Source organism: Silene latifolia, chromosome 5 (assembly GCF_048544455.1).
Source record: "Silene latifolia isolate original U9 population chromosome 5, ASM4854445v1, whole genome shotgun sequence".
Taxonomy (NCBI): domain Eukaryota; kingdom Viridiplantae; phylum Streptophyta; class Magnoliopsida; order Caryophyllales; family Caryophyllaceae; genus Silene; species Silene latifolia.
This window is the reverse complement of record NC_133530.1, coordinates 89,206,658-89,278,746: the sequence shown is the minus strand read 5'-3', so window position 1 is coordinate 89,278,746 and position 72,089 is coordinate 89,206,658. Positions and strand designations below refer to the sequence as shown.

The following is a 72,089-nucleotide window of genomic DNA, read 5'->3' as shown; positions in this document are numbered from 1 at the left end:
TCCTAAATGTTTTATAACATTCGTTGCCCGGTCGTGGATAGGACTTCCATGGTGATCCTAAGAGTCGATTCTTTTGACTATCGATTGTCTCTTGAGACTAAGGCAGATTTTGGGTGACTTTGGTTTCTTTCTCACGGTCATCCGTATGCAGGGGGGCCAAGTAGATTTTTTTTCTGGGTCATTTCATTTGTGCTTAGATCGGAAGGAGTTCGAGTTGAAGGAAATATTCAGCCTTTATCGGGTACTCGATATTTCTCAGGGCCACTCGAGGAGTCAGAATCGAAATGCATGGCCATGCTCGGATACGGATTCGTTTTATCAGTTAAGTTACTCTCTAGTCGGGGAAACCACTCTAGATACAGATCGATTGTAAAATACGACCTTTGCGGATCCAGATCTGCAAATTGTTTTACATTGAGTGGGAGAAATTTTAAATGAATATGAGAATCGGTTATCGCACATACACTTGTACGGACAAGTGGGAGTTTGTTGGAGCTTGTGTCCTCCGGTTAGTGCGGATAACGTCATTGCACATACACTTGTACGGACAAGTGGGAGCTTGTTGGGGTTGGTGTCCTTAATGATTAGTGCAAGGACTTATAAACCTCTAAAAGGATCAAAGGGCATACTTTTGGTATTATTATCATTTGATCCACGTTTATCAATAACGGTTGGCTTGCTAGATAAGTTTGACGTTATTGTCATACAGATGGCGGTGATCAACTGGTCCCTAAAAGTCACACCTATAGGATACGTTTGAGTGATGTGACGGTATGAAAATACAGTCATGTAGATGCCAAATTTGACTAACCAGTTAGTCTGAGTTATTTGACTAATAATTAGTCAAAATGTGATGTTGAGATATTATATTTAATACGGATTAAATATCATGGGCTAAAAGGCGAATTAACGATTAATTCGTAAAATTAAATGTAAGCGTTTTATATTTAATTAAATGTATATTGAATATAATTATTCAATACTGTTTTGTCGGACATGTATTAATAATTCAACTAACCCGTATTATTAGTTGATGCCTTAATTTCCGATAACCGATAACAGTTTATAATGAAGCCACGTCGTATACACTTAGCGAGCTATGGACCGGATCACGAGTTTAAGTGAAGAGGAAATGAAAAGCCCATTTCTCTCTTACTCACTCGGTTTGGCCGAGCCATCCAAAGACAAAAGGAGAGCTTCTCCTCTTGTCTAACCTAATATTCATTTTGCTAAAATAATTAGGGTTTTGGGAATTGTGCCTCCCGAATTCCGGATCTCTCATCCAACACAAACTCACAAAACTATCCCCTCGATATTGCAAGGCAATTAGGGGATTCTCTCTAGCACAAGGGCATTACTCGGACATCTTGGGTGCAACGATTAGGAGGAGATCTAACTTGATCTCTCATTGCCTTTTGCACTAGGACCGAAGGTTATTTCTATATCTTTATCGTTTCTTTATGTTTTTTCGTTTTATGACTATATTCACATGTAAATTTTGCGTTATAATCCTACAATTAAAGGGTAGTATACGGATATTAACCCACAGTGTGGTAATGACCTGAAAGACGCAGGTGGTTCATAATCCTTTGTTGAGACAGTGAGTGTAGAGTGTTTGGAGGAATTATTGTCATGTTAAGTTATGTATGAGTTTTGTGGTAATGAAAGAAAAGAACTTGAGGAGCTAGTGTGAGTGTACGTAACAAATGTGGATCGTGAGTTATGCTTTTGGGAGATAGGTGCTTTACATAGAGAGGTATGTTGTTTTGCAGTTATAATGGAGAGTTAGTATGGTGATTTTGCTACGAGTTTCTGGTATAGGTTAGGTGGTGTGCCGAATGAGTTGAGGTATGAGAAATGTTTAAGTAAGAGAGCCTTGGATATATGCATGGTGAGTGTTTAGATTATAGGTGGTTACCTTTGACATGCGGTGGTGATGAGGATTATGAGACGATATAGCTAGGATTTAGTATTAATGAGTTACGAGGACATAACATTTATCTTAAGGGGAGTAGGATGCGATAAAAGAGATTTTGATGGTTGTACATATGGTAGTATGTTTGGAAGTAGAGTGTTGGTGTAGCATAAAGGACGGATATTTGTTTTGATTGATTTTATTAAAGGTCATGACCGTGCTTGTAGTAGCTAGTGTTGTGTTGATTGGATGATGAGGTTATGAGTGTGAGTAAACTTCGAGGACGAAGTTCCTTTTAAGGGTGGTAGAATGTAACATTCCGTTTGATGTCTATGAGTGTCTTGATATTGGATTTGGTAGTGGATGATATATTATGGAGCTAGCAGCGTTAGAGGATGGTAGTTGGTAGTGTATGGAGTTAGTGTCGGGAGAGTTTATGATGTAGTTGATACGACATCGTGAGCGATGTGGGGAGGTAGGAATAGTTGGTGGAGTTGGTGTTAAGGGTTCATGGTTTCATGTTTTATAAGTTGGGGTTTTGTTTTGAGTTCTTAGTAGCTTTGTTGCGTCTTGACCGAGTTAGTATGTTTGTTTTTTATGTATGGGTTGAACTTCGGGGACGAAGTTCTTTTTAAGGAGGGAAGACTGTAATACTACGGTTTTATGAGTCTCGGGGTACTCTATCGAGTAGGCCTTAATCTGTCGAGTAAGGGTGGGTTGCAGTTTAAAATAGTTTCTGACCTGTTGGGTACTCGATCGAGTAACTTAGATACTCAATCGAGTAAGGGGGCACTCGATCGAGTACCTCAGCTACTCGATCGAGTAGCCGGTTTACGGGGGATGATTTCTCGGGTTTTGTTAATAATGCGATTAAGTATATATTACTTCCGTCACTATTCTTTAAACACTTTTTAAAACCTAATTACTGTGAAAAGAGAAATCAAACTACGTCATTCGCTTTAATCGCATTGTTGGAAAATCCTGAAGCTTGGAAGGTCGGATTTTACCTTTCTTGATACCTTTGTGATCCTTGCGTCGAGGGTAAGACCTACGTACCGTTTTTATAATGTTTCCTTAAGTTTCGTTAAACCCTAATTTTGGGAATTGGGGATTTGTGTTAGTTTTATGATTGTTAGTAATTATGTGATTATATGTTAGGAGGAGGATTCGTAGAAGAAGAATTTTGATATAGCTGTTGAGACCGTCTGATTGTGTTGCTGTTCTAGGTAGGGTTTCCCTACTCAGTATTAATTACATAATGTGTGGTGATTGTGCTGTAGTTAGTGATTGTTGATTGATTCAGACGGTTGTTGATGTTGTATTATGATTGTGATTGCTTGTCTCTGGTTCTCGAGATGCGTTCTCGGCTGAGTGGAGTCACTTGCGGGAGTGGCTTCACACCCTAGTTTCGCCCTTCGTGGAACCCGCCACGGAAGGGGATGCACACATTAATGGGACATGGTTATCGCTCGGTATGATGAGCGGGGATTTGGTGGGTACGGCTGCGGTCCCCCACTGGCAGGGCTGGTCCAGTGGACAGTCGGTGACGGAGATTGATTAGAGTGGGTGATTGTGTGTGATTTGTTTGAGTTTTGTTGTTGTTTATCGTCTTCGTTGGTTATATAAATTGTGTGATTAATCTTGACCCGTTTAATGTTTTAAAACTGTGGTGATCCATTCGGGGTGGTGAGCGATTATTGAGCGGTATGATATGACGCGTATGGGATAGCTGGGATGAGTCATCACGTGGCAGTTAGAAGTCTTCCATTTGTGTCGACGATGTTTTATAGCTTTGATAGTTTTAGCAGTAGACCATCTGAGAATCTGTATTTCTTTTATCAGTTTTGGAGTTGGTTTGTAATCACTTTAAACATTATATACTTTTAAGTATGTCTCGTTATTGTCTTATGATTATCATTGCCTCGGGGAACCGAGATGGTAGCACTTCCATGCCTTAAGTGGTCCTGGTAAGGCACTTGGAGTATGGGGGTGTTACAATATTATTGGCCTCTCATGGAATTGTAGGGGTATTAATAGTACGCTCTCCCCTATTGTTCCAAAGCTAAGAGCGTTACTTAGTTATAAGTATTATGACTTTTTATTTCTTCTTGAAACTAAATGTACTGCTAGTCATGTCTCTCCTTTGTTTAGAGCTTTTGGTTTTGTTGACTCAGTGGGAGTTGATGCTCAGGGTGCATCGGGTGGGCTTTGGGTTGGCTGGAAGAAGAGTTCGATGATGAAATGTGTAGTAATATGTAATAACTTCATCATCCTTTTCAATGAAAAGTATGCTAAGTTACCTTGGTACTTGGTTTTGTTCTATGGCGAACCTGAGTTATCTCTCAGAATGGCTGTTTTGGAGGAGTTGGGTACTTATATCTCTTCTTTTATCTATCCGTTTATCATTCTTGGAGATTTTAATCAGGTAGAGTTTAGTTGTGATAAGCTTAGTAAGAATAAGAGATGTATTCAGGGAGCCTTTGGCTTCAATAAATGGCGGGTGGAGCACGAGTTACTGGATATTCCTTTTAAAGGTCCGCGGTTCACGTGGTGAAATAATAGGAAGGGCATTGATAGAGTTTACGAGAGAATTGACAGGGCTTATGGTTCTAAAAGCTGGTTGCATGTTTTCCCGAATACGGGGGTTAAACACTACCCAATTCAAATTTCGGATCCTGCCCCCATAGAAGTTGACCTCAACCTTACAAAGAATCACAATAAAAAGCCATATAAACTAGAATCCTGGAGCTTGGAAAATGAAGAATGTCTATCTCTTATTCAGTCTAACTGGTCTACTTACGTTGTTGGGTCATCACCATTTCGACTGGTCTGAAAGTTGTCTTTAATTAGAGGTATTATGAAAAAGTGGTGTATTGAGAAGAAGTCTTCGTGGTTTGAAAAATGGGATAATTTTGACATAAGGTTGGAAAAGGCTATGGAAAATACTATTGATACCAGTAATGATCTTGTTTTCTCGTCTGTTCATGATGAGGTGATTAATTTTGCAAATGCAGCGGCTCTTTATTGGAAGCAAAGAGCGAAACTTAAGTGGACAGTTGACGGGGATACTTGTACGAAGTACTTTTTTAACTGGGTTAAAGGTCGTGCCGGGAGTAATTTTATTCTTGGACTTAAGGATTCCTCTGGGGACTGGTTATATGATAATGAGGCTGTTGGTGAATTGTTTTACTCACACTTCAAAGGACTGTATAATCCTCCTTTATTATGTGATGGTAACAACCGAGTTATTAATGAATCGGATGCGATTTTTAGAAGTGTCAGTTCCAGAATTTATTATGATGACGTTGATTTTCTTAGTAAGCCGTTTACTCCTAAAGATGTTAGAAGGGCGGTTTTTCAGCTTGGGCCTCTTAAGTCTCTGGGTCCAGATGGGATTCCAGCTCTTTTCTACCAGAAGTGCTGGTATACTGTTAAAAATGATGTTATTGATGCTGTTCTGGCGGTCCTTAATAAAGGTAAGGTTTTGAAGGAACTCAACAGAACATTTATTACTTTGGTTCCAAAATACCACTACTACAGATACAGGCTATAACAACGGTTAAAAACCGTTGTTATATAAAAAAGCGGACGTTGTTAAAGCGTCCGTTGTTAAAGGTTTTAACAACGGTTGGTTTTCTTAAGGAAACCGTTGTTAAAAATATTAACAACGGTTTTAAGTATAAAAACCCGTTGTGGAAAGTGTGACTCAATTTTGGGGGAAAAGTTATAACAACGGGTTTTAATATACAAAACCGTTGTTATAACTAAAGACAACGGGTTGTTTGTAAATAACCGTTGTTGTTTGTTCTTAAAAAATAAAAATAAAATTAAATTAAATATTACTAGATGCATGCATAATTACGGCCCGTTAGAATTCCGATGCATGCATTATTACTGACATCACTGTGCATATGAACGGACAATTGTAGATACCTCATTTATGCACCCCTCGCAAACCACCCGGTGATGATTGGGCCGCATGTTTGATTCGCGGAATGATTTGTGACAATTCGTAAGATTATCGTCAAGTGATTGCTCAAATATTAATGTCTACCTCTTAGTTGTCATCTACGTCCCGATACGGTCGTTTTGACAGTAATTAGAGTACATTTGGAGTCCGGGCCTAAAACCGTCTCTATTTTTTGATAACCATTAAATCCCGAGTCGGAATATTCTGGAATGTTCCGGATATTTCTATTCCATATTTCATAAAATTTATCTTTTAGTAAACAATTTCCCTTAATATTCACATAATATATTAAGGAAAATCGAATTATTTCCGTCCTACCATAACTTAAACACGGAGATCTTTCTTCTGCAGGAGGAAACTCCTTGGGAATAGACGCAGCAGGTGCTGCGCCTCTTCCAAGAGACGCAGTGGCTGCTGCGCCTCTTCCCAGGCCCTTTTCTGCATGTTTCTCGTATCTTTTTCATATCTTTCCGAGATTCACTTCCAAAGAGTCTCCGAAACCCTAATTCCGTCACGTGATTAGTATAAATAGGAGCCTTCGCTCCTCATATTTCTCACGCGAGTGTCCGCCCTTCTCTTCTCCCTTTGCATTCTAGACTTTGTATTTTATTTATTGTATCAATCAATTGTAAGATTCATGTCGAAAATACCAATTAAAACCGATTTCAAAAACCATGCTTTAAAACCTCTTTTTACGGATTTCCAGTAGACAGACGTTGAGAAAGGACGCAGCAACTGCTGCGCCTCTTCGAAGGAGCGCAGTTCCTGCTGCGCCTCTTCGTGAGGCTGCCGCAGTTCCTGCTTCCTTTCTTCTTCCTCGTCCTCTGTAATTCGTCTTTCTTATTTGTTTTCATTTGTTTTCTTTAATTCTTCGTCATAATCATCATCAATAATTCGCATGTATATTATTTATCATCATCATTAACATAATCATCGTTTGAATCCGACTTAAATCCCTAATAATCCAATATTTGCGGGTTTTCGTCATTAAATTCAATTCCGGGTTGTAGAGATTCAATTTGTTCATATTGAGTTTCTGGAATTCGTCTTTGATATAGTTTCCATCTGTTTATTCACATGTTCATTGCATATTCGTCATTAATCCATCATATCTAACCTAATTAATTGATTTAATTTGTTGGACTCATTAATATTTTTCACTTCTGTAATTATTCCATCTTGTAATTAATTCGTTTGCATCCGTCTCACTCATATTTTACTGTTTTTATGACCCATTCATATGTTAAATAACATGCTAATCACTTTCATCCGAGTAAATATTATCAATCAATCATTAAATTTACCAATTGACATTAACGGCTTGCAATTACGGCTTCACAGCCAGAACTGAGCCAAGGAACAGACGCAACGTCTGCTGCGCCTATTCCAAAGGACGCAGCTCTGCTGCGCCTGTTCCTGGCTGACTTCTGTCCCTGAACTCCGTCTTTGCCTTGACATAGTTATTTAGCTTACGTATCAATTAACTATTATCCGTAATATCGCTAATTCCTGTTCGTTAATTTATTTTATTTAATTTTCTTTAATTCTTTTATTCTTTTTCTCAATTTATCCGTTTTAGAGGTATTTTCGACATAAATCGCCTAATCCGTTGTAATTATTGTAATTTTCATTATTGTAATTTATAATTATTGTATTTCTTTTATTGCTTGAATGTTTTCACATGTAATTGAGCATTAAATCCAACTTTGACATTAATTGTATGCTAATTAATTGTTCACCGACTTAGTCTAATTCTCACATGCTAGGATTAAAACTTGGATGTTGCATTGCATGCATATAACCGACGATATATCAAGTATAAATGATGTCCCCAATCATTAGTAGAGGCCGCTATCGAGGCGGGCGGGATTAGGTGTTCGATCAAAAGAGCTTCCTAATACGTACCCTCACCCCTTACTCCAGATCTCCGTGAGCACCCGTGTTCATTGGCATCCGTGAGAGTCATTCTAGACATAGAATGCTAAGGGTAACGATTGCTTAGTGTTCATGTCACTACTTTATGTCTTGACATGACATGAGGTATTCGAACGGTTCCAATTTCCCATAAAAATTGGTGGCGACTCCATACAAAATGCAAACGCTTGTTTCTCGTTTCCATCCCAAGCGCCCCCGTGGGCGGCCCGCTGTCCACAGTTTGGCGACTCCGCTGGGGATAATACACTTACGTGTAGCAAGGGTGAAACTTGAACAAGGTTAGGGAATAATTTGTACAAGACAATTGTCGGTTTTCATAACTCGGTCTTCCTAGACCGTTTTATTCGGCCTTCCTAGGCCCAACCCAACCCATTCGACCAATCGTCCCGTCTAAACGGTCCTAATTCTTATTTGGGCCTAAGGATGAATAGCGATTGACGTCATCCATACCATGATGCTTACTCTTGTTTGTGTCAAGGGCCTTCACTACTTGGGGAAATGGACTAGGAATCGGCCATACTCTTGTTTGGCACGAGCCTCTCCACAGACTTCGGGTTTGATGGTTCGGTATGGCAACCCACCCTTTAAACCAAAACCCTTTTAAATGCACTCAGCATCCCGTTATAATGCTTGTATAAATATGTATACCTTACGTGATCACCATTTCTAAACTAAACCATGACGATTTTTCAAAAACAAAAACCTTTTCTTAATCAAAATTTCGAAATAGGCCTAGATTAGCGCAAAATCCGGTCAAAACTCTGTCCGTTTGTCGTGTCAAAATTCGGGCCACAAGCCCATTTCAAAACCTCACTTTGAGTCCACTCCTACAACTACACTACAGTTGGCTAGGACACACATTTTCAAAAAAACCGTGTCTTTCTTCAAAACTCACTCAACACAAGTGGCACACGCCCACTTCACGAGTCAAAACATTTCTTCTTTTAGCAAGTGTGGTAGAATGGTCGATCGTGTTTTGATTCGTCGCCGATCTCTTATCCAGTTTTCAAGATGCCTGGATTCAGTGATGATACAAACCTCCACCAACTTCAAGATGGTAATGATCGAATCCTAGCCGCGCTAGCCCAAATCCAAGTTACCCAAGACCAAGTCCATGATCGCCTTGAGACCATTGAGGGCCGTATCTATGCCGTGGAGGGAAGGTTGCCTCCTCATGAAAGTGAAGTATTAGGTAACTCTGATGATGAATCCAAGGATGGGAATCCTCTCATTGGGATGACTATAGCTGAGAAAAGACTCCAACATCTAGAGGAGCAATTGATGTACCTTAAGGGGAATGACATTTACATGGAGAACAATCGCAAGTATGAGGCCGTCAATGCCAAATTGCCAACTAACTTCAACATGACGGATATCCCTAAATTCAAGGGGCATGAAAACCCTCTGAACCACATCCGTGCCTTCAAAGATTACATGTCTATCAAAGGCATCAAACCCGAGATGTTCTTAAGGATCTTTCCTTCATCTCTTGACACTATCCCGAAACAATGGTTCTACTCCTTAGATCATAAGAAGGTCGCTACTTGGGAAGATGCCGCAATCGAGTTTTCTAAACAATATGCGGATAACGCCGAGATCCAAGTCAACATGCGCACTCTAGAGGTTCTTACCCAAAATGACAAAGAAGGATTCACCGACTTCCTAAGTAGGTGGAGGAAAACTAGCACTCAACTAGTTGAACGTCCAGATGAGGCTACCCTCGTGGAGAAGTTTGTAGATAATCTCAAGCCCATCTATGCCAACCATTTGAGATATCAAAACATCAAAAGTTTCAAGGATTTAACTGTACTAGGGACAATGATTGAAGATGACATCCGTAAAGGACTCTTGTCCAAAACGGTAGGTCGAGGATATCAAGGGTCCACAAGTCGTTCATACGGCTCTACTAGCAAGACCGATGAAGTTAACCTTCTCGAGCCATCCAAGAAAACCACCCCACCAAGGAAATTCACGAACCTTGGGGACACTTACTCCAACGCTCTAAAAAGGTTAATGAAGCAAGGTAAACTCCAACCCATTGGGCCTACTCCCGAACCCGAAAGAAAGTCCAAATTGCAGGATGAGAACTCAAATCTGCGAATACCATAGGGGCAAGGGACATGACACAGAAAAATGCTACAAGTTGAAAAACGTGCTTCAAGACATGATTGAAGACGGTCGATTGCCAATACCACCGGGAGGTAAGCCCAACAACACTCAGAATCCTCTTGGAGTTCTAGTGATCACAACTGATGAATCTACCTTAGATTGCTCACACCTCATTTCTCCCATCGAAAATGAAATCCATGCAATCGAGAATGAAGGGTTCTACTCTACTATCTCCCCTACCATTTCCGATTTCATCACATGGGCAAGAAGTGTGGATAGACAAGTTTGGGAACTAGAAAACATGGTGACGACTTTACACAATCCCAACGTAACACCCGAAGAACATGTACCATTAATCTTCTCTCAGAATGCCACTATGCAAGAAGTAGTCGCCATAGTTGATAAACTGGTCGACCAAATCATACGACTAGAAGATGATATCATGAGAATGAGGGAACTAGCTGCAATCAATGGAGTTTGGGCCGACGATGATGAGGACGAGTATCTCATTGAAAACTCCGTAGTCAAAGAAATAGTCCAAAATGGTGAAGACCAAGATGTGGACCACCTAACTCGTTCGGGTCGTCCATATCAAAGCACTACTCAAAATGGTCCAACCAATGTCATCACACCAAATGACAACGAAGATGACTCCACTGATCATTTGCTCAAGTAATTACAGAAAACGAAGGCTGATCTTTCAGTCTGGCAATTAGTGGCAAGTTCATTCCCACATCGCCAAGATTTACTGCAAGCTTTGGCCAAGCTAAACGTAGCACATAACTCCACTCCTGAAGATGTAGTCAACTTGGTCTTCCAAGAATCACCAAAGCTAAGTAATCCTATTACTTTCTCAGACGAAGATTTTCCACCTTTTGGCGCTAGTCACAACCTTGCTCTATACATCACTGTCATTTGAAAAATGTGCCAATGACCTTAGTGGATGACGGCTCCGCGGTCAATGTCATACCCCTCAAAACGGCATACAAGCTAGGCATGAAAGAGTCGGATTGGACCCCTACCAATCAAGGTGTGCGCGCATATGACGGTACACGACGAAAGGTAGTAGGACTTGCTAACTTAACCATAGCCACAGGGCCAATCGAACGAAAGGTTAACTTCCAAATAGTGGACATTGAAGCTTCGTTCAACATACTTCTGGGAAGGCCTTGGATTCACGCTTCCAAAGCGGTAACATCCACCCTTAATCAAAAGATCAAAATCCCACTAAATGGCAAAGTAGTGACGATCACTTCGTCACCCATCAAGGCAATAATCGAAAAACAGTCGAACAATCAAGTCCTTACGGATCCCGTATACGAACTTGGGGGCTTCCAAAGTGTAAGCGTCATAGAAAGCGAGTTGGCGCCCTTATACTATAATCCCTACTCCAACTTGGTGGTCAACCACATACTCAAATCCCAGGGATACTTCCCTGGAATGCCTTTGAACCCTATTCGGAAGAATACCTTCGCACCATACAAGGAAGGCAACTCAAAGAGGATACCACTTGGGCTAGGGTACAAACCCACAAAAGAGGAGGTTCTCAAAATGCTCGCCCAAGTCCAAAACCGCAAACACGTAGGAGTCCAAATGAGGCCCTATATCCCTACTTTAAATGGGTATTTTGTTCAAGAAGGAAGTCTAGAACCCTTTCACGGATTTCCCGAACCTTGGCATTATCTCGAGAGGAAGTTAGCCGGGATCGAGATCTTTCACGATTGCTACTTCATCCCTCCAGAAACGGTTCCTACCGTCAAAACCCGTCAAGCACCTTGCTTAGACGAACAAGCCGTTAGCCTATTATTCGGAGAAGATCGATTTGTTAGGGCCGCGCAGGATGAGATCATTACCATGATACTTCAGGACGATCACTTCAAACCTACCGCGCTAATCACGGAAACTGGCGTGAGTCAACAGAAAGGATGGAGAAAATCAATCAAATGGACCAACAATCAAGGAAGACTCTTCAAGCTCACCACTGGAGAAGGAGAGATGTTCAAAGGAGAACCAGAAGACGACGAGTTCGAGTCGGAGTCGGAGTCAGAGTCGGAGTCTAGAGAAGTCATTAGAGAGTCTACTCCTATCGTCATCCCCACTCCCTTTGTTTCTCCTAGCTTAGTCTCGAGTAGTCACAGTAGTTCGGGGAATGCCCCAACCACTGTCCCTTTGCCGCCACTGACCATGGATCAGTTGGCTTCTTTGTTTCAACTCTACTCAAATTTTAATATGAATAAATCAGGTTCTGCTTACTCTCTGTGTTCTTTTGAGTGCAATTCTGTTTATGATGATACTGAGGATGACCAAGACACAGACTTCACCGAAATACCTCCCTACGTAGCTAAAGAAATATTACAGGAAGGGGAAGGGGGACCAGTAATAGAAGATACCGAACCCATCAACGTAGGAACCGAACTAGAACCCCAAGAACATAGGATAGGGACTACCTTGAGCTCTACCGAAAGGGCCGACTTCATAGACCTCCTAAATGAATTCAAAGACGTTTTCGCTTGGTCCTACAAAGATATGCCAGGGATCGACAGGGATATTGCCGAACATAGGATTCCGATTAAACCGGGTTTCAAACCTGTGAAACAGAAGCTTCGACGAATGAGAACGGAATGGGCTCTAAAGATTAAGGAATAAGTTGACAAACAATTCAAAGCCGGGTTCATCAAATTTTCCGAGTATTCTGACTGGGTAGCTAACATAGTACCCGTACCCAAAAAGGATGGGAGAATCCGTGTTTGTGTTGACTTTAGGGACTTAAACAAAGCAAGTCTAAAAGATGACTTCCCTCTACCTCACATCGACATATTGGTGGACAATACTGCAGACCACGCATTACTATCCTTCATGGATGGGTATGCGGGTTATAATCAAATCAAGATGGCCATGGAAGATATGCATAAGACCGCATTCGTCACTCAATGGGGAACCTATTGCTATACGGTCATGCCGTTTGGGTTGATCAACGCCGGAGCTACATATCAACGCACCGCCACTACACTCTTACATGACATGATGCACAAAGAAGTTGAGGTATATGTAGACGACATGATTGTCAAATCCAAGGAAAGAGAAGGACACATTGCGAACCTTCGCAAGTTCTTCGCAAGGCTACGAAAATATAACATGAGACTCAATCCTCAGAAATGCACATTCGGGGTAACATCTGGCAAACTCCTGGGATACGTCGTTAGTCAACGAGGTATAGAAATAGATCCTTCTAAAATCAAAGCTTTGATCGAAATGCCACAACCTCAAACAGAAAAAGAAGTCAGAGGATTCCTGGGGAAAGTACAGTACACAAGCCGATTCATATCGAAACTTACGATGATTTGTGAGCCAATCTTCAAGAAACTCAAGAAAACGGACCACACCATGTGGGATGACGATTGTCAAAAGGCATTCGATCGAATCAAGGAGATATTGGCTAAACCACCAGTGCTCATGCCACCACAACGAGATCAACCTCTTGGTTTATATCTCACGAAGAATCGAAAACGACCATGGGTGCCATCTTTGGCTCAAATCAGTAGGAAGTGAAGAAAGAGCTATCTACTACCTTAGTAAGAAGTTCTTGGAATACGAGTGCAAATACTCGCAACTCGAAAAGACATGCCTCGCTCTTGTGTGGGCAACGAAGAAGCTACGCCATTACATGCTTAGCTACTCCGTCAAAATATATTCTAAAATGGATCCAGTCAAATACCTCTTCGAAAAACCCGTCCTCAACGGACGTCTAGCAAGATGGACCTTGATGCTCTCAGAATTCGACCTCAAATACGTGCCACTGAAAGTTATAAAAGGTCGCGCCGTCGCCGAATTCTTCGCAGAAAATCCTATCAACGACGCACAAACAATAGATACTTGGTCATTTCCCGACGAGGATATACTCCAAACTGACGTAGACTCCTGGGACCTGTACTTCGATGGAGCATCAAACTTAAGAGGATTTGGAATAGGGGTGTTGCTCATTTCTCCTGAAGGCGAGCATACACCAATTGCTGTCAAACTCGACTTCGAGGTGACAAACAATGCAGCAGAATACGAGGCTTGTCTCATTGGACTACAAGCAGCAGTGAGCCTAGGCATTAAAAACCTCCGAGTGCATGGGGATTCATCACTGATCATCAACCAAGTCACAGGATCTTGGAAAATCCGAAGCGAAAGCCTCGCACCTTATCAGGCTAGAATAGACCAAGTCGCTCAATTCTTTGATCACGTAACCTACCTACACCTACCACGAGAAGAAAATCAATTTGCAGACGCTCTTGCGAAACTCGCATCTTTGATTAATATGCCAGATCACGTGGCAGAAATGCCTTTGTGCATCGAACGACGGTCAGAACCGGCTTATGTCCACCAAATCACAGATGACGAGGAAATAGCACAGGAACCCTGGTTCCAAGCAATCCTGAACTTTAAGCTTAATGGTGCCTATCCACCGGATATGGACAAGAGGGGACAACGTGCTATACGCCTACTAGCTTCCCAATACATCCTCACGCAAGGAGAATTATACAAGAGAACACCTCTTGGTGTAGTCCTACGTTGCCTTGATCATTCACATGCGCGAAAGGTGATGGAAGAAGTCCACGACGGAGAATGCGGTCCTCATATGAGTGGGCCTATGATGGCAAAGAAAATCACACGTTTGGGATATTATTGGACCACAATGGAATCCGATTGCATCAAATACGTAAGACATTGCCATAACTGCCAAATCTTTGGGAATGTGCAACATGTCCCTCCCTCATTGCTCTATACAATGACATCTCCTTGGCCATTTTCTGCATGGGGAATTGGCATAATAGGGAAGATAACCCCAGCTGGAACAGGAGGACACTGTTTCATTCTAGTAGCAATCGACTATTTTACCAAATGGGTAGAAGCGGCTTCCTACACTGGTCTTACAGCTAAAAATGTGGCAAAGTTCATACAAAACAACATCATCTGTCGATATGGTTGCCCACATGAGATCATTAGCGATAATGGATCACATTTCCAAGCTGAGACCGAGCAATTGCTAGCCAAGTACAAGATTAAGCATCACCACTCTTCGCCTTATAGACCACAGACTAACGGTGCGGTAGAGGCAGCGAACAAGAATGTTGTCACAATTCTCAAGAAAATGATTGACAACTATAGAGATTGGCCAAGCAAGATACCCTTTGCTTTATGGGGATATCGTACATCTGTTAGGACGCCCACTGGGGCTACTCCTTTCTATTTGACCTACGGCATGGAAGCTGTACAACCAGTCGAGCTAGAAATACCATCCTTGCGTATTCTACTCGAAAGTCAAATCCCGGAAGCCGATTGGAAAAGGGATAGATATGAAGAACTCATCCTCCTGGATGAACGTCGGCTACGCGCCTTGCATAATGTCCAAACATATCAAGCACGTATCAAACGAGCTTTCAACAAAAGGGTTAGGCCAAGGAACATCAAAGAAGGAGACTTAGTGCTTAAATCGGTTAGAGCTCTTTTACCTGTCGACCCACGGGGAAAATTCAAACCTAATTGGGCCGGACCATTTCTAGTCAAATCCATACTCCCAGGGGGTGCGGTTAGGATCACAGACCTAGATGGGAATGAGTTTTCAAATCCAACAAACCTTGACCAACTGAAACGATATTATGCCTAGAATAGGAACAAAAACGCGCCTCGCGTAACCTCACGTGTCGCTCTTGTGGCACTAAATAAACGGCCCCTGGCCAAGCTGAAATAAGCTAATGTTACTATGCTCTTGCATTTTGACAAATTTGTCATCCTCATATCATCAAATAAACTAAATTCGCACCTTGAGAACAAGCAAAAAGCTCATGCTTATTTTCTAAGTTCATTACAAGCTCTTGCTTAGAACAATTATTCTTTTACATTTACTCGAACTACGCGCAAGGGTTTGATTTCGCTTTTTTAAAGTGAATACGTAGGCAATCCTTCACGGGATTCAACCCATCATATCTAAAATGTGAATAGAAGGACATTTGCATTGCATTTGAAATTCGACAAGAATAATAAAGGAAAATCACAACGGTTTCATAACCATTTAACCTTTTTTATTTCATTCGTTTTCTAATAATAATAGTACGCTACATAATAAAAATAGAATAGGCTAGGATTCTAAAAACCCCACCTTTTTATTACAACAATAATAATAATAATAATCAAATAATAAATAAAGACTCGGGCTATTCCTCCATTTTCCCCTTGCCCTTGTCATTCCTACCATATTTCTTGTCACGACCTCGAGCCGGACGCTCTTGCGCCACTTCAGACCTAATCACCAACGGTCTTTCTCGAGGCCTAGCCTTTCCATTCTTGCCAATCACCATCTCTGCGACAGGAGTAGTCTTTGGTTTCTTCGAAGGATGAATGACTTGAAACCCAGCTTCTTCTTCTCCCTCTGTCAGATGCTTCTCTTTCTCTTTCTCTCCCTCGCGCACCTTGCAGTCAACGGGCTCGCGTTTCCTCAACTTCTCGCGCTCTTCCGGAGTTGTAGCCTTTCTCCACCTCAGATAAGAATCTGACACCCACAAAGCATTGGCGGAGAAATTCAAGAACCACATGTTTCTTTGGGCCCATTTGATAGCCCACTCTCTCCGACTCTCGGTAGTAAGTGCCACAGCAATCTGCGGAACGGTATCAAGCCTAGGGATCGTCTGTTTCAGCCCAACTTGTCTCATTAGCCTTTCCGGGAAGATGCACACCATAAAGTCCAATCCAGGAATGCGCACAGACCTAGTGGGATCTAAAGAGGACACTCCAGTGACGGACTTAAGGTGCCACCATGGCACGACCCACCTGATCAACGGGCCATCATCACTCTTCAGCTTGTTCTTCCAATAATCACAGACCCGGGTGAAGTCCACCATGTACAACCGCGTCCTCATTGCAATCGAACGGGCATGATAGGAAAGTGCATGAACTGGGGGCTCGATCAATCGGAGCCGTTCCATAAGCCAAACCTACCAAAAACGGGTATTAGACATCAAAAAAAAAAAAGACATCAAACAAAAAAAAAAACGAAGAAAGACAAAAAAAAAAAAAAAAAAAAAGAAAAAAAAAAAAAAAGAACAAAAGAAAAGATGTCTTTTACCTGCAAAATGACGGGACTTCCCAAGAATGGCAGATCGCGGTTGGATTTCCTATTATCCAAGCCCAAAATAATCTCCCCTAAGCATAAGCAAGTGGGCTCTCTGCAGACTCCATCATTCAACAAGGCCCAGAAGACGGGGATCACCTCTCAAGTCTTCGTCAACATGCCCTTGGAAGACATATACATGCAACAAGCAAAAGCCAAATGCCCTCCGCCTAGCAACATGAGAAACGGTGGGGTCGGCCCTGTTGATGAATCGATCTATGAAGTCCAACATTCTCACGCCTTTCGAGGTAACCAGACGGTCTACCTCAAGCCTAGTCAATCCAAGCAAGTCTCTGAACTTACTCTTATACTCTTGAGAAGTGGAAGGAATAGCAGGCAAATGTTCAAAGTCCCACCCACCAATAGCAGCAACTTCTTCAGGAAAGGGGCAAATATCACCCCCAGGGAACGCAAAAACATGATAGTTCGGGTCCCAGTAGTCAAGGCAAGCATCCAAGAACGGTTTCACAACCTTGATGAGTTTCAAGCTCAACAGCGATCCAAAATTATAAGAGCCCATATCATGTTTCTCCATATTTGAAAATTCATTGGTCCATTCCTTCAAGCGGATCTCCAAAGTATTCATGATGAAAATTTTGTCTTGAGAATTTTATGTAATAGACGAAGAGGAGACGGAAGATTTATATGAATAAAAGCTCCATCGACGTTTCTATTTATACTAATCGCTGTTTCCAAAAATCCGTCAGAACAAGACGACTTAGGAACAGGCAAAGACTGCGCCTCTTCAAAGGGACGCGACTCATCCGCGCCTCTTCCTCACCTCACTTCGTGATTTTCCGCGTTGGATCTTTCCTAATCCCATGACGAATAATTTCCTATTCCTACGGGTTATTATTTTGGTAAATACGGGAATATTACCATGTTTCAAGTTTCCCAATTCCGCGGGCGCGCATTTCGAGTCGACATCGACATTTCGCCATTTCTCCACACGTGCACATTTTAGGAAATAAATTTCATTTTCATTTTAGGAAATAAATTTCATTTTCATTCTAGGAAATAAATTTCATTTTCATTTTTTAGGAAATAATTTTCATTTTAATTCATTTACATATTAATTTCTATTTCTTAATTTCATTTCTAACTTATAGATTCTCTTTTTCTTTTTTTTTTAGGGGGTAACCCTTCCTACCGTCCGGGCAAAATTTTTGCATTTTTGCATTCTTTCGAGTCTCTCATTTTGCGCTAATCAAGGCCATATGTATATACAAATGTATGTTTTGCATGTTTTCTATGTAATTTTCGGCAGCATGACGGCGCAAACCGTCGTCTACCAAACCTGTTCAAAACTAACCTGCAGGTACAAGCAACACAATCCAGCAGCAAAGGCACTCAAGCCATCGTATATATACCAAATGAAGAAAATGTACAGCAAACTGGGGGCTCGAGCCCCAAGCTAAGTCCAAAAATGTGTGTTCAAAATCAATGTACAAATGAGCAAAATACGACAAAAGCCAACAAACAAAAACTACTGCTGGGCGCCCTCCAACTCTGCAACTCTCGCCACAAGAACGGCGATCTCGGCGTTCCGAACCTCGAGCTCCCTCAACAAGCGAGCCGTCTCCTCCCGAGACTGGGCCAACTCTAGCTCCGACTCGCGGCCACCCTGTAAACAATAAATTGGCTCATGTCAATCGATTCGAGCAAAAATCGGAAAATCAAAATTCAAAAATGAGCTAGGCGTAAGGTTCATACCTGACGGCCTCGACCGCCGACAAGTGCCTCGACGGCAGTAGCTCGCAGCCGGTTGGCCACCCTCCACAACGCCACGAACCGAGACGGTGCAACCTGCATTTTCAAAAAAAAAAAAAAAGAAGAAGTTCTCAATAACTGAACAAACTCAATCAAATGTGTTCTTACACAAAAATTATACAAGTTAGAGGCTCACCCTCCGAATCAGATGCTGCCAGTCGTCTAGGCCAGCATCCGTCACAGCTACGTCAAAGTCACGCAACTCGGAGATCGTCGTCCTCCCAGTCGCGTCAGTGTACTCAAGGGTCTCGGGGTACGCTGGGGGCTCGATGCCCGCCGCCTCGACCTCCTGCAAAGTCAAACATCACTTATCAACCGATGATCTTTCATTATTCTCAAAAAAAATCAAGTCAAAATAAAGATACTCACCACTACTGGCCAGTACGCCAACCTCCCGTAAAGGAACGCCGAGTAGTCCTCGCCAAGGAGAATAAGGTCGTCACCACTGGCACCAGCCAAGTCCGCCTCCCTCTCCGCCTCAGTAGGCTCCCTGAACATCGTCCGGGGAGGATCGACGGGAACCGTCAACGCGTCCCGTGAGCACTGACGAGCCAAACGCTCGCCCAGGTACCACACAGGACCCATCGACGTCCTCAGCAACAGTCGGCTCGAGCTCCTAGGTCGAAGGGCCTCAGCCACGAAAGGAGGCGCTCCAGCGTACCCCGCCCAAGGTCTGGGCACCCAATGCGACAAAATAAAATAAAGATCATTCCTATGATCATTTAAAAGACAATATAAGAAGTAAGTAAATATAAATGAGATGCTTACGCTGCTCAGCTGAAGAGCGTTCACGTCCCGCCGGTAGACGTTGTGAGAAGAACGCTTGCTCTTCGTCCGACACATCACCCAATCCCTCACCACGGGATAGGCCCTCTCCAGCAGCTCCGTCCTCTTCGGCGCGAGGCTCGGGAAGTAGGAGTACACCCACGCCTGTAAAACAAAATAATCAATGACGATCTTTCGTAATTTGATAAAGGAAGGAATTTACTTTGATCTAAAGGTAGGTTCGTACCTCCAGCAGTAGTCCAGGTCCGACAGCGCCAGGAGAAGTCCCCTTCTCCATCAACTCCGGACGAACCATGGCCCTCATGAAGCGGATGAGGACCGCAAAACCAGCAGTGACCCAGTCCCAACGTCCTAGGGAACTCAGGTCACAAAGGAAGGGGAGAAGCTTCGTCGACAGCCTATCGCCCTTGTCTCCGAGGTAAATCGAAGACAGAAACCACCACAGCCACAGGCGAGCCCTCTGCTCAGCTGTACAGGGAGGAGGAGCCGTCTCCCTCCCGTTAATCGTCACCAGCGTCGGGGTCTTCCCCGCAAAGTAATCTCGAACGTAAGAACTGGGTATCAAACCCTAAGATCGTGACGACCTTTGGCGACGGGTTCCACCGTCAAGATCCTCGCCTCGGCCGAATCCGCCCTCATGGCAGCCTCCGGCCACACCACCTCCTCAGTCCCACACGGCAGACCAGAAATCATGCCGTAATCCTCCAAAGTGACTCCCACCTCACCAAAAGGCATGTGAAATGTGGAAGTCGTATCCCAGAATCGGTCCAAGAAAGCACGGACCAGGCTAAGGTTAGCCCGCAACTTCCTCTTCGCGATGTCTCTCCAAACCTGAACCAGAGGACCGAACGCTCCACGCTCGATCATGGCCCTCTCCTCCGCCCGATTTGCTCGTAGTGCTCCATCGCTGTCGTGTAGCCCGAGAATGACCTGATGTTCCCGGCCTCCTATTGCGATTTAAAACAAAGCTATCTTTAGTTTTGAATATAATTTGAAAGGAATTTGAAATTCGAATGAAAGAGGATGGATAGTGAGTAGTGAATTCCTATTTACCAGACTCTTCACCGTCCTGTAGGACAGGTGGCCCTCGCACCCACACCGGTGCTGCTCTCCCAAGTCTCGGCCCACGTGGGAGCCCCTCTCGGTGACGACCTCCTCGTCCGACGTTGGCCCGCCTCGGGGCCTCCTCCTCCTCAACGGCCTCCTCCTCGTGAGCCTCGTCTCCAGCAGCCATCACCGCAGCGGTGAAGGCCTGCTCTAAAGCCTCCTCGACAGTGGCAACGTCGATCTCCATGGAAGTCCTCCCGGAAGTAGAAGCCTCATCACCTGCAACGTTAAAGCAAATTTAGGCCGCGTCACATGACGACAAGCCTTGGTTAAGGAATTTTCGAGCCTTCGAAGCTCTGAAACCGCTCTTTTCTCGCCATCCTTGGCCATGTTCCCACCTGCCCGATCGCTCATGTGGTAATTAGGGTCGAGTCAAGCCTAGTTTGAAGCCTAGTTCCGGGTTCGAGTCGAAATTTCGGCAGCATTTCGCTATAATGGCGATTATGCCCTAGAAAAGCGACCTGAAAAAGCTGTCACAAACCAAAATTCCGAAATGGTAGAAAGTTTACCCATCATTCAAAGATCCCAAATATCAAGTTTCATCGCAAATGGGCAATCCTAAGGCCATTTTCGAAGCAATTTACGGTTTAGCTGTAAAACCGTCTCAAAATTCACTCAAAGGCTCAAAACTTGATGAAAATTCAAGACAAATACATGGTTATGTTCCTAATATTACCTACTATCCGTTTCTAATGTCAATTTGACAAGGCAAATGCGTTTGGGGGAAAAGCCCCAAATTTTCGATCAAAAGGGTCATAAACCCTAGAATTTCCGGCTCAAAATTGGACAATAATGGACGATTAATGCAAGATTGAGACACATACCTCGATTAGTCATGATTAATGCAAGCTTTTGAATCAAACCTTGGCAAAGATGGTGAAGATTTGAGAGAGAAATGTGGGATTTGTGTTTCGAAATAATGAACATAAACCTTCTGATTTTCGCGTTTTTACGCAGAAAAATCAACTTGGGGAATAGACGCAGCAGGCGCTGCGCCTCTTCCAAGAGACGCAGCTCTTGCTGCGCCTCTTCCTTGAGTTCCCTCCATACGGATTTTCAAAAATTCGTTATGAGTTCGTTATTTGTGGGCCCATCTTTGGTGCGCCTCTTCCATGATGATACTTTTGTTCTTTTGGCCCGTCTGGCGATTTTCTTTCGTTCCGGCCCGCATTTCCAAGCCAACAGCAGACTGCCGCGCATCATTTATTCCTTCCAAGACCTTTTGCTTATCACAACGAGCATTTGTTCCTTCACAAACCTCTACACACCTTCATTATGTCTCCAGCGAGAGTAAGCGGATATACTTTCCCTCTCATGACAAGAAGAATAACTCCCAATCGTGTCTCCAGCGAGAGTAAGCGGACGTACTGTCTCTCTCAAGACGCGAGGATTGACATCTACCTAAGCAGATTTCCCCTCAGCAGTTCCCGCCTGTGTCCTGCTACCCGCAATTATTTCCCGAAGACTACCCGAAGCAGTTTTCCCCTCAGCAGTTCCCGCCTGTGTCCTGCTACTTACAATATTTCTAGTTTCTCCGCGGAATGCGACAAGGGTGTCGTTCTCCAGAAGTTCCCAAATCAAAGCCTTCATATCTTTCAGAAACTTTCAGTAATCTTTCAGATAACCCTTCAGATAGCCTTCTTTCAGTCCCTTAGAGAGAATTATCCTTCAGCCTTTCCTTCAGTGAGAGATAGCCTTCAGAGTTAGCCTTCAGAAGCGTTAAGAAGTTTCTACAGAACCCCTGTGACCCCTAATGCCTTCAGACACCAAGTTATCTTCAGACCCAAGAGTTTTGCCGAAGCGTCTTCAGTCCCGTTTCACCCAGGGGTATCTCAGGTATGGTCTCTTCTTATGGCTGGTGAGCTTCCTTACGTAGTCTAATGGACTTTAAATGACCCTCCCCGATAGTCGACAGACTCCAAAATGTTCCCGACGACAGGTCCTTGGTTAAGACCCCTTGAGCCGCCTCGCGTCGCCATAGTCGTCAGGTTGTAATCTTTGATTGACCTGATGGCTATACTTTGACTTTCGCCTTGTCCAAGCCTCAGTCAAAGTGGGGGCTCTGTAGATACCTCATTTCTGCACCCCTCGCAAACCACCCGGTGATGATTGGGCCGCATGTTTGATTCGCGGAACGATTTGTGATAGTTCGTAAGATTATCGTCAAGTGATTGCTCAAATATTAATGTCTACCTCTTAGTTGTCATCTACGTCCCGATACGGTCGTTTTGACAGTAATTAGAGTACATTTGGAGTCCGGGCCTAAAACCGTCTCCATTTTCTGATAACCATTAAATCCCGAGTCGGAATGTTCTGGAATGTTCCGGATATTTCTATTCCATATTTCATAAAATTTATCTTTTAGTAAACAATTTCCCGTAATATTCACATAATATATTAAGGAAAATCGAATTATTTCCGTCCTACCATAACTTAAACACGGAGATCTTTCTTCTGCAGGAGGAAACTCCTTGGGAATAGACGCAGCAGGTGCTGCGCCTCTTCCAAGAGACGCAGTGGCTGCTGCGCCTCTTCCCAGCCCTTTCTCGCATGTTTCTCGTATCTTTTTCATATCTTTCCGAGATTCACTTCCAAAGAGTCTCCGAAACCCTAATTCCGTCACGTGATTAGTATAAATAGGAGCCTTCGCTCCTCATATTTCTCACGCGAGTGTCCGCCCTTCTCTTCTCCCTTTGCATTCTAGACTTTGTTCTTACTTTTTGGCGCCTACGTGCTTGAACTTTCCACCACGTAAGCTCGAATCTTTCTGAGTACCAGCCTTTCCGTTGCATGACCGACCAATTTGACCAACTCCACAATTAATTAATCAACTTAATCAATCAACTTAATCGTCTTCCTCTTACGAGGGCACTTTCATTGCATTCGCGTCGAGCATCACTAATCGATATCTTAGTCCTTCTCGTTTCGTCAACATGTAAGTCTGAGGGTGTAATCTCTCTTTTGTTTATTGTATTTTATTTATTGTATCAATCAATTGTAAGATTCATGTCGAAAATACCAATTAAAACCGATTTCAAAAACCATGCTTTAAAACCTCTTTTTACGGATTTCCAGAGATGCGGGCGTTGAGAAAGGACGCAAAGAATCGCTGCGCCTCTTGAAAGGAGCGCGATTCCGCTTTGCGCCTCTTCGTGAGGCTGCCGCAGTTCCTGCTTCCTTTCTTCTTCCTCGTCCTCTGTAATTCGTCTTTCTTATTTGTTTTCATTTGTTTTCTTTAATTCTTCGTCATAATCATCATCAATAATTCGCATGTATATTATTTATCATCATCATTAACATAATCATCGTTTGAATCCGACTTAAATCCCTAATAATCCAATATTTGCGGGTTTTCGTCATTAAATTCAATTCCGGGTTGTAGAGATTCAATTTGTTCATATTGAGTTTGGAATTGCGTCTTTGATATAGTTTCCATCTGTTTATTCACATGTTCATTGCATATTCGTCATTAATCCATCATATCTAACCTAATTAATTGATTTAATTTGTTGGACTCATTAATATTTTTCATACGTAATTATTCCATCTTGTAATTAATTCGTTTGCATCCGTCTCACTCATATTTCTTGTTTTTATGACCCATTCATATGTTAAATAACATGCTAATCACTTTCATCCGAGTAAATATTATCAATCAATCATTAAATTTACCAATTGACATTAACGGCTTGCAATTACGGCTTCACGACGGGGACCGAAGCCAAGGAACAGACGCAAGCGTCTGCTGCGCCTATTCCAAAGGACGCAGCTCTGCTGCGCCTGTTCCTGGCTGACTTCTGTCCCTGAACTCCGTCTTTGCCTTGACATAGTTATTTAGCTTACGTATCAATTAACTATTATCCGTAATATCGCTAATTCCTGTTCGTTAATTTATTTTATTTAATTTTCTTTAATTCTTTTATTCTTTTTCTCAATTTATCCGTTTTAGAGGTATTTTCGACATAAATCGCCTAATCCGTTGTAATTATTGTAATTTTCATTATTGTAATTTATAATTATTGTATTTCTTTTATTGCTTGAATGTTTTCACATGTAATTGAGCATTAAATCCAACTTTGACATTAATTGTATGCTAATTAATTGTTCACCGACTTAATCTAATTCTCACATGCTAGGATTAAAACTTGGATGTTGCATTGCATGCATATAACCGACGATATATCAAGTATAAATGATGTCCCTAATCATTAGTAGAGGCCGCTATCGAGGCGGGCGGGATTAGGTGTTCGATCAAAAGAGCTTCCTAATACGTACCCTCACCCCTTACTCCAGATCTCCGTGAGCACCCGTGTTCATTGGCATCCGCGAGAGTCATTCTAGACATAGAATGCTAAGAGTAACGATTGCTTAGTGTTCATGTCACTACTTTATGTCTTGACATGACATGAGGTATTCGAACGGTTCCAATTTCCCATAAAAATTGGTGGCGACTCCATACAAAATGCAAACGCTTGTTTCTCTTTTCCATCCCAAGCGCCCCCGTGGGCGGCCCGCTGTCCACAACAATATGGAATGAGAAGGGTTAGTAATAAGATTTGAAGCAGCATTGAGAGATATGATTATGATTATGGCACAACTTCCTAACATATATATTAATTAAAAAACAACTCAACCCACACATTGCTTAGTATAAATACATTGCATTATCTCAACTAACATTTCCATTATCTCAATATATACATCTCCAAACCCTAACTGCTAAAACAAACTCCAAATAAATAACTCTACTTAATCTTTCAAAACAAACTCCAAACTCCAACAAAATGAATGATTTCATCCTTAAGACTCTTACTATGATCGAGAACAACAACAGCTTCATCCGCCGGTTCCTCCATATTGAGGAAAGTTTCAGGAGCTACCTTGCGGATGCTCGATCCGTACTGAAGCACGCCAAAGAAGATGGCTTGACGGAGCAGCAGCAGTTGCAGCTATATGACGATATAGCAACTGCTGAACGGAACCTCCAAATAGCCAAGGAGGAGAGGACGAATACGATAGAGGAGAATAAGATCCTCTATGAAAATATAAGAATTGCATTTTTATATATGTAATTTTTTTTTTTAATTTATGTATTTATAAATATATATATATATATATATATAGAGAAGAGATCAACTAAGGTCCACATTTATTTTGAGTCCATAAGTTCTATTATGAGCCATTGGATGGAGGGAAATGGAGGGATGAGATCAACCCCAAAAAGTGTGTTTATAAAGCTAATCTCACCATCTCTCTCCTCCTTCACTAATCCACTCTAATTAATCACTAATTTACTTTATATTTCTTTTCCACTCATCCATTTCTCTTTCATCTTACACATTTCATTTCTCTCTTCTCTCAAACTCTAAAAAAAAAAACCCAAAAAATCCAAATAAATAAAAAAACCCAAAAAATCCAAATAAATAAAAAAACCCAAACTCGTTTTTTTTTTTTTTTTTTTTCAGATTTTGCGTCTCTCTTTTTATTTCGTTTTTTTTTTTTTTTTTCGATTTCGTGTTAGAGTTATACTATTTATGACTAAAGTTATACATTTGGTGGTGTTTTTTTTTAGATCTATTGGTTTTTTTGTATTTTTGTCATATTTACTTTATTTTGTTATTGTTAGATCTAGTTTTTAGATTTTTAGATTTGTTTTAGATCTTTCATATTATTTTTTTTGTTTTTTTGTTGTTATTTTTTTTTTTTGACTAGAGTTATACATCAAATGCCTAGAGTTATACATTGTATGTCTAGAGTTATACAGATTGTGACTAGAGTTATACATATTATTTTTTTTGTTTTTTTGTTGTTATTTTTTTTTTTTTGACTAGAGTTATACATCAAATGCCTAGAGTTATACATTGTATGTCTAGAGTTATACAGATTGTGACTAGAGTTTTACATCTTTTGACTAGAATTTTTTTTTTTTTTGACTAGAGTTATACATCAAATGCCTAGAGTTATACATTGTATGTCTAGAGTTATACAGATTGTGACTAGAGTTTTACATCTTTGGACTAAAGTTATACAACTTTGGACTAAAGTTATACAATGTTGGACTAAAGTTTTACAAATATGGACTAGAGTTATACAAAAATGGACTAGAGTTATACAATTATGGACTAAAGTTATACAACTATGGACTAAAGTTATACAAAAATATACCAAAGTTATACAAAAATGAACCAAAGTTATACAAAAATGAACCAAAGTTATACAAAAATGAACCAAACTTTGGTGCATTTTTGTATAACTCTGGTCGTTTTTTGAATAACTTTGGTTCATTTTTGTATAACTTTGGTGCATTTTTGTATAACTTTAGTCCAATTTTTTGTATAACTCTGGTCGTTTTTTGAATAACTTTGGTTCATTTTTGTATAACTCTGGTTCATTGTTGTATAACTCTGGTTCATTTTTGTATAACTCTCGTTCATTTTTGTATAACTCTGGTTCATTTTTGTATAACTTTAGTCCAATTTTTTGTATAACTTTAGTCCAATTTTTTGTATAACTTTAGTCCAATTTTTTGTATAACTTTAGTCCATTGTTGTATGACTTTAGTCCAATTTTGTATAACTTTGGTGCATTTTTGTATAACTTTAGTCCATTTTTGTATAACTCTAGTCCTTCATATGTATAACTTTAGTCCATATTTGTAAAACTTTAGTCCAAAATTGTATAACTCTAGGCATTTAATGTATAACTCTAGTCACAGTATTTATAATTCTAGTCAAAAGATGTAAAACTCTAGTCACAATCTGTATAACTCTAGACATACAATGTATAACTCTAGGCATTTGATGTATAACTCTAGTCAAAAAAAAAATTAACAACAAAAAAATAAAAAAAATAATATGAAAAATCTAAAACAAATCTAAAAATCTAAGGTCCATTATATATTTGACTCCATATTTTTGTATAACTTTAGTCCATAGTTGTATAACTTTAGTCCATTTTTGTATAACTCTAGTCCTTCATATGTATAACTTTAGTCCATATTTGTAAAACTTTAGTCCAAAATTGTATAACTTTAGTCATATAATGTATAACTCTATGCATATGATGTATAACTCTAGGCATATAATGTATAACTCTAGGCATTTAATGTATAACTCTAGTCACAGTATTTATAATTCTAGTCAAAAGATGTAAAACTCTAGTCACAATCTGTATAACTCTAGACATACAATGTATAACTCTAGGCATTTGATGTATAACTCTAGTCAAAAAAAAAAATAACAACAAAAAAACAAAAAAAATAATATGAAAAATCTAAAACAAATCTAAAAATCTAAAAACTAGATCTAAATAAATAACAACATAATAAGTAAATAACAAAAAAAAAAAAAAAAAAAAACCAACAACCCAACCCAACCCGAAATCTGAAATAAACCAAATAACAATAAAAAAAAACCAAATAACAAAACCAAATTTAAATATCGTGTGTATAACTCTAATGCACATAGTGTATAACTTTAATAGACAAGATGTATAACTTTAGTCCAAAAAATCAAATAACAATAACAACCAAATAAAAAAATAACAACCAAATAAAACCAAATATGTAACACTAACAAAAAAAATACCAACAATAATAAATAACATTAAAATACCAAATCAGAAAAACCAAAAAAACTCATAATAACAAAAACAAAAAACCAAATAACAATAATAAAACCAAAAAACCAACAACCCAACCCAACCCGAAATCTGAAATAAACCAAATAACAATAATAAAAAAACCAAATAACAATAACAATAACAAAAAAACAAATAACAATAATAAAACCAAATGACCAAATTCCAAATAACAATAATAATAAAAAACAATAAACAAAACAAAAACAAAAAAAAATCAAAAAAACACATAAAAGTGGTGTGTTTAGGCGGAAAAAAAAGGACGACAAAAAAAGAAAGAAAAAAAGGAGAAAGAAAAAGAAGGCGGCAGGGAGGAGAAAGGAAAGAAAAAAAGGAAAAAGGAAGAGCAGGGAGGAGAAAGGAAAAGGCGGCAGGGAAACGGCAGGCAGGCCGGCAGGCCGTGTTTTCCGGGTAGATCCGAGACAAAGAGGGAGAATAGAGGTGGTGGTGGTTTCGTATTTGGTGTTGCTTGTCGTGGTTTGGTGGCTGTCGGGTTTGGTGTTGTCGTGGTTGTAAGCGTGATGGTTGTGGGTGGTTGTGTGTGTGGTGGGGGTGGTGGTGCGTCACTTTTCCGGCAAAAAAACGACAACAACAACCCCCAACAACAACCCCACTTTTCCGGTTTTGGTGAAGACAAATCTGAAAAAAAAAAAGGAGAAAGGGAGGTGCGGTGGTGGGGAGCAGGTCTGGTGCTGGGGGTCGGGTGTGGTGGTGGTCGTCTGGTGGGTGTGGTGGTGGGTCGGGTGTGGTGGTGGTAATGGTATTTTATTGTTTTTTGGGGTTTTTTTTTTGTTGATGAACAAATGAATATTTGTTTGGTTTTTGGTTTTTATTTTTTGGGTTTTTTTTTGTTGGGAGAGAATGAATGAGGAGAGGGGGAGTGAATGATTGAAGAGGGTGAATGAATGAAATGGATAATGGGTGAGTAGGGAGATTAGAATGGGGAAGGAGTTATACAAGATTAGAAAGAGTTATACAAGATTAGGGAGGGAGATTAGGGAGGAGGATTTATGGCCCTTCATTGAGATGTAATCTCATCCCTCCATTCCCTTCATCCAAGAGCCCTTATAAGGACTTAGGGACTCATAAGATGTAGTGGCCTTATAAGAACCCTTCTCTATATATATATATATATATATATATATATATATATATAGAGAGAAGGGTTCTTATAAGGCCACTACATCTAATAAGTCCCTAAGTCTTTATAAGGGCCTTTGGATGGAAGGGATGGAGGGATGAGATTACATCTCATTCAAGGGTCACAAATGAACCTCCCTAATCTCCCTCCCTAATTGTGTATAACTCCACCTAATTTTGTATAACTCTACCATCATTCTAATCTCCCAACTCACTTCCTCATTCACTCATCCTCTCTCATTTCTCACATTCACTCTTTCTCTCTCATTTTCTTCCCACCCTCTCTAAACAAAAAAAAAAACCCAAACTAATACAAAAAAAACAAAAAAAAAAAAAAAAAAAAACCAAAAACCCAGCAACAACAACAACGCCCGACCTCCCACCCGACCTCCCTCCCTTCTTCCCTTCCCACCTCCCTCCCTCCATCAACCAACAACAACGCCGCCAACAACCAGCAACAACAACACCACCACCGACATCAACACCGTCACCCATGCCGCCACCCACCACCAAAAACCACCACGACTGCCTCGCACCAACACCCTCTTTTTCCTTCTCTCGGATCTGCAAGCCCCCAGCCCACCACCACTGACCGCATCACCACACCGCACCACCACTGCCTCGCACCACCACACCAGATTTCCGCCGCCACCATTGCCACCATTCACGCGTCACTTCCGTCTCAAATCTGATATTTTGTTACCTCCTCAATTTCTTTGTTTTTGTTCAGTTTATTTTTTGTTTTGCTTTGTTTTTTTTTGTTTTGTTATTGTTTTGTTTTTGTTTTTTTTGTTTTGTTATTGTTTTGTTTTGTGTTCTTCATTTTTTTGTTTTGTGTTCTTCTCGTGTTCTTCATTTTTGGTTTTTGTTATTTGTTATTTTTCTTTTTTGTTTTGTGTTTTGTGTTCTTCTTGCGTGACTTTTTCTTTTTTATTTTTCTTTTTCATTTTTTTGTTTTGTGTGCTGTGTTCTTCTTGCGTCACTTTTTCTTTTTTGTTTTGTGTTCTTCATTTTTTTGTTCTTCATTTTTTTATTAGGTTATTTTTGTTATTTTGGTTTTTGTTATTTTGGTTTTTGTTTTCAGATTCAGATCTAAAGTTATACAAATAAGGACTAGAGTTATACAAAAATTGACTAGAGTTATTGTTATTATTGTTATTTGGTTTTTATTATTGTTATTCAAGTTTTTTTATTTGTTTGATTTTATGATTTGTGTTATGTTTTGATTTTATTTTTTTTATTGTTTGATTTTTTTACTATTTACGACTAAAGTTATACATTTTATGACTAAAGTTATACATTTTATGACCAAAGTTATACAAAAAAAGACTAAAGTTATACAAAAATTGGACTAAAGTTATACAAAAAATTGACTAGAGTTATACAAACTGTGACTAGAGTTATACAGTGTGACTAGAGTTATACGTTGAATCACTAGAGTTGAATCACAAACTTATTATGTTGTTATTTATTTAGATCTAATTTTTAGATTTGTTTTAGATTTTTCATATTATTTTTTTTGTTTTTTTGTTGTTATTTTTTTTTTGACTAGAGTTATACATCAAAGGCCTAGAGTTATACATTGTATGTCTAGAGTTATACTGATTGTGACTAGAGTTTTACATCTTTTGACTAGAATTATAAAATACGTGACTAGAGTTATACATTAAATCCCTAGAGTTATACATTATATGCCTAGAGTTATACATCATATGCATAGAGTTATACATTATATGACTAAAGTTATACAATTTTGGACTAAAGTTTTACAAATATGGACTAAAGTTATACATATGAAGGACTAGAGTTATACAAAAATGGACTAAAGTTATACAACTATGGACTAAAGTTATACAAAAATATGGACTCAAATATATAATGGACCTTAGATTTTTAGATTTGTTTTAGATTTTTCATATTTTTTTTTTGTTTTTTTGTTGTTATTTTTTTTTTGACTAGAGTTATACATCAAATGCCTAGAGTTATCTGATTGTGACTAGAGTTTTACATCTTTTGACTAGAATTATAAATACTGTGACTAGAGTTATACATTAAATGCCTAGAGTTATACATTATATGCCTAGAGTTATACATCATATGCATAGAGTTATACATTATATGACTAAAGTTATACAATTTTGGACTAAAATTTTACAAATATGGACTAAAGTTATACATATGAAGGACTAGAGTTATACAAAAATGGACTAAAGTTATACAATTATGGACTAAAGTTATACAACTATGGACTAAAGTTATACAAAAATATACCAAAGTTGTACAAAAATGAACTAAAGTTATACAAACATGAACCAAAGTTATACAAAAATATACCAAAGTTATACAAAAAAAGACTAAAGTTATACAAAAAATGGACTAAAGTTATACAAAAAATTGGACTAAAGTTATACAAAAATGACTCAAAGTTATACAAAAATGAACCAAAGTTATACAAAAATGAACCAAACTTTGGTGCATTTTTGTATAACTCTGGTCGATTTTTGTATAACTTTGGTTCATTTTTGTATAACTTTGGTTCATTCTTGTATAACTTTAGTCCAATTTTTTGTATAACTTTAGTCCATATTTGTATAACTTTAGTCCATTTTTGTATAACTTTAGTCATATAATGTATAACTCTATGCATATGATGTATAACTCTAGGCATATAATGTATAACTCTAGGGATTTAATGTATAACTCTAGTCACAGTATTTATAATTCTAGTCAAAAGATGTAAAACTCTAGTCACAATCAGTATAACTCTAGACATACAATGTATAACTCTAGGCATTTGATGTATAACTCTAAACAAAAAAAAAATAACTCTAGGCCTTTGATGTATAACTCTAGTCCATTTTTGTATAACTTTGGTCCATTCTTGTATAACTTTGGTTCATTTTTGTATAACTTTGGTTCATTATTGTATAACTCTGGTTCATTTTTGTATAACTTTAGTCCAATTTTTTGTGTAACTTTAGTCCAATTTTTGTATAACTTTAGTCTTTTTTTGTATAACTTTGGTCATAAAATGTATAACTTTAGTCGTAAATAGTAAAAAAAATCAAACAATAAATATGAAAAATATGAAAAAAAAAAAAAAATAACAAAAACCAAAAAAACTCATAATAACAAAAACAAAAAACCAAATAACAATAATAAAACCAAAAAACCAACAACCCAACCAAACCGAAATCTGAAATAAACCAAATAACAAGTTTTAAAACCCGAAATCTTAAAAAAAGTATAACAAGAAGAGATTTGAGAAAATGAATAAAAAAGGAGAAGTAACAAAATAAAAGAAAATAAAAGACAACAACAAAAAATGAATTGAAAAAACAACTCAAAACATGAAAATAAAGACCAAACGAAAAAAAAAAAAAAAAAAAAAAAAAAAAAAAAAAAACAAAAAAAAAAAAAAAAAAAAAAAAAAAAAGATGGGGCCGTGCGGTGGCGGCGGTGTGGTGGCGGCGGTGGTGGGCGGTGAGTTGGTGTCGGGTGGGATAGTGGTGGGTGGTGGTGAATGAGGAAGAGAAGAATGAATGATTTATTTGGGTTTTTTGATTTAATTGGATTTTTTGGGTTTTTTGATTTAATTGGATTTTTTGGGTTTTATTTATTTATTTGGGTTTTGGGTTTTTTATTTATTTGGATTTTTTGGGTTTTTATTTTTTGGGGTTTTAGAGAGAAGATGAGTTGTGTGATATATGAGAGAAATGGATGAGAGGAAAAGAAGTTATAGTGAATTAGTGATTAATTAGAAGGATTAGTGAATGAGGAGAGAATGAGTGATATAAGTACATAAACACACCTTTGGAGGTTGATCTTGGCCATCCATCTCCCTCCATCCAATGGCTCACAATAGGACTTATGGACTTATTTTATCTATGGACCTTAGTTGATCCTTCCTATATATATATATATATATATATATATATATATATATATATATATATATATATATATATATATATATTAATTATGTTTATCTTGCTTCTTCATTGTTTTACTAACTAATTATGCGAACAATACTTAAACAAATAACATAATGGTCGATAAAAACACATACATGCAAAAAAAATAAATAGAAAAAGAAAATAATGACGATGAAACTAATAAAGTGACGGCAAGATTTACCCGATAAATACGTAACGTAAGAGACGATGAAATCAACGATGTGACGGCGAGAAGATAAAGCGACGATGAGAAAGAGAGAAAGAGAGAAAGAGAGAAAGAGAGAAAGAGAGAGTGTGTGTTTTGTGTTTGTGTTTGTCTGCTGTGTTTGTGTTTGTGTATTAAGGGTTGTGTTTTGTGGCTGCAGCAGACTTGTGTTTGTGTGGTTTATAGTATGGAAGGTATTGACAACGGTTATTAAACAACAACCGTTGTGAAATATGTTTTAACAACGGTTGTAAAAAAAACCCGTTGTCAAATATGTTTTAACAACGGGTTACAAAAGTAACCGTTGTGATTACTTTTCACTAACTTTGCGCCAATTTTGCGCCAAATTATTAACAACGGTTGTGCATGTGTGACCCGTTGTTAAAACTAATAACAACGGTTTTTATAACCATACCCGTTGTAATTAATTTTAGTAAAATTCGCGCCATACATTCTACAACGTCTATTGTGATTTTTGTGAATAATCGTTGTTAAAGGAGCGTTGTAGTTGCCTGGATTTGTAGTAGTGTACGAGAGTCCTGAGTGTGTCGAGGATTTCAGACCTATTAGCCTCTGCAACGTGCTTATGAAGATTATTACCAAATGTATCACTAATAGACTCACTCGTGTTATGAGGTATTTGGTGGGTGACTATCAAAACGCTTTTGTCTCCGGAAGACATATTAGTGATAATATTCTTATCGCTCATGAAGCGCTTAATAATATTAATAAACACTCTTTTGGAAAATGTGGGAGATTTGCTTTTAAAGCGGATATGAGTAAGGCGTACGACCGTGTCCGTTGGGATTTCCTTTATGCTACTCTTAAGTGTTATGGTTTTCCTTCAAATCTGATTTCTCTAATTATGGATTGTGTCTCTACTGTTTCCTATGAAGTACTTTTTAATGGAGCTCCTTTAAGGCAATTTCAACCTAAATGTGGGTTAAGACAAGGGGATCCTTTGTCTCCGTTTCTCTTTATTCTTTGTATGGAGGTGCTTTCACATAATATTGGTGGTGCCGAACGTGATGGTTTTTTGAATGGGATTTCTTTGGGTCGTAATTCTATTTCGATTTCTCACCTTTTCTTTGCCGATGATTTAGTTTTTTTCCTCAGAGATAAAGATGATCCTTTTAGTCGACTCAAGGAGATTTTGGATGATTATTGTATAGCGTCTGGTCAGGTTATTAATATGATGAAATCAGGTATCGTCTTTAGTCCAAGTACTACTATGCTGTCAGCTGCTAACGGTCTGAAGATTCTATGCATCACTCATCATAATGGTATTGGCAAGTATCTAGGGATCGTGGCCGATGTCGGAGCTTCCAAATCAATTATTTTCAACAATATGATTGACAATGTTAAACGCAGATTGTCCTCTTGGAATGGCATTTTCCTCTCACAGTCGTGGAAGGTTAACGTTGATTAATTGATCGTCCTCCTTTCTAATTTTATCCTATCGGTGTTCAAAATACCGGTAAGTGTGACTAACAAAATTAATTCTTTGTTGTCACATTTTTGGCGGGCTGGTACCAAATCAAATACGACTATTCACTGGTGCAGTATGAACTTCTTTAGTTTGCCTAAATCTGACGGTGGTCTGGGAATTCGAAATGTTAAGTGTATGAATCAAGCGTTGTTGGGAAAATTGGCATGGAAAATTTTTACCTGTCGGTCTAATTTACTTAGTCGGGTGTTCTTTAATAAGTTGTATTAATACATTGGACCATCCAGTTGCTATTCGTAATGGGACAAACTCGTCCTGGGGTTGTAGGAGCATCTTACATGGTGCTGAGCTTATTCTCCCTAATCTTGGTTGGAAATTTAGTTCTGACTCTCTCCTTAATGTTTGGTCTTCGAAGTGGATTGATGGACTATGCCCGTCCGGTATTACTAGTTTTGGTTTTCAACATCCGTCTTCGATGTCTGACTTGTTGATTAAGGACCTTGTTCTTCCGTCACTTGCTTGGAATAAAGAGTTAATTAATGAAATCTTTGAAGAGGACTGGGCAATCAAAATATGTGCCATGCCTATTTGTGACTCCGTTAAAAATGACTATGTTTACTGGGTTCATTCTCCGACTGGAGAGTATTCTGTTAAAAGTGGGTACGCTATTACTCTTTATGATCACCCGAATAAGTTTACTTCTGCTAAGGACTGGAGTAGAATTAACCCTTCATCTAAGGTTTTTTGTAAAAGGAAACTTTGGCATCTCCCTGGTCCTCATACTTGGAAAATTCTTATATGGAGAATTATTTCAGGTACACTCTCTGTCGGTACTGAATTTGCTCGAAGAAAGATTAGTGTTGAGTATTCTTGTCCGTTGTGTCAGAATTTGGAAGCCATGGAGACTCTTAATCATCTTTTCAGGGACTGTGTTGTGGTTAAGAGATTATGGGCTGCTTCCCCTCTAGGTATTAATACGGATAATGTTGACTCGATTCTTCTTGGAGATTGGCTCATTAATTAGTTCTCTTATTTCTCTTCTTTGGATGATGCGTCTACGCCAACCATTTTATTCCTCTCTGTTTTGTGGAGCATTTGTTGCACTAGGAATAATATTATTTTTAGGGATGCAGCTTTCTCAGTGGACTATTTCTTTAATCTTCAGTCTAATATCGCGCAGACGGCTATTACTGTTATGAATCTTCCGTGTACTCAAGACCCAGTTGGTAGGACTAGGGAGGAGGATGATAGTTGTTCTCTTCGAGAAAGTATCCGGAATTGTATTCCTTTTTATTTGGTGGGTAAGGGAGACCATTGTCATGTTATCCGAGCGAAGGTTGATGCGAGTTTGTTTCAATCATTGCAGGCGGGTTGTGGTTGGGTGGCTTACGATGGAAATGGTTCTGAGCTTACCAAGGTTGTGTATGGTTTCGCGGCTGAAACGGCTCTACAGGCTGAAGCTACTTGAATTCGTGATCTTCTTGCTTGGGCTCTTCGCTCCAATTTCTTGCACTTTGATGTTTCTTCTGATTGTTTGCAGATTCTTCTTCAAATTGCAGGTGTGGAGAGACCCCATCACAAGACGACTGGGCTTATTAACGATATCAATTTATTGCTAGCTTCTTTTCATTGTATTTGTTTTAGTTATATTCCTCGTAATCTTAATAAGGTTGCCCATAACCTTGCTAGGAATGCTATGGGTTTGTAGTGTTACTTATAATTTTACAGCTGCCAAAAAAAAAAAAAAAAAAAAGATAATCAGTCAAACACCTGATATGAGTAATTTAAATAGTACTTATCAACTACTTACAACCAGAATCAATTCGAATCGAACCGAAACTGAATTGAAGTCAATAATAACCGAATGGTACCCGAACTTGAATATATCTGAACCGTAAGAATTTAACCGATAAACCTGAATTAATTTATTTTCCCATGAAAACACTTACGAGTATATTTTAGGTGTTTTACATTGATTCTTTATCTATTAATGGTATTATGAACTATTACATCCAAATTGAAAAGTATAAGGTACATTTAAGCTAATTTGTTAACTCTCAGCTTACGAAAATTATGACCCGAAACTTAACTGAATGTTGACCTGACCCAAACCGTACCCTACTCGAAATAGGATTAACCGACTGAAGTGACTAATCGAAATGAACACGATTGAAATTGAATCTAAGGCCAACACAATTTAAATTGATCTGATTTAACCCGATCAAATTACCAAATCAGATAATCTGTATGTCAGATCTAGATACAACAACTTAGACGGTTGTATCCATCCAACGTGACCCTAGGTTTGGGTAAATAACCATTTAAAAATGAACTATTTTAATTCAATCAAAGCGTCTTGCTTGTGACGGGCTAATCCCGTCACAAGCTGAAGACCTCTCACAAAAAGGGAGAGGGGACAAGGTGGGGCACCCCCCATGTGCCCCCCCCCCCACTCACCTCACATGGGTATTTTGTGAGAGGAAATGGTATCCGACACAAGCTTATGACGGATATCGTCGTCTTCAATGAGATTTTGTGTAATTTAATATCGTTTCATTCGTAAAAAATATTATGTGTAGTAATAGTGTGCCACATATCATCATCTTTTTGAACAACCGCTTAACTCAAAACAATTACTCTTCAACCACATAATAAATAATCAATGAATTTGAAATAAAATTTTACATTTATATATAAATATAATAAAAAGACAATCAAAAACATTAAAACTCACTATTCTCTTTTTTAATAGAGATTTAGTATGCCACATATCATCATTTTTTTTAAAGAAAAAAAGTAAAAAGAATTTGGAACATTAAACATAAATGTGTGAGCATAACAAACATTAAGCTTTGTCTTTTCATTTTAAGAGTAACTTAATTAAAAATAATAAAATATAAAAATAAATGATGAAATTTTAATTTTGAGGCTTTAATTTTTTTATTAAAGAATTGAGTTTTAAAATATTTTATTGATTTTTAAGTTTAGGGTATGTAAAATTTTGAGGTTTTATTTTTTTATTAAATAATTGAGTTTTAAAATATTTTATTATTAGTTTTTAAGTTTAGGGTATGCAATTAAATATAATACAAAAGTACAATTATATTTAACTAATGTGAATATTGATCATTATTTTCTTAAGTTTATATAACGACAGCGTTAAAGTTGTGAGACTAGAATTGTCAATACAATCACGTACTTCCGTACTATACTTTGTAAAAAACGGGACTACAAAAGCAGTGACTATACAACTAATAGAGTTAATTTTGTACCACTATTTTAATTTTCATATAAATAGTTCCACGTCACATCTATACAATATTATAAAAAGATAAGACTAACCATTTCGCTAAGCCGTGTGGCATAAAAAAAAGTCATTCTCGATTGTCATGTGTCAAACGCTTATAAAAAAAAGTCGCAAACACACACATAAAAAAAATGATGCAAACCTTTTATCTCCCTCTCATAACTTTGGTTATCAACTTACCCTATTTATTTAACTTTATTATCTCTGTATAATGATAACCTTTTTGTTTTCTCCTCACCATTATACAACAATCATAATTTCATTTTAGTAAAAAAAAAATGGTATGCAAAATATACATAGATAAGTAAATTATTATTTCGCTTATTTTCTTTATTTTATATTATATTAATTAGAATCTTATTTATTATTTTTGTGTTTTCAAATTGCAGGAGAATCCCTTATATACTAAAAGATTAACACATCTTAAAATTTCTCGCTCAAAATTCCCGCCCATATATGTTAAAGAATAATGAAATTGCCCTCAATATTATATTCTGACTAATTCTTATTCTCTAAATATATTCTAACCAAATCTTTTCTAGATATACTCATTGTTAATTGGCTCCACTAATTAGCTACACTAATTGGAAGTATATACCGTAAATACATATATACTGAAATGGTTTACACAATATTCATCAATCTCTACCTAAATTGTCTCGCAAATTCCTTACCTTTTTAATCCCCTTTATTAAGAGCATAAAAATTCTAAGAGCAACTTCAACATTGTCTCCTTGAATAATGATTTTCCATGATGCCACATCCCCTGAAGAACATATTTCGCTTCAGAACGAGCAGCGCTTGAATTTCACTCTATAAGGAAGCAATCAATAAACTGTATCAAAACTTCACCAGCTTTATTAGCAAAAATTCCGACGGCCACTTCCATGTCTAACAAAGACTTCTCTGTAACCAAGTGGTGTTAGTCCAGTGGTAGCTGGGTTAAACCTTTAAGCTTGCAGAAATGCAGGAGTTGAGAGGTCTCAGGTTCGACTACCAGCTGGGGCGATGATCACTTGGCCACTGCAGCTCCCGAAGGGGGTGGCTTACATGGTCTATGTGGTGGTGCGAGAATGCATGGGCCCGGGGGGACTCAACCCCCTCGTCATCAAAAAAAAAAGACTTCTCTGAACCAGGCCTAGCTTCGTCATCTCCTCTCTTTTTCTTCTTAGACTCATGAGACTGGGTAGACGATCTATTTGAGGACACCCCAGCATCCCCTGGTTCAGTCTTCTGAGTAGGGTGGCTTACATCTTTTCCCATGTAAAAGGCCACATTCAGGAGTTTAAGCATTTGAATAACCGACTCCTCCCCGAGAAAAAATATCCATTTCAATAGAAGTGGTAAAACATCTAAATGCCTCAAACAATACTTCTGCCAGTTTCTAGGACGAGAAGTAGCTACTTCAGCCATGGTGGACAGACACTTGATAATCTTGACACTTCTCTCATATGAGACAAAATTTTGAAAACCCCCAGTTTTGCTAACGTGTTTATGCAACTTCGAGCTCACTACGAACCGCCAGAGTCCCAAACACTGTAGTAATGAGACTTGCTCCCACATAAGTGCAGAAAGAGTCTTCTTGCATACCTTCTGACAAAAGTTGTATGTGTATTATTTATGTAACTGCAAAGAACATCTTGATATCCATCCAATTTCATACTCTTTGCCGGAAGAAATCTTGTAAACCTTCTCTTTCTCCCCAGTTTTATCGTGCATTTCAAGACGAACTAGACTGTAGACCAATCGAAAAGTATTTTCCAACAAGAGTCTATGGTAGTCGGCAAAAACGTCTGCCCTGTGAGCTTTCGCATATGAATCTGAAAAGAATGGGGAAAATTACTATGCAAGAAAAAAATCAAGTAACAATTAAGGTGTGAATGACTTAACATTAATATACAAGAAAATTACTTTTCCAATTTCCTCTTTTTATCCCATTTTCCCCCTTTGCGCAAAGTTTTTAATTTCTTCCCACTTCTCTAACTCTTCCCGCTTTTGGCTACTTTTTAGTATCTTTCATCAAGTTGTCTCCTAATGGACAATATTAGACTTACAAAAAACACAAATTCTTGTTTGTGACGGCACATATCCGTCACTCTTGAGTGACGGATACCATTTTACCTCACAAAGTACCCACTTTTTCTCTCTCTCTGCAACACTATTCATGTGGTCCCCTTTCTCCACTAACCCATTTTGTTACCATTTTTACTCACAAAATATCCGTCACAAATGGTAACCCGTCACAAGGGAGACCAATTGTATTGCAATCACTTAAATCAAGTCCCAACATATTTCACCTTTATTTACTCAACTCCATATATTTATACTCACCAGTTACTGACACTAAGAAGTAAGAACCCATTAATTACCCCAACTCAACTTACTTAGTACTCCTGATAGCACCCCATCTCCTTCCTTACCACCACCCAGTCACAACCGAATTCCATCTTTTCTCCAAACCACCATCTACAACCACCAACCTCCTTTTCCGATTCGCCACCAACGCGCCTCACCGGCTCACCACTATCTTAGCCTTCCCGACCACCAGTGGGTCCCAGACTTGGAATGCCAGTCTTCGCTTAGCTCCTTCAGAGTCGCCATTTCTAATGCCATCACCACCCAATTTCACATCGGAAGTGATGCAAACTGTCTTTTCAAAAAAATCAAAAGGAAATTCAGGATTTGCACTCGAGTAAGCTTTATTACTAAGAATATTTGGACCTATAATATTTTCACTTTATCTCATTGGATTTGGAAAGTAATCAAGATCACTTGAGCATGAGAAAATATCAAGGTCATCATCATCATACAACACAAGTGTGTGGAATTTGTCCTTAGATATAGGCTTATATGCAGTAGCACCAACAACAATTGAGTTTGAGCCAACCGCATGTCGACTCGAGCAAATATATCACTAACCCCAAAGGAGACGGCAAACGCAGAATTTGATTTCCAAGTTGAAAAGCAAATAAATGCCCACTACCAGGTAACAACTCTTTCCAGTGATGCAAACCAGCTGATGGTCGTTTGCCATCTTGTTCATCCTCATATATTGCAGACATCTCAGATAAAGAAGTTGCACTTGAATTCAAACGGTCAACAACTGTACTTCCATCTTGATATGAAACTACCAGCAACTTATAGGTTGCTGAGAAGTACAAAGACGACCCTTTTACAAGGACATCCCTATTGGGAACCTCAAAAATTTAATTTAATTGTTTGGTCCCCACATTACCTTGTGTCGACAGTTCGAGCTTGAACAAGCTTCCTGATTCTGATAGTACAACAAGGTAGACTTTACCCTGAGATGCCACGGAAATTACTGCATCCGTAATGAAGGAATATGATTTTATCTGGCTTGAGTCCAGACTCAACCATTTTGTCAAAGCACCCCATACAATAGTGATTAGTGCCTGGCGCCATAGGCATACTCCTTATAAGCGCTTCTGCTTCTTCCAACTTAGTACAAAAGTAGTGGACTCTATGTCAATAAAGCAAGTGTACTCATTTAGTTAAAGCAACAGGAAGTAGAAGACTGGGCATAATTTCAGAATAAGCATAACCAAGTAGTTGAGAGCATTCATGGAGATTCAATGTGATTTGTATTTCTTGTGTGTGAAAAATGAAAGTACACGGACTGATACATATATTCTTGGTCACTGACTTGAGAACACAGTGGACAAAACACATCACTCAGTGGACAAAGCAAGGAAGCCTTACACAGACCAATGCAAAGGACAACCTAGTACAAAAGTAGTGGACTCTATGTCAATAAAGCAATTGTACTCTTTTAATAATAGATTAAGTAAGATCTTTTATATGATCTTTTCTACACTCCCCCTCAAGATGTGAGTGCAAGCCAGCTGAAACTCCCATCTTGGACAGCAGATAATTATGTTGAGAGACAGTGCAGGACTTAGTGAGGACATCGGCCACTTGATCTTTGGTGTTAACATAAGAGGTGGTTAGTAAACCTTGTTGAATTTTCTCTCGAATGAAATGACAGTCCACCTCAATGTGTTTGGTACGTTCATGATAAACTGGGTTGGCAGCAATGACAAGAGCAGCCTGATTATCACATTTGAGGTGGGCAGGACCCAAGTGCTGCAAGCCCAAGTCCTGAAGTAACTGAAACAACCAGGTGACTTCACATGTGGTCATAGCCATAGCCCTATACTTAGCTTCAGCTGATGAACGAGAGACCACAGCCTGTTTCTTTGGTTTCCAAGAGATGGGAGAGTTCCCAAGAAGAACACAGAACCCTGTAGTGGACCGTCTGCTAAAAGCACAAGAAGCCCAGTCTGAATCACAATATGCAGTTAGTTGTGCTGCAGAGTTGCTGGCAAAGAGAACACCCTGACCAGGTGCAGACTTGAGATACCTCAAAACCCTCTTGGCAGCTTGCATGTGATCATAGGTGGGGTTCTGAAGAAATTGGCTCAGGAGCTGAACAGAGAAACTGATATCAGGCCTTGTGATTGTTAAGTAAAGCAGCTTGCCCACCAACCTCCTGTAGATGTCAGGTTGTGGTAGTGGAGTGCCTTTACCAGGCTCCAGTTTAAGAATGGGATTGACAGGGAGCTGAATGGACCTGGACCTGTCCACTCCAAATTGCTGCAACAGGTCCAGAGTGTACTTCTTCTGAGAAATGAAAATGCCTGAAGTATTCCTGTCAACCTCTATTCCCAAGAAATAATGCAGCTCACCCAAATCTTTCATGTTGAAAGAGGAGTTGAGATGAGCTTTTAGAGCTTGAATCTCAGTAGGAGAGTCACCTGCAATGACCATATCATCAACATAGACAAGAACAACAGTGGTGCTGCCATTGGTTTGTTTAATAAATAGAGAGTGGTCAGCATGAGATTGTCTAAACCCATGGGTGAGAAGCACTTGAGAGAGTTTAGAAAACCATTGTCTAGGAGCCTGTTTGAGGCCATAAAGAGACTTCAATAGCTTACAGACAGTGCCTTCAAGAATCGGAGAACCCGACTCCCTCGACCAGAACAGTAAGTGTGCCATCACCGTATCCTAAGGGAAGTTTCATGTAGACTTCTTCAACTAAGTCTCCATGGAGAAAAGCATTTGCCACGTCCATTTGACATGTTTCCCAATTGTTCATGGACACAATAGCTAAGAGAGCTCTCACTGTTGACATCTTGGCCACTGGGGCAAAAGTTTCATCATAGTCAATTCCAGGCATTTGTCTGAAACCCTGAACAACAAGTCTGGCCTTGTGTCTCTCCACAGAGCCATCAGGATGGTGTTTAGTTTTGTAGATCCATTTGCATCCAATGGCTTTCCTCCCCTTAGGGAGTTGTGTGAGAGTCCATGTGTTGTTATCATGGAGAGCTTGCAGCTCAAGGGTCATGGCTTGGACCCACTTATGGTCTTGGACAGCTTCTTGGAATGTTGTAGGATCAGGACAGCTGGTGTGAGAGGTGGCATGACCAGCAAAGGGTGCATTCAGATGAAGTTGCACCACATTGGCTATGGCAGTGGGGGCCATGACAGGATTGGTAATGATGTAGTCCTTAGCCCATTCAGGTGCCCTCCTGTCTCTGCTTGGTCTGGTGTTAGTGATCTGAGGATCAGTTGCAGGAGCATCAGTATGTGGAGCAGGATCAGTTGAGGAAGAGTGGGTGTTAAGGGGAGCTTCAGGACTGAGGTAGTCAAGATGAACTGGTGTATCCACTATGTTTGAGGGAATTGGAGGTTGATATTCATCTGCTTGCAGAGTTGGGATAAGTTGAGTAAAATTCTTGATCTTCCAAGGAAAAACAGTTTCAAAGAATTTCACATCCCTAGAGACAAAAACAGTCTTTTTGATGATGTCATAGACCCTATATCCCTTCTGAGACAGAGGATATCCAAGGAATACACAGGGAATGCCTCTGGGCAAAAACTTGTCCTTGTCTCTAGTGGGGTTGTGTACCATTGCGAGACAACCAAAGACTTTCATCATGGCATAATCTGGAGCTTTGTTTAGCAGAAATTCATAGGGTGACTTGTTATTCAGTATGACAGTGGGAAGTCTGTTGATTATATAGGCTGCAGTTAAGACACAGTCACCCCAAAAAGATAATGGTAGCCCTGAACTGAATCGTATGGCTCTACTTATCTCAAGTAGATGCCTATGTTTTCTTTCAACGACCCCATTTTGATGTGGAGTATCAATGCAACTTGTTTGTTGCCAAATGCCTTTGGATAGTATGAAGCTTTTGATGTCCCCTTCTATGAGTTCAAGAGCATTGTCAGATCTTAGGACTTTGATACTTTTATCAAATTGCTTCTTGGTAAATTTGTAGAACTGAACCAACAGAGTAGCTACTTCAGACTTATGTTTCATGAGATAAACCCAAGTAGCCCTAGAATGGTCATCAACAAGAGTTTGAAAATACCTATGTTTGTTCCTTGTTTCTTTTCTGTAAGGTCCCCATACATCAACATGAATAAGGTCAAATATGGCAGTGGCTTTTTCTTTTCTTATGGGAAAAAGGAGTCTAGTTTGTTTTGCCATTGAACATGTGATGCAAATTTGCCTGGATTTTTGTTTAACAAGATTTGAAATGCTAGGAATGTGCTGCAGTTTGTCATCTGCAGCATGTCCTAGCCTTAGGTGCCAAATATCATGAGACTTATCATTAATAGAAAGCAAAACAGTACAATGATCATCAGGTGCATTACAAGGATTGAAAATTATGCCACCTGACACTTGACCTTGATTCAAATCTAGACTAGGTAGAGAAACATTACATGACACAGGATTGTGCATTCTGACTAAACCATTTGTAGACTCAGGGTGTGGTTTGACAACTTTATTTAGTAGATAATAAACACCCTTGTTTCCTCTTCCAAGCCCCCTAATCTTCCTGGTAAGTGAGTCCTGTATAACACACAGATTTTCATAAAACACCACATAGCATTTTTCATCCCTTGTTAGTTTTTGGACAGACAAGAGATTATGTCTGAAAGCAGGAACAAAGCACACATTATTTAGTGTGAGACCATTAACAAATTTATATGTTCCTATGTGAGAAACAGTAGTTGTTTCTCCATTTGGTAGATTGATCTTTGGTTTGCTTTTTAGTTCTCTTTTGTTTTCAAGGGAGGTTAGATCAGATATCATATGATCTGAGGCACCAGAGTCTACAATCCATTCATGAGTAGATTTAGTTACATGGTTACAGGCCAGAGGAGTCATACCTGCAAAGTTTACCTCCATCTCAACCTCAGTTTCAGGATAGTTGCTGGTACCTTTTCCTTTCTGGCTATTCATCAATTGCTCAAACTGTTGTGTGGTTAAGGTGATAGAGCCACCCATGCCTTCATCACCCACAGCAATGTTTGTTGTCTTTCCAAACCTTGGATAGGAGTGTTGCTTTCCCTTGTGCATTCCTGCTTTGTATCCTTTGCTGCTTGAACCATGTTGAGCTGCTCTGAGTTTATAAGATTGAGATTTCTCTGGAAACCTCTTGGAGACTGGATGGTCATCAGGATACCCAATTATTTTCCAGCAGTTTTCCCTGGCATGGCCCTTCCTTGTGCAGAGAGGGCAGGTAGGAACTTTAGGTGTTGCAGGTGTTGTCTCAGAGTCCTTTGGACCAACATAAAAGGCCAGGTTGTCACTTTCCACCTTCTCAAGGCACTTGTAGTTCCTCCTTTGTGCCTCTTCATGCTGAAAGATTGCAGCAGCTTCATCCACAGAAGGAAGAGGGGACATCATCAGTACATGACTCCTCATGGTGGCATAAGAATGATTCAGGCCATTCAAGAACTGAAAGAGTTTTCTTTCATTTTGCTCCTTGTGTTGAGCAATGAGCCAGGTGTTGATCTCAGCTGTGACTTGGGTCACAGGTGGCCAGTCAGTCATGACATCAAGGCTTTGCCATAAGATTCTCAGTTCAGTGAAGTACTCACTTATGGATTTGTCTCCCTGAGAGAGATCATCCAGTTCTCTATTGAGCCTGAATTTCCTAGCTCCATTACTGACAGAGAACTGGGTTTGCAAGTAGTCCCAGATCTCCTTTGCAGTTTTTACATACATTACAGATCTCTTGATCTGTTTCTCAACATTGTGCATAATCCAAGTGATGAGAAGAGAGTTGCAAGTGTCCCAGGCTGCTTCCTTCAAAGGATCATTCACAGGCCTCTTTACCACTCCAGTCAAGAATCCCAGCTTCCTTTTTGTACAGATGGCTATTTCCATCTGTCTCTTCCACTCAAGGTAGTTTTCAATACCAGAGAGCTTAGTGTCAACTACCACAGGATGGGTACTCTTAGCTGGGTGAAGGTAAAGAGGGTCTGAGGGGTCCATGACAAAAGGTGCAGTGGACGAAGTTGTAGTTGTGTTGGTGGTATTTGTTTCAGCTGTGTCAGTTGCTATGATGTTGTTGTTGAAACTCATTGTTTTGTTTGAAGAAATCTTTGTGTAAGATTGAAGATAGAAGGGAGGATGGTTGTGTGATTTTGCTTGGAGTAAGCAGATCTTTAAATAGGCAAAGATTCGAACAAAGTTAGTTGAATCTCAGTAAATGTTAGAAAATCAGTAAATGCTCGTCCTTGGTATGGTTATCAGTCTCCTCATTCCTGAGGCTCTGATACCATGTTGCATTTAGTTAAAGCAACAGGAAGTAGAAGACTGAGCATAATTTCAGAATAAGCATAACCAAGTAGTTGAGAGCATTCATGGAGATTCAATGTGATTTGTATTTCTTGTGTGTGAAAAATGAAAGTACACGGACTGATACATATATTCTTGGTCACTGACTTGAGAACACAGTGGACAAAACACATCACTCAGTGGACAAAGCAAGGAAGCCTTACACATACCAATGCAAAGGACAACCTAGTACAAAAGTAGTGGACTCTATGTCAATAAAGCAAGTGTACTCTTTTAATAATAGATTAAGTAAGATCTTTTATATGATCTTTTCTACAAACAAGCTTCCTGATTCTGATAGTACAACAAGGTAGACTTTACCCTGAGATGCCACGGAAATTACTGCATCCGTAATGAAGGAATGTGATTTTATCTGGCTTGAGTCCAGACTCAACCATTTTGTCAAAGCACCCCATACAATAGTGATTAGTGCCTGGCGCCATAGGCATACTCCTTATAAGCGCTTCTGCTTCTTCCAACTTACCAGCCCTGCCCAGTAGGTCAACAAGCAGCTAGCACGCCAAGGAATGTAATTTCATCTGGCTTGAGTCCAGACTCAACCATTTTGTCAAAGTGTGATAAAGCGTCATTTGCAAATCCGTGAATGCTAGGCCTCCGATAATAGAAGTCCAAGTCAGGGTATTTTTCACCAGGAGTTCCTGAAACATTTGGCATACATATCAACCAAAGCAGTGCCTAAGAAAACACTGAGAGGTAGCTTCTTGTTGTTGATGTACCAATGAATCCAAATGCCACTACCAGCAGCAAGCGCTCCTAGCCATGAGCAAGCTGTTAGGCAATGAATCATAGTCACCTTTTCAGGCATAATATTTGCTACCAGAATCTCGTTAAACAAAATCAAAGCCTCCTTACCATGCATGGCTTGAACATATGCTCCAATCATGGCATTCCATAGCACCACATCTTTACTCTCCATCTCATCAAAATGCTTTCGTGCCTCATCTAGTATGCCACATTTAGCATATCCCACAAGCATTGTAGTCCAGATTCATTAACTTGCATATGCTATGTTAAAAGTATGATTTCTGTGTTCATCTTGACTTCCAGGTTGGGTTAGTTTGGTTGAATCCTTACCGAAGATTGCTTAGTGCCATGAGAGACGAGATATCATCGAAGAGTATACAAGAGCTTGGTTGAGAGCTGTAGGCCGCTCTTAGTACTGCAAAATGCCAGGTTATGTGCCTTAACACCTTTTTTTACTGGTTTAACTCTTCTTAGTGGAGTCGCTCGTCACTGCAGTATTAATTTGCAGTATTCATATATGAGACAGTCTCATACTAGTATACTACAATTCATGTAAAAAAAACAAATTTTGATTTCTACATGTTAGTCGAGGACTAACCAAGCGGTTACTGAAATCACCCAAGGATTCCTTAGCTAACCTGCTAACTGTTGGGGCCATCACCAACAAGCCCAAGCTCAGCCATGTAGGGACGAGCACATCCGTTCGGACAGCCTGTTATCCTGACTACAACAGATTCATTGTACTTGAGACCAACCTGAAATCAATATAAGTACTATTCGCAATTAAAATAAATTCGTAAGCTAGAATTAGAACAAATGAAGATTCATAAATGAAGAAATAGTCATGAAAAGCACATATACTTGCTTTTTTTTTTCATTTTTCTGACTGTACTAATTCAAGTGTAACTATTTCAATTGTATGTACGGGTGAGCATAGTCCAAGGCCGAACCAGTTCAGTCCAAATTGGACCGGATTGAAGACCAAAATCGTGAATTTTGTGTACCAAAGATGAATAAAGCTAAAGTATTTGGTGTTTCTATGTCTCATTTCAGACAATCATTTTCGTCTGAATGTGATTCAGACGGGTCATATATGACCATTTTAAAATAGTCCACATCTGAAGGCTTCAACGAAAATGAGGGGGTCTGAAGTCTGATGCATCATATTATGCTTCTGCAAAAGGGAAATACTGTTTGGGCTGCATGTTGGGTTGGTATTTTGGCCTTTTTTTGATTTGGACTTCCATCATTCTGGCTACTTTGACTATACTTCTACGTGCATGAATCATTCAGTTGATAATTGAAAGGGAGGCCTTAACGGTGTGATCAAACTTTTGGGGTCTTGTTAACTACCATTGACTCGATAGATTGTTTCATTTGATTAAAATATTCCTTACAAAAGAGTAGAAGTATAAACATTGTTGAGTTGTAGGGAGCAATGTTTTTAGGATTGGGATTTACTTTGGATTGGTGGAGTTAGGTAGGATCGAGATTTTACTTTGGATTGATCGAACAGGTAAAATCGGATCGTTAATCCGTATGTGACAAAACAGAACCCTTTTTTATTTGGTAAAAACATATATTTGTTAATATTTGTCCATAAAATATTGATAATTAATCGTTTTAGTATCGGTGTATGAATATGTTTGTACATCTCATACAAATTCTAGGTTTTAAAATGTCAATATATATAAAAGTAAATATTTATTCTTTTACGATAAATACCGAACCGTTGGATTATATTATGATTTTGCCTTTGCAAATTTTTTAAATGAACAGGGTCGTTAGATTCTACATCCAGAATAGAATCGTAGGATCGCGATCGCTCAAGCATTTTTGTATCGTAAACAATGGTACCCCTGGCAAGGAGTATGCTACATTTCTTTTGACAACGATTAACTTTCTTAAATAAAATAAAACTAGTTATAAAGCAAATCGGAGGGAACTATAGGCCCCTAGACCTGTAGATAACCAACTAACGTAACTAACATTACAAACTGTCTCAGTAAAAACACGAAGATGACACTTCTTAAGCGGGGAAAGATAAATGTTGTTGAATTGCAACTAACAATTCTCTTTTCTTTTAGAGTCCAGGGCAATTTCTAGAGTCTTTGTAAACCTAAGAAAAAAAAAGGTGAATTTTTCACTTCCTTGCTTGTGTCACTAAGCTAAAAAGTAGAACTAAGGGTAAGATTATTGTTAGTCTTGAGACAAGATTTTGGTAAGTCTTGAGATAAGACTCACTCAAGACTACCAATAATTTACCATAGTCTTAACAAAGTCTTAAGTTGAGTCTTAGAAATCCAAGACTCAACTTAAGGCTTTGGGTGAGTTTTGACCCCACCTTAAAGAAAAATTATCCAATGGATGAACAACATGTGTCCTTTTTTTTGTTAAAAAAATAAAGTGGAGTGAAAAAGTAGAGTCTGAGGTGAGTCTTGAGATGAGTCTGAACAATAAAAAAATAATAAAAGTTAGTGGAAAGCTGATATGACAGAGTCTTAAGACTTTGAAAAGTCTGATTGATAATCTCACCCTAAACTGATTTGGTTCTCTTTGTTGTCATTGATCTGTTTTTTTTTTTGAGGAATCATTGATCTGTTTTGGATATTTGGATAGGATTATTTCACATGAATAATCCATCCTATTGCTGTCCCACCTATATTAATCCATCCCTTACATTATCTCACATTAATCCTACCTATTCAACGACCTTCCCATTTTACACCTAAGTGAAGGGCTACCTGTTAAACAGGTAAACCCTTGTTAAATGAACTAAAATTTTATTTTCTTACCTTCATCTCTCTCACCTCTCCTCTGCCGTCAATGTCATCTTCATTCATTCTTCATCATTCATGAAACACAACATTCCATTAATATATTCTTCATTCTTCATCATTCATTAACATAATACAATATACACTTTATCATTTCATTAACAAAATTTTCATTCTTCACCAAAAACCCTTAACTTTTTTGGCGAATTTGGGAAATCTGAAATTGATGAAACCCGGAAAAATTCACCATTAATAGCAAATTGATTCGAAATTGATTAAATCCCGCAAAACCTTCATCAAGTTGTTGTTTTCTTCAGATTTCGTGACGAGTTCCTCCATCTTCAGTACCTCAGTATTCTGCCTTTCCACTGTTTCATCTCTGATTTCCTTCGCTTCGCAAACCTCAATGCCTTGTTCTACCTCTGCTTCTTCACTGTTTTCAACACCCTCGTCAATTTCCTCAGTCTCCTCTTGAACACCACCGTCATATTCCTCCATTTTTCGCTCCAATTCTACACTATCAACTTCTAAATCCTCCCATTTTCGCTCCAATTCATTAGCTACTTCCTCAATTTCTTCATCAACTTCATCCAACTTTACACTCTCCAGAACCTCCTCGATTTTCCCCTCCAATTCTTCACCATCGAATTCCAAATCCTCCATTTTCCGCTCCAATTCATCTCCATCCTCAACCACCCCAATTTCCCCCACCAATTCTTCACCATCAACTTCCAAATCTTCCATTTTTCGCTCCAATTCATCAACTTCATCCTCAACCGCCCCAATTTCCCCCAACTCTTCGCTATCAACTTCCAAATCCTCAATTTTTCGCTCCAATTCATCGACTCCATCCTCAACAACCCCAATTTTCCCCTCCAATTCTTTGTGTTTGGTGTCTGGTGATGGTGCTGCTATAAGGTGTTTGGGGATGGTTGTTTGGCGATGGTTCTTGGTGTTTGTGGGTGTTGGTATTGCTGATAGGGTGGCGGGTTCAGTAGCTTGGTGGTTGTGTTTAGTAGTTGGCGATAGAGGACAGGAGGAGTATGTAGGGGATGAAGTAATGAATAAGAAGAAGAAGGGCAAAATATAAAGGCAAAAAAAAGAAATGGACCGGAATTAGCAGGTCACTTAAGTGATTAAGTGCAAACAAAGAAAGTCGTGGAATAGGTAGGATTAATGTGAGATAATGTAAAGAATGGATTAATATAGGTGAGACAGCAATAGGATGGATTATTCCTGTGAAATAATCCATTTGGATATGTGGCTTATTGTCCTTTACCAAATTAGACTAGGAATGGAAGCCTCAAAGAATTAGTACATGACCCACCCACCCCGAATTTCTTCTCTTTTTTCACGTGATTATACCCGGACCTGCTAAAAACTAAAATTGACCTGGCACCTGAATTAAAAATTCGAACCTTGACCTAAAACCCGAATTGACCCAATCCACAATAACCCGGCACCGAAAATTTATTGTTACAAACTAATTATTATCCATAATAACTTGATAGTATCTGATCTGAAAATGAGCCGAACCTAAAATAACTCGGCCCGACCCGACCAAAACCGAGCTCGACTCGGTTAACCTATTTATCAGATCTAATTATATTTCCAATAAAATAACTCAAATTTTCTCGGTAGTGTAATTCCTAAATTACGCCTCCAATTTTATTTGTTACGGCCCTAGATATTATTCCCTCAATTCAATTGTCTTCTTTTTTTTTCCAAAATTAATTGTCTCTTTTGTGTTCAAAATTTGGTATGCTAAAATGAGTGGGCTATCATGACTTTTCCATTCTAAATAATGGTTTGTTTGTTTTATTTGTTGTTCTTTTTTGTTAACTTGTTTGTTAACTTGTGTGGGACTCTATTCGCCGTAAATCTCGAAATTTACCCCTTCATTTTAATAATAATAAAAAAAGAATACTGAGCAGTAAATTTACATTTTTGTGTGTGTGTTTGTTTGAGTGTTTGAAATGTGAAAGTTAATATTAATATAAATATATGATTATGACGTACATCACCACTTAAATTATTTTCACATATAATTATTGTAAATAAGAATTTGTATTTAAGCGAATCAATTTTATAAACTACGGTTATTAATTGGAAAAAAATTAACGTCAAAACCACCATGCTTACTGCTTACTTGCTTAGGCCATCCTATTGTACTCTTGTAACTGGGTGGTTACATAGTGCATTTGTGCCTATGTTTTATACTTTTATTGTAGACTTGGGATTTAGAAACATTAATTTTATAATGAATTATAGCCAAAAAATGAAAAAACTTAAAACATTTACTAATGCCATATTTGTTGCAACTTTAAAGCTTTTTATCAAATAAAAGAAGACCATCACGTGGAGTCGTGGACCATGAATATGATATAGTTGCGCATAAATTACTACCATGCGTAAAACAAGACTCCACGTATGCAGGTTCGAGTAGGCCGGTCGAGGATGTCGATAGGAGACCGTCTAGACTGGTTGTTTCCGTAACTCTTCCCCTCGACCATAGGCGACGTGTACTCAAATTGACCCATCAATTTAGACCGTATCATTCTATATCTTGATTAGCTGAAGATCATCAATTCGCAAGTATTTTATTAAAACTTTGCGAATTGATGATTAGACCCGACAAAATTAATTTTACTCGGATTTCCGATTCAAATAACCCGACCCATTTCTCAGGTCTAGTTAAGACATTTACTTTTTATTTTGTCAGTATATAGTTTAGTTTTTAAACATTCAACTAGTTTAATTGCCGTGAAATCCACGGGTCCGTCTTTGGTGCATGTTTCTGATATTTTTGTTTGCTTTTTGACAACATCTAAACACATCTAATATTCTAATGTTAAGGGCGTGTAAATTGTAAATCATATAAAGTGATATTAGTAGTTTTGAAGCGTAGTTATTGAGTTTAAATTGCTCAAATTGCTTTATAACCTAGTCTCACATCTAGATATAATAACAATAATCAATATCATGATCCTCCGGATTACAATAGGCACAAAATCTCATTGAAGACGGACAATATCCGTCACAAGCTTGTGACGGATACCGTTTTCTCTCACAAAATACTCATTGAGAATTGAGTGGGAAGCACATGGGGGGTGCCCCACCTTGTCCCCTCTCCCTTTTTGTGAGAAGTCACAAGCTTGTGACGGGATTAGCCCGTCACAAGCAAGACGCTTTGTACAATAGGTCCCCAAAAATCCACATATACCAAAATTCTAACCCACAAAATGTTGTTTTGTATTTCATACATGAGCCCACTAATTTTTCATTGTCTATATCCAATTCCCTACTTGGCATATTTCTTGACTCATTTCCACCACAGATTCTTATTTGTGACGGGCATATCCTTGTGGGATAGATAAAACAAAAGCAAAATGTCTAGGAAGTAGCAATTTGTTTTGTCTTATCTATCCACATGAGTATTATTTGACCCGTCGCAAACGTATGACGGATATATCCTCAAAAGAGAGACTTATGCATTTCCACACCCAATTTCTAGCCACTTTAAGTAAGCACAACTGCTGAATCATGAAATGCAAGGTTGATTTTATCAGTTACCACTTACCAAGTCATTATCTCTACAAACCTTGAATAATTAAGGGTAACAAAAGAAACATTAGCTAACAAAGGGAACAAATTAAATAAAGAGCTGTAGTAGACTCTACCATCTTGTAACATACTTTTATACTCCTATATACTCCCTCCCAGACACTATAATGTTCCCTCTTTCCCGAAACGGATTATTCAACTAATGTTCCCCTTTCTATTTTTAGAAACTTTTACTCTTATTTTATTCATTCTTCTCTGTTACGGAATATATTGTATTATATGGTAGTCGTAGTAAATGAGTTGGATATCTTGTTTTATGGTAAATATGTTATATGGGTCGATATGGTTTCCTAAACCGATTAGGGTTGTATGAGTATATAATGTATCGTTATGCAGTCAATACAATTAACACACAATAATTCCAAACCCTATCTTTTGTCAAGTATCCTCTTAACTTGGTATCAGAAGACTATCACTTGTTTTTTTTTTCCGGTTTTCTTGTGAACTTTTATTTGGGACTCTACTCGCTGTAGGTCGCCGGGTTTTACCCTTTCTTAATCAAAAAAAAAAAAGTATGACGAAAGACGGAGATGCGTCCAAATCAGACAAGAAAACCTCCATTAGTCCTTACTTCCTAGGGCCAGGCGATAAACTCGGTGATAAAGTCGTACAAGTCATGTTGAATGGTGATAATTACGACGAGTGGTCTGTGAAGTTGCGTGGTGCCCTACGTGCCAGGAAGAAGACGGGATTCATTGATGGTACTATCAAGAAGCCCAGTGATACGTCGGAGGAGTGTGAAGATTGGTACATGGTAAACGCAATGATCGTCAATTGGATTTTCAATGTTATCGAACCCGGGTTGGGTTCAACGATAACGTATGTCGATGATGCAAGAGTTTTGTGGGAAGATATTGAACAACGGTTCAATGAGAGTAATGGACCGAAGCTTCACCGTGTCAAAGGCTCCATCAAGTCGTGTAGGCAGAATGAGAAGGAGCTCGTGTCCGAGTACTATGGTCGCTTGAAGAAATTGTGGGATGAACTCGATAAATACGATCGAAATCCCACATGTGAATGTCGTGGTTGCAAGTGCAACATTAAAGGCAAATTGGATAAGAAGCGTGATGAAGGCAAGGTGCACGATTTTCTTATGGGACTCGATCCTCAGTACAATACTGTTCGTTCCAATTTGTTGATGCAGGAACCTCTTCCGTCCCTCAACCGCGCCTATGCTGCTATTGTTCAAGAAGAAGGGGTGCATGGAGTCAACACTGGAAGCAGCTCTGGTTCCCGTGGTGATAGCAGGTCCGAGCCTATTGGCTTTGTCGCGAAAACAGCCAACAATGTCTGCTTTAATTCACGGTCGATGGACTCGGATAATGATGGTCGTCCTCGCTGTGAGAAGTGCAACAGGTGGGGGCATCTCAAAGAAAAGTGTTTTGATATAATTGGGTATCCTAAGGGATGGAAGGAGCGAACCAGGCAGAGCTATGGTGGTGGACGCGGTGGAGGTCGAGGTCGCGGTTATGGTGTTGGTCGTGGTGGAGCAAATCATGCACAAGGAAGTGATGAGACGACGGAGAATAAAGAGCAGTTCGTTAGTGTGCCTAAGGAGCAGTGGGATGCATACGTAAATAATGCCAAAGCTAATAATGCGAGTGCCTCGAGTTCTCGGATGTCTGGTAAGAATGATAATGATGTACTTTGGCTATTAGATTCGGGTGCTACCCATCATATGACAGGTAGTAGGCATTTATTGAAGGATGTATGTAAAATTAAACCATGTCCAGTGACTTTACCGAATGGAAAATCGTCACAGGCCGTCGAAGAAGGAAAAGTCGAATTAGGAGGCAAAATTGTTTTGAATATTGTGCTCTTTGTTCCCGAGTTTGAGTGTAATCTTATTTCGGTTTATCAGTTAAGCAACGATCTTGACTGTACTGTTCAGTTTACTAATTCATCTTGTGTTATACAGGACCGCGCATCGAAGACGAAGATTGGTATGCTTGAGCAATGCGGCCGGTTGTATCTGCTTCGTGGTTCAACAGCACGTGCGTATGGGTCACAGAAGCGGGGTGATGAGGTTGGTATATGGCATCGTAGATTGGGTCATCCTTCCAAGAAAATAGTGCAGTATTTACCGTTTATTAGTCATAAGAATAATAGTCATGATAGTAAGCTGTGTGAAATTTGTTATCGTGCCAAACAAACGCGTGAGAAATTTGTTGTTAGTAATAATAAAGCTACTGGTAATTTTGAGTTGATTCATTGTGATTTGTGGGGTGATTATCGTACGCCCTCTTCTTGTGGTAGTCGTTACTTTCTGACAATAGTGGATGATTTTTCTCGTGTCGTATGGGTATATCTTATTAAAGCAAAGAGTGAAGTGTCACAGTTCTTGAAAAATTTTGTTGCCATGGTGAGACGTCAATTTAACACTGATGTTAAAATTATTCGTACGGATAATGGAACAGAATTTACTTGTTTAAAGTCATTTTTTGCTGAACAAGGGATAATGCATCAAACCACTTGTGTCGGAACTTCACAACAAAACGGGAGGGTAGAGAGAAAACATCGTCATATTTTGAATGTTGCTCGTGCTCTTCGTTTTGAGTCGGGTTTACCTGTCAGTTTTTTGGGTGAATGCGCGTTAACTGCAGGATATTTAATAAATCGCACCCCGTCTGTTTTGTTAAATGGAAAGACGCCATTTGAAATATTGTTTGGCAAACCGCCAATTTATGATAATATCCGTGTGTTTGGATGTCTCTGTTTTGTGAAGCATTCTCGTCGTGACGGTGATAAATTTGCTTCCCGTAGTCATCGTTGTGTATTTGTAGGGTATCCTTTTGGTAAAAAGGGATGGGAAATCTATGATATGGAATCTAAAGAATTTTTTGTGTCACGAGATGTAGTTTTTGATGGGACGGAATTTCCGTTTCGTGCCTCTGATTCTTTGTTGTCTCGAAATATTGGAAAGAATGACGAGGTGTATGATGATGTGGTGTATGATGAGGAAATATTGTTGGGTGATGGACCGGCTGTTAGTAGGCCCTCGGGTGACGAGTCAGTGACTTCGGGGGGGTGCCTGGAGGTGACGTGATTGAGACCACGCAGGAACTCGAGCATGGTAGTGGTGATGCGGGTCCGAGTGATGGTGGTGCGGACGAAGTTGAGGGTGAATTGGGTCGGGGCAAGCGGCCTCATGTTCCATGGTCAAGATATGATGAGAGTGAGTATGTTACAGGTGCAGCACGTGTTGTTGAACCCGTTGAAGGTCATGATCGTCTGTCTTGCTCGAATGTCTCATCTTCGTCAGGTATGCCTTATCCTTTAGCACATTATGTAAAGTATAATCAGTTTTCAGTTTTGCATCGTTGTTTTCTGACTAACCTTGATGATAATGTCGAGCCTAAGTCTTTTCGTGAAGCAGTGAGGAGTGAAAAGTGGCGTCAGGCCATGCAGGCCGAGGTGGATGCTCTGGTTCGGAACGGCACGTGGGAGATTGTTGACTCTCCTTCTGGTAAGAAAGTAATCGGTAATAAATGGGTGTATAAGGTGAAGCTACGTGTTGATGGTTCCGTTGAGAGATATAAGGCGCGTTTGGTTATCCTTGGTAACAAACAGGAAGCTGGGATTGATTATTATGAAACTTTTGCTCCTACTGCTAAGATGGTGACAGTTCGTGTTTTTTTAGCCCTTGCAGCTGCTGGTCGTTGGGAGTTGCATCAGATGGATGTGCACAACGCTTTTTTACACGGGGATTTGGAGGAGGAAGTATACATGCGTCTCCCTCTTGGATACTCGACCGACACACCAGGTAAAGTGTGTAAGTTAAAGAAATCTTTGTATGGGCTGCGTCAGGCTCCGCGCTGTTGGTTTGCTAAGTTATCCGCTGCTCTTGTCGCGTTTGGCTTTGTGCAATGTCTATCCGATTACTCATTATTTTGCTATGCCAAAGGTAATGCTGTTGTTTACATTCTGGTGTATGTTGATGATTTGGTTCTTGGTGGTAATGATAATTCTCTTGTTGTCCGGGTAAAAGAATATTTGAATACGTGTTTTCATATGAAGGATCTTGGAGCCCTGAAATATTTCTTGGGTATTGAGGTTGCCCGGAATTCGACTGGTATTTTTGTGTGTCAACGAAAATACGCTCTTGATATTTTATCCGAGACGGGTATTATTGGTGGAAAGCCAGAAAACGTTCCAATGGAACAAAATCATCGGTTGGCATTGGCTAATGATGAGTTGCTAACTGAGCCGGAGAAGTATCGTCGTTTGGTTGGTCGTCTTATTTATCTTACTATCACCCGGCCAGAGTTTGTCTTACCCTGTTCATATTTTGTCTACTTTTATGCGCAGCATGCGCTTTGTCTCACGGCATCTTCGCTTTAATGAGTCGTTCGTTATTTGAAGAAGTGTCCTGGTCAGGGTCTTTTGTTTCGCATCAACAATAATTTGGAGTTGTCTATTTATTGTGATGCGGATTATGCGAGTTGTCCTCTTTCTCGTCGTTCTTTAACAAACTTATTTTTGCGTTTACGGGTGGCTGTCCGATTTCTTGGAAGACGAAGAAACAGCCTACAGTGGCGTGTTCATCTGCTGAGGCTGAGTATCGTGCGATGGCAGCTGCTACTTTTGAGGTTAAGTGGCTGCGTTGTTTATTTCGTTTTCTCCGTATTCCAGTTGCTCGGCCAGCTGTATTGTTTTGTGATAGTCAGTCAGCGTTGTCTATTGCTCGTAATCCAGTGTTTCACGAGCGTACGAAGCATATTGAAGTGGATTGTCATCTTGTACGCGACGCTATTAATGATGGTGTTATTTGCCCCTCGTATGTTCATACGTCTGAACAGGTTGCTGATATTCTCACGAAAGCTCTTGGTGGTCGTCAGTTTGAGTTTTTATTGTCCAAGTCCGGCGTGTTTGATCCCCACGCTCCGACTTGAGGGGGGGTGTTACGGAATATATTGTATTATATGGTAGTCGTAGTAAATGAGTTGGATATCTTGTTTTATGGTAAATATGTTATATGGGTCGATATGGTTTCCTAAACCGATTAGGGTTGTATGAGTATATAATGTATCGTTATGCAGTCAATACAATTAACACACAATAATTCCAAACCCTATCTTTTGTCAAGTATCCTCTTAACTTTCTCTCCTATCACTAAACCCCACACAACTCTTTTACTCCTATTTTATTACTTTTCTGGATTTTTAGTGAAATCTTCTCTGTAAACCAACTATTTGGTCTTCACCATGCAGCGTTTTGAGGCTGATTTTTACAATAAAGCTCTTATAAACACACCCATGTGTAAATGTACCAAGTCTGAAACCTATAAAACCAGGGAAATAACATTTGTGGTATTAGATCATAACATGGACAACATTCAAGTCCTTTGACATTAATATTAAATGGAGTTATGAGAAGTTGGTCAAATAAGTCATACTATTATCAATATACTCCCTCCAATTCAGTGTTTTCTTCCCTTTGTTTTGGGGCACAAGAATTAAGGAGGGAGTTAAAAAATGAATAAAGAAAGATGGTGGGGTTTGTAGATTGGAGAGAGAAATGAATAATTAGGAATTAAATAAGGAATTGTGAGTTATGTGGGGTATGGTGAGAGGAGAGAGGGATGAATAAAATAAGAGTAAAAGTTAGGTGGGGTTTGATAATGGAGAAATAAATGAATAAAATAAGAGTAAAAAGTTTCCAAAATAAGAAAGGGGAAGAAAACCTGAATAATCCGTTTAAGGAAATAGGGAAGAAAACAGTGAATTGGAGGGAGTAACTTTATTTGAACGGTTCTACTTGGGACTTGGAATGCAACCTTATTACATTATTGTTGTGTCAAAGGCAAGGTATAAAAAGCATAGTCACCATTGGACATCCCATTAAAGTCGTTAGAGCATCCGCAAAGGTGGAAAAATAGCTCCCCATATGCACCATCTTTCCTCATATGGGCATTGTAACGCCCCGTAATTTTGGACCGTTAATATATTTCGGAAATAATTTATTAATCAAATAAAAGTTGATATTTAAGTATTTAAAGTAAAAATAATTCAAAGGAATATAATTTTATTATATTTTGAAGAAAAGTATTTATTTTGATAGTTTCGAAATGTTTAAAAATAGTTTAAACCGTGTAAAACTTTTTATTTCGAAATAAGGGCGTATCGGGGGGAAAATGACAATTCTTTTGAACGTTGGGTAAACGAATTTGGAAATGGGTCGTATGAGTATTCAATTTTCTTGTAATCTCGTGTTTAAGAACTTTGGTCTTGTCGGAATTTGCATTTGACCTACGGTTTTAATTATTATCGAAACGAGTCAAAACCGACTCGAAAAATCCCGACTCAAACCCGCTCTTTCCTTTCTTTCTCTCCTTTCCCGCGGACCACACCCCTTTCCCCTTCATTTTTTTTTCTGATTTTTCTTTCCATCATCATCTCCATCGTCATTCTATCATAATCATCAACCAAAACACCATTTTCATCATAATTTCTTCGTTACTAGTCCGTTTTTCGCAAAATTTATATTTCCGGAATCCCCTCGACGAGATCTACAACCTAGTATGTTTTAATTTTAATTTTCTTGAAGTTGTTTTAAGATGAATTTTCGGAAATTTCGGTGTTCATGCTTATTTATTGTGTTTTTATTGTTCATTTAGGTGAAGAATTGGAGGACGAGTTTGGGGACTCGTATATTGTCGAGGATAGCGGCTAGTTGTTGTTAGGGTTTGGGTTTTAAGGTGCTAATTGCTCATTTTCTAGCTTAAGGTAACATATTTCGAGTTACTCGACGAAAGATCGTCACATGCTTTGTTGTTTTTGTATGTTTGGTGATTTTTGTTTGAGTAGTAGTTTTCACATGTTAAAATTTGTTGCATGCATGCTTAATTTATGCCTTTTGTTAGTTTAAATTAACAAAGTTGAATTGGGAACGATTAATTAGTGTTCAGACGGTCTTTTACTAAACAAAAATGGAAAAATGGTGGTGTAGGGGTGACGGCCAAAGGCCGGCACAGCCCACGGCGACCCACGGCCGGCCTTGGGGTTGGCCGGGTTGGTCCGTGCTTGTTTCGCGGTTTTTCGTACAATATTGGTCATTTCGGGTTAATTAATGTTAGAGTTGTATAAGTCACATATGGGTACACTTTTAAATTGAACTATACTAGTAGTAGAAATTATTCTTATATTGGTAAAATTTAGCTTATATTGATAGTTATCACATGTTAGGATAGTTTATAAGATGAAATTGTAATGATTAGGCTCAAGGTAAATTTTATAGCAATAATTGCCATGTTTTGATGATTGTCGAAAATCGAGCCTTAATCCCTTTTTGATCGATTCGATGTCGATCAATTGAGTGATTGGTCACCGCAATTTAACCCGCACTGTCGCCGCAGGTGGGGTTGCGGGTAAAAATTCGGTTGGATGAAATTTTGAATGAATTAGATAGTCGGCCTTTTTCTTGTTTTAGGCCATTCATTATATTTTTATCTCACATGTGTAATTAGTTGATTTAAGTAGCTTCTTATATTGTAGAAACGGCCCTAGATTCCCTGAAGCCTTTCATATGGTTAATATTGTTAGAATTGAAAATTGGTATTTAATACTTATTGAGGATACTGTTGGATTTGTATGCTGAATAGACATTTATATAGCCTTTCACATGATAGAATGTTAGAATTTATGTTGGTAAGTAGGACTCTTTGCCCTCTTATGGTTAAGTGGGTGTCTTACTTGACTTGTGTGGTGAGTCTTGTGTGGTGTGGGCTAAAGTGTTCAATTTGGGACTAGTGGGACTAGGTCCTAGGTGAGTATTTCGGCCTTCATCATAGATAGGTCTTTATAGTCTTTGACGAGTATATGTTCACTGCTTGATAGCCTTTGTGTTCCTGACTAGTGGATTTATATCCAAGTTGGGGCATGACCTCAGTTACTTATTTTGATAGTAAGGGGTCAGCTTAAGTACTAGCCAACCCTTTGGTGGACTCCTTAGGGTACTCACTTTGTTTTAGAAAAATTGTGGGTCTTGGGTGCGGTGGTGTGTATCCGCATGTCTAGGTCTGCGCAGATTTTAGGCTAGGGTTGTGTTGTCTCTTGGCCATGTTTTATTAATATTAACCGCTGAGCCAAGATACCGGTTCGATTACCTTCCCTACCTCGTGGTATAGACTCGAGTTACAAAGTGACTATTGACCGTACTAAGAACTTATGCCTGTCTTTGATATATTGCCCTTTCTTGTATGGTGATTTTATGAACTGTAATAGGTGAGATGTAAGCCGGTTACAGTTGATAAAGTTTGGATTACTATTTGCATTATATGATTCACATGATAGTTTAGTTTGGTCAGTTTAGGGGTCATAGGTTAGATTACATGATAATTACATGGTTTATCATATTGTTTACATGTTACATTAATTTTGACGATTCGTGGCTGGGAGGACTCGAAGTTACTCCCCACTGAATTGTGGCTTTCGTGTTTGTATAAAATGCGATTGACAGGTCGTTGATGCTTTGTTGGGGTCACAGACGAGCTAGTGAGCAAGGAACCTTGGACCTAGTTTTGGCTATTCTATTAGTAAACCTTTTACCTTTTGGTTTTGTATATAATTTGAAGGGACATATGTCTCCCTTTTCTATTTTTGGTTTGTATCATTCTATTTTCTTATTTAGCTATGGCATGTAAAGTAGTTCATTAGCATTGCAGGTTTTGGCACCCGCTTCTGGGAATGTTGGAAATGTTGTGATTGGTTTAGAAAATTTTTTGAAATTACAGGTTTTTGGCTAGTTGAACCAATTACAAACATATCCTACCAGTTTTTCTGTAGAATTTACGTAATTATTTAAGGCTAGATTTAAGGGTGTCACAGTTGGTATCAGAGCCTATTGCTCCCGACGCACGTTTGTGCACCCCACTTAAAAATTACTTGACCTCTAAATAATAAACTGGAGAGAAGGGTAGGATGGGTAGAATTAGGATTTATGTGGTAGTCTGTTTGTGATTGCTAATTGTTAGGTACTAATTGATTTTCTCTTTTACAAGATGGCATTCCAATAAATGTAGATAATGCTATCTTACCTTAGTCTTCCAATCTCGTGGTTGATTCGTTTTTTTTTAATTCCTCTTCTCTCGCCTTGGTAACTACTCTTCTATTCTTTCTCCCGTTTCATCATTGGTTCGTTTTCTTCTTATAATAAGAGTCCTTGTGGACACCTTCCTTTTCTTCCGCAGGATAGTTCCCTTGTTCAAGAGAACCCGGTTTTAAGAGAATGTATCATTGGAGGGCGTGAACGAGTTGAGAAATTGATTGTTTAAGGTTTGAGTTGTATAGGAGAATATAACTTGGGATCCTTTGGTTAGACTTGTTAGTTGTGCATGATATGAGAGCCTAGTGAGTTGAGAAACACCTTGGGATTTATGTCTATTGAGAGCTTGTTTGTTATAGATGATTGAGCATGGGTACTACCTTAGCACATAAGATGGAATGAACCTAGGCTACTTCATTTGAGAGTCTCGATGTTTCTTGTGGAGAATTAAAGGAATGATAGTTAGCTCTAATCCTTGTAGGCCTTGAAAGGAATACAATAGGACATTGATGTTGCTTAATGGATTGGTATTGTACTTTGGAATTAGTTAGTTTGTTAAACCTTTTAAGTTGACCAAATCTAGTATAAAGTAGCCCTTGTTGACCTTATTAATCATATCTGAATTTGGGAATTTTGGTGGAAAGTTGTTCGATGTAGTTCGTAAGTTCAAAGATGTGATTCTAATTTATGGTATCGGAGACTAGAAGTATTAAGTGGTGAATTGATTTTGGCTCTTGGAACCAATTGAGTTGAGGAAAACCTACCTTTGTGAGTCCTTGTTAATCCTATGATATGGTAGACTTTTGAGTCTTTGCTGAGCACCTTAGTGATGTAACTTTATCATAACAACCATAAGCTTTGAGGATTTTTGTATTTTGATTTTTGTCGGGAATTAGTGTAGGAGTTTGTGTCTGTATTGGACCATGTGATATGAGAGCTAGATTTTTGGTGGAATTCTTATGATGGCAATGTTGTAGTCACCTTGCGAGTTAAGGTTCGCGTGTTTTGGTGGTATAAGACCCACTTTGGTTTCAATTTGATGATGAGACTAATGGGATTAGTTTACCTAGGTGGAGTATTTCTATGGTTATTTTGGAATTGTTTTGGGCATTGTCGTTCGGGGATTGTCGTTTGTCATTTGATCCTTACTTCACGGATTGGGGATTTATAGTTAAGTCTGTGGATTGTTATTGTAAATTTGGACCTTATATTTAACCCTTTGAGGAATCTTTCTATTGGAATTGGAATATTGTTGGGAAATAGGATAGTGAACCTTGAGTAAACCGATCAGATGATTTGTGTGATGAACCCATTTATCTTATAGTTAGTGCTAATTATGGATTGGATAGTGCAACTTGTTGCTTGTGGGTTGGTTTCAAGCATGAATGCGTTTGAGAATATTGAATCTTGGTAAGGGTATAATATTGTTACTAGTTTCGACTTTGGATTTTGAGTTTGTTTGATGGAGGATACTGGTGGAAATATTTTGATTGGGAAACTGTTAAGTTATAATTGTAGGGGATAGGATTGTCTCAAGGATTAGCTTATGAGTAGACTTGTCGAGGAGTGGTTCAGATGGCTCTTTGGATTAGTGTGGCCTCTGGTTGTTGCCCTGTTGATGTTCGGAGGACCTAGTAGGATGACTCTGTGGTTGGATAATTGAGTGAACCTTTCTCGATGTACCGATCTTCCTAATTCCGATCTCCGACAATTGTCATTCTTGCCATTCTGGCTTGTTCCGTTGTGCTCGCCTTTATGGAACTCATTTGACCTCTTGAGTAAAGCGTCCTGTTCGTTGGCATCTTTATTGACTTCATCCAAAAATTCCACCTTTAAAAGTTCAATTCCTTCTTGTCTGTTGGGTGTGAGTTCCCTATCGCGACTTGCACTTCTCGTTCCCAAGTTGTTTTCCATCTTGCTTAGATTCTATATAATTTGAGTAAACTTTTGGTTCATTTACTTGGAGTAAATTTACAAATTGACCTTTTTCTATAACATTTGAAAATGATTTCTCACTCTCTTTCAACCCTAGTGTTCGATTGGACATCTAAGCTATTTCTCGTTTTGTGTAATGATTCCTTTTCTTACTATTTTTCCGAGTTACTAAGCCTTGTATAATCATAATTAGTAAAGATAGTATTCTTACTATAGAATTTTAAACTAAAAGTTTGAAAATGCTTGTATGATTTTCAATGGTTTTAACATTAGTGAATGTTGAATCTCGTTGTTGGTGACGTCCCAATAATGGGTTTTCTCATTTATTGGTGTAGAGATATTTTTATATCTTGATATGAATATGGATGTTCTTGTCTGATCAACAAGAGTATCACCGTTTCATTGAAAAAATACCTATATTTTCTTATAACTATAATTTCTCCTTCTAAGTTTCGAGGGCGAAACTTTTTAAAAGGAGGGGTGATTGTAACGCCCCGTAATTTCGGACCGTTAATATATTTCGGAAATAATTTATTAATCAAATAAAAGTTGATATTTAAGGATTTAAAGTAAAAATAATTCAAAGGAATATAATTTTATTATATTTTGAAGAAAAGTATTTATTTTGATAGTTTCGAAATGTTTAAAAATAGTTTAAACCGTGTAAAACTTTTTATTTCGAAATAAGGGCGTATCGGGGGGAAAATGACAATTCTTTTGAACGTTGGGTAAACGAATTTGGAAATGGGTCGTATGAGTATTCAATTTTCTTGTAATCTCGTGTTTAAGAACTTTGGTCTTGTCGGAATTTGCATTTGACCTACGGTTTTAATTATTATCGAAACGAGTCAAAACCGACTCGAAAAATCCCGACTCAAACCCGCTCTTTCCTTTCTTTCTCTCCTTTCCCGCGGACCACACCCCCTCCCCCTTCATTTTTTCTGATTTTTCTTTCCATCATCATCTCCATCGTCATTCTATCATAATCATCAACCAAAACACCATTTTCATCATAATTTCTTCGTTACTAGTCCGTTTTTCGCAAAATTTATATTTCCGGAATCCCCTCGACGAGATCTACAACCTAGTATGTTTTAATTTTAATTTTCTTGAAGTTGTTTTAAGATGAATTTTCGGAAATTTCGGTGTTCATGCTTATTTATTGTGTTTTTATTGTTCATTTAGGTGAAGAATTGGAGGACGAGTTTGGGGACTCGTATATTGTCGAGGATAGCGGCTAGTTGTTGTTAGGGTTTGGGTTTTAAGGTGCTAATTGCTCATTTTCTAGCTTAAGGTAACATATTTCGAGTTACTCGACGAAAGATCGTCACATGCTTTGTTGTTTTTGTATGTTTGGTGATTTTTGTTTGAGTAGTAGTTTTCACATGTTAAAATTTGTTGCATGCATGCTTAATTTATGCCTTTTGTTAGTTTAAATTAACAAAGTTGAATTGAGAACGATTAATTAGTGTTCAGACGGTCTTTTACTAAACAAAAATGGAAAAATGGTGGTGTAGGGGTGTGACCGGCCAGCGGCAAATCCACGGCAGCCCACGGTACGACCTTGGGGTTGGCCCGGGTTGGTCCGTGCTTGTTTCGCGGTTTTTCGTACAATATTGGTCATTTCGGGTTAATTAATGTTAGAGTTGTATAAGTCACATATGGGTACACTTTTAAATTGAACTATACTAGTAGTAGAAATTATTCTTATATTGGTAAAATTTAGCTTATATTGATAGTTATCACATGTTAGGATAGTTTATAAGATGAAATTGTAATGATTAGGCTCAAGGTAAATTTTATAGCAATAATTGCCATGTTTTGATGATTGTGCGAAAATCGAGCCTTAATCCCTTTGATCGATTCGATGTCATCAATTGAGTGATTGGTCGGCCCAATTTAACCCGCACTGTCGCAGGTGGGGTTGCGGGTAAAAATTCGGTTGGATGAAATTTTGAATGAATTAGATAGTCGGCCTTTTTCTTGTTTTAGGCCATTCATTATATTTTTATCTCACATGTGTAATTAGTTGATTTAAGTAGCTTCTTATATTGTAGAAACGGCCCTAGATTCCCTGAAGCCTTTCATATGGTTAATATTGTTAGAATTGAAAATTGGTATTTAATACTTATTGAGGATATTGTTGGATTTGTATCTTTGAATAGACATTTATATAGCCTTTCACATGATAGAATGTTAGAATTTATGTTGGTAAGTAGGACTCTTTGCCCTCTTATGGTTAAGTGGGTGTCTTACTTGACTTGTGTGGTGAGTCTTGTGTGGTGTGGGCTAAAGTGTTCAAGCTGGGACTAGCTGGGACTAGGTCCTAGGTGAGTATTTCGGCCTTCATCATAGATAGGTCTTTATAGTCTTTGACGAGTATATGTTCACTGCTTGATAGCCTTTGTGTTCCTGACTAGTGGATTTATATCCAAGTTGGGGCATGACCTCAGTTACTTATTTTGATAGTAAGGGGTCAGCTTAAGTACTAGCCAACCCTTTGGTGGACTCCTTAGGGTACTCACTTTGTTTTAGAAAAATTGTGGGTCTTGGGTGCGGTGGTGTGTATCCGCATGTCTAGGTCTGCGCAGATTTTAGGCTAGGGTTGTGTTGTCTCTTGGCCATGTTTTATTAATATTAACCGCTGAGCCAAGATACCGGTTCGATTACCTTCCCTACCTCGTGGTATAGACTCGAGTTACAAAGTGACTATTGACCGTACTAAGAACTTATGCCTGTCTTTGATATATTGCCCTTTCTTGTATGGTGATTTTATGAATCGTAATAGGTGAGATGTAAGTAGGATTCTGATTGATAAAGTTTGGATTACTATTTGCATTATATGATTCACATGATAGTTTAGTTTGGTCAGTTTAGGGGTCATAGGTTAGATTACATGATAATTACATGGTTTATCATATTGTTTACATGTTACATTAATTTTGACGATTCGTGGTCGGGAGGACTCGAAGTTACTCCCACCTGAATTGTGGCTTTCGTGTTTGTATAAAATGCGATTGTGGTCGTTGATGCTTTGTTGGGGTCTGCAGACGAGCTAGTGAGCAAGGAACCTTGGACCTAGTTTTGGCTATTCTATTAGTAAACCTTTTACCTTTTGGTTTTGTATATAATTTGAAGGGACATATGTCTCCCTTTTCTATTTTTGGTTTGTATCATTCTATTTTCTTATTTAGCTATGGCATGTAAAGTAGTTCATTAGCATTGTTGCAGGTTTTGGCACCCGCTTTCGGGAATGTTGGAAATGTTGTGATTGGTTTAGAAATTTTTTTGAAATTACAGGTTTTTGGCTAGTTGAACCAATTACAAACATATCCTACCAGTTTTTCTGTAGAATTTACGTAATTATTTAAGGCTAGATTTAAGGGTGTCACAGGCATCCTCATTGTTGCACCAACCTCCCCATTATTTGAGGCTCCACTGTTTTTAGGGAAGGTCCCCAAAAAAAAAGCAAGACAAATTGTGTTACTTATGGGGAGGTTCCCAAATGTTTGTGTGTGAATTGGGGAACCCCATTGTTGCATAAATGTAGTTATGAAATGGGGAGGGTGAATGAAAAAGTTAGTGGAAAATGAGGTGGACGAATAAGAGAAGGAAAGAGAAAATATGAGGAGCCCCACCTTTGCGGATGCTCTTATCAAACAAAATTTACACAAATTCTCATTTGTGACGGAGATACCCGTCACAAGCTTGCGACGGGCCAAATACATACCATATTGTGTGTATGTGGTACCGGATCCATTATATTAGTGGGGGAACAAACAGGCGGCTACTCAATTAATGGACCGTACCTTAAGCAATATTCTAATGTTTCTCATGTACTTGAAGCATTAATTTAATACAAATTATTGGCATTTAAGAGACAAAGCATTAAATGCTTCTTCTTTCTTCTGCGTACCACATACACACTACATCACTTCCATACATCCTCCATGCATGCCTAACAAATATCCATCTATTTCCTCTCTATTTTCTACCATTTTGATCTTAAAATCTATACAAAATTTACAGTAGTAACATTATCAAAAACATTTTTTTTGTGACAAACAATATTTGATGGTGCGATAATTGATGGTGCCCTAATTGATCAAACAATGGAGGACAGAAATGACGATAATGTCATAATTCATGAAGGTTTGACGGAAAAGAGTAAAGATATATATTGTTTCCTTAGGGTGTTTATGTTGTCGAAAACTTAGAGCATATTATGATTATTATTGTTGTTGTTGTTGTTGTTGTTATTGTTGTTATCATTTTAACACAAATCAAACGAAAAGATAGAGATTTTGATTTTGGTCATTGTTATCTTGAAAGTTGTTAATGAGTGAATATTTTGTTGTCATCTCATGAAGTATGAAGTTTGATCATTGTTACCTTGAATATTGTTGTGTATGTTTTCATTGTAGTATACATGTTTGAATATAAGTTTGCACGTGTAAATGTCGGTATTTTCTGCGTTAATGTCACCCTTGCAACATTTCTAGTTAGAGATTATTCCAAGACAGATATTGTTGTGTAGGAGTTTTTCATTGTAGTACACATATTTGCATATAAGTTTGCATGTGTAAATGTTTATATTTTCTGGGTTGATGTTACCCTGTCAACAATTTTATTCAGAGATTATTCAAAGGCAGATATTGTCGTATACCATATAAATGTCTCTACTTTGAGTGCTAATGTGACCCTGTCAACTGCAGTACTACATATTATTAAAAGACATATGTTTATGTAAATCTAATTAGTGTCTCTACTTTGAGTGTTAATGTGACCCTGTCAAATATAGTACTTCCTCCGTTTTTATATGATGTACCCATTTGTTTAATATATGAGTGGAGTATTTTAATAAAACGGGTATATCATATGAGAATGGAGGAAATACAACATGTTAATTAAAGAGACATGTTGTTGTATATCTAAATAATGTTCATACTTGCAGGCCTAATGTCACTCTGTCAATTGTAGTACAACAAATTATTAAAAGATAAAGTAGATGTATATCTAATTAATGTCTCTACTTTTAGTGCTAATGTGACCCTGTAAAATATTGTACAACATATTATGTAAAGGGGCAAATGTTGTTTATATTTTGGTGTTAATGTTTGCACTTTTCGTACTAATGTCACCCTGTCAACTAGAGTATGTCAGATAATGTAAATGCAAATGTTATTTTATATCTCATCAGTGTCTATACTTTTTGGACTAATGACACCCTTTAAACTTCTGTAGGTATTGGTTATTCAAAGCCACAATTGGAAATAAAAGCAGAAAAATTGGAAGTTATTTATGAGATGTATCAGAAACACTCACAGGCTGTCGGTTTCAGCATTAGGAAAGCAACATCTCGCAGACTCAACGGGCTTCGCACACCTTTAGTCGAGAGATACTTTGTATGCTCATGTGAAAGAAAACATGAGAATGGTAGTAGGCTAGTTGAGAATAGTTTAATATGGTTCATTATGTTTATAGAATTGGACACTTTGTCACTACTTGTGAAAATAACTTAGTTTAATTGATCATTATTAGTGAACATATAACTCAGAATGATAACATATAAAATTAAACTCTCAACAGAGTAACCAGTTTCGGGAAGTTCTTGAGTCCTATAAAATGTATCCAATAATCAACGGTTTGGGACCATTTCTGACTTATGCATATGTGGTAACATATTATATCGATGTGGTAACAATTTATACTCGTGAAGTTTATTTGTGATGTATATTCTGTGACCAATTTCTTTGAAAATGTTTTTGAACTGAGATGGTTCCATATCCTGTTATAAAGGGTACATTTGTTACTACTTCTGGATATAAATTAGTTTTATTGATTATTATTAATGAACATGTTACTCAATATGGTAACATATAAAGTTAAACTGTCATCATGTTGAACTGTTTAATAAAATTGTGGAGTACTATAAAATGTAACCAAATATCAACTGTTTTTGAGCATTTCTTCCAGTTGTATTATGATAACATTGTTCTTTTGACATGGTAACAAAATGTATATTTCAATATTTCTTATCCAAATGAGTCCAAAGTTGAACCTAAACCTGTCACTGAGGATAATAAGTACAACCAACACTACACACGTACGGATATATGAATATGTTGTCGTATATCCTAAGAATGTTTATAGTTTTATTCATTTTAATTATCAGACAACAACAAAATACGACAAACAATTAAACTCATGTGTCTATTTGCTAGATTTTATGTATTTGGTACAAATGTGTTCTATTTGGTATGATGAAAAAGTATGATGACATATTATAGTGATGAATTGTTGAGTTAAATTTTAACATGTTGAGTTAATTGTTCAATATGTCACCACTTAACCTATGTTATTAGATTATTCTAATGTCAACAATAATCCAAAATATGATGACATATTAAACTGATAAACTGTTGTGTTAAATTTTTAATATGTCACCAAATGAAGAACTTAAGTAATCGTTTAAATTAAATATGGAGTTATAAACATCTGAGCTCGATATGGTAATATTGTCTTCTGTACACAGAAAGCAGACATAGGCTATACCAACGACCTTCTCTCCAGCCACATCAGCAGCTTCCTCTTGAGCCACAACCTTTCCTTATCCTTTCCCGCAACAACTTTCTTGTTTCCTTGAGCATTTGATTGCTCAATCGGCTCATTTGTCACAACTTGCTCAGTATCTAACAATACCAAAAAGAATACATCAATTTAACAACATCAAAATACTGCAGTTTAAGTCATGAAACATACATAAACAGTAAATGGTACTATTTTAAGTCAGTTTGTGACCATTACAACAATAAAACAATAAAATCTAAATGGTTATAAATAGCACAC

General features: G+C 38.5%; 1 protein-coding gene and 2 long non-coding RNA genes across 3 annotated transcripts; all 3 read left to right on the top strand.

Annotated features, from left to right (window-relative positions):
• The first annotated feature begins 35,248 nt into the window (after positions 1-35,248).
• LOC141655737 (uncharacterized) lies at positions 35,249-36,839 on the top strand. The gene is made up of 4 exons (XM_074462800.1): positions 35,249-35,306; positions 35,419-36,099; positions 36,672-36,690; positions 36,776-36,839. The coding sequence occupies exons 1-4, from the start codon at positions 35,249-35,251 to the stop codon at positions 36,837-36,839; spliced, it is 822 nt and encodes a 273-aa protein (XP_074318901.1).
• A 10,545-nt stretch (positions 36,840-47,384) lies between these two features.
• Positions 47,385-49,438, top strand: LOC141656240 (uncharacterized). The gene is made up of 2 exons (XR_012548442.1): positions 47,385-47,811; positions 48,166-49,438. It is a non-coding gene; the product is annotated as an uncharacterized LOC141656240 (long non-coding RNA).
• An 11,053-nt stretch (positions 49,439-60,491) lies between these two features.
• On the top strand, positions 60,492-62,948 carry LOC141656239 (uncharacterized). Its single transcript, XR_012548441.1, has 3 exons — positions 60,492-60,781; positions 60,880-60,988; positions 62,721-62,948. It is a non-coding gene; the product is annotated as an uncharacterized LOC141656239 (long non-coding RNA).
• Positions 62,949-72,089: the final 9,141 nt, after the last annotated feature.

Coding starts and splice junctions, on each gene's coding strand:
- LOC141655737 (XM_074462800.1), top strand. CDS start 35,249: ATGAACTTCTTTAGTTTGCCTAAATCTGACGGTGGTCTGGGAATTCGA. Junction 35,307..35,418: donor GGGAATTCGAAATGTTAAGT/GTATGAATCAAG, acceptor TGGACCATCCAG/TTGCTATTCGTAATGGGACA.